Source organism: Ipomoea triloba, chromosome 9, assembly GCF_003576645.1.
Source record: "Ipomoea triloba cultivar NCNSP0323 chromosome 9, ASM357664v1".
Classification (NCBI taxonomy): domain Eukaryota; kingdom Viridiplantae; phylum Streptophyta; class Magnoliopsida; order Solanales; family Convolvulaceae; genus Ipomoea; species Ipomoea triloba.
Window position 1 is genome coordinate 20,927,367 of NC_044924.1, and position 72,089 is coordinate 20,999,455.

General features: G+C 36.7%; 5 protein-coding genes and 1 pseudogene across 5 annotated transcripts; 5 read left to right on the forward strand and 1 right to left on the reverse strand.

Annotated features, from left to right (window-relative positions):
• Positions 1-3,685: 3,685 nt before the first annotated feature.
• On the reverse strand, positions 3,686-10,510 carry LOC116030234 (DEAD-box ATP-dependent RNA helicase 8-like). Its single transcript, XM_031272412.1, has 10 exons — positions 10,054-10,510; positions 9,875-9,935; positions 8,711-8,945; positions 7,941-8,179; positions 7,181-7,432; positions 6,927-7,107; positions 5,247-5,335; positions 5,093-5,166; positions 4,885-5,003; positions 3,686-4,151 (listed from the first exon to the last, which is right to left on the reverse strand). Exons 1-9 carry the CDS (start codon positions 10,308-10,310, stop codon positions 4,925-4,927), a joined length of 1,467 nt encoding a protein of 488 aa, XP_031128272.1. The 5' UTR covers positions 10,311-10,510; the 3' UTR covers positions 3,686-4,151; positions 4,885-4,924.
• Positions 10,511-13,634: 3,124 nt separating this feature from the next.
• Positions 13,635-14,570, forward strand: LOC116029731. The gene has a single exon (XM_031271773.1). It carries the CDS (start codon positions 13,635-13,637, stop codon positions 14,568-14,570), a length of 936 nt encoding a protein of 311 aa, XP_031127633.1.
• A 7,218-nt stretch (positions 14,571-21,788) lies between these two features.
• On the forward strand, positions 21,789-23,193 carry LOC116029732. Its single transcript, XM_031271775.1, has 2 exons — positions 21,789-21,970; positions 22,431-23,193. Exons 1-2 carry the CDS (start codon positions 21,789-21,791, stop codon positions 23,191-23,193), a joined length of 945 nt encoding a protein of 314 aa, XP_031127635.1.
• Positions 23,194-49,513: 26,320 nt separating this feature from the next.
• Positions 49,514-50,573, forward strand: LOC116030707 (annotated as a pseudogene).
• Positions 50,574-50,614: 41 nt separating this feature from the next.
• On the forward strand, positions 50,615-55,353 carry LOC116029733. Its single transcript, XM_031271776.1, has 9 exons — positions 50,615-50,683; positions 50,777-50,785; positions 51,260-51,319; positions 51,415-51,483; positions 51,585-51,638; positions 52,337-52,423; positions 53,873-53,955; positions 54,378-54,491; positions 55,195-55,353. The coding sequence occupies exons 1-9, from the start codon at positions 50,615-50,617 to the stop codon at positions 55,283-55,285; spliced, it is 636 nt and encodes a 211-aa protein (XP_031127636.1). The 3' UTR covers positions 55,286-55,353.
• Positions 55,354-57,398: 2,045 nt separating this feature from the next.
• LOC116029734 (protein FAR1-RELATED SEQUENCE 1-like) lies at positions 57,399-59,045 on the forward strand. Its single transcript, XM_031271777.1, has 4 exons — positions 57,399-57,462; positions 57,553-57,580; positions 57,986-58,823; positions 58,917-59,045. Exons 1-4 carry the CDS (start codon positions 57,399-57,401, stop codon positions 59,043-59,045), a joined length of 1,059 nt encoding a protein of 352 aa, XP_031127637.1.
• The last annotated feature ends 13,044 nt before the right edge of the window (positions 59,046-72,089 follow it).

Below are 72,089 nucleotides of genomic sequence, written 5' to 3' on the forward strand. Positions count from 1 at the left end.
ATGATAATTACAAAATAAATCCACTAATAATTGAATTCAATTTCAGTGTAGAAGTAATAAATGTCGTCAATTTAATTTTATTTAATTTTCGATATACTTGTTAATTTGTTCCAATTACTAAATACTTAATATTATTAAAAATAAAAGTATATCATTAACCAATATGATAATGTCACATTCGTAATCATCTATTTGTTTCTTTATATACTTTTTTTCTATTATCTATATTCTTTTTTTTTTTATATTTTTTGCTTGGCAATAAATTTATAACTCCTAACTATAGTTTGTTGTGTTTGGTTCAAGTTATCTCACATCACCTCAAGAATGTGAATACTGTAATATCACATTCCCTTATTTAGTTCAATGAAATTTGAGATCAGGGGGTGTTTGGTTAAAAGTATACAACATAACTAAGAAATTGTGAGTTTTGGAATGTCACAATTTCAAATTTTGTTTAGGTTATCTTACTCTCCTCCCAAAACTGCTGGTAGAAGACCGCTGGAATACCATCTAAGCCCGGGCTCCCATACTTTTTCATACCAAAAACTGCTCTTCTCACCATTTTACGTATGAAAATGCACTAGCGGATAGATTAAAAACACATCATTCCACAATATAGTTAATGCACCAACATACGTAATAAAACACACCACAGCATGTATTCAAACGCACCACACTATGTACTAAAATGCACAATTTCAATTCACGTAATATAGATACTAAAATTACCATAATACCCCGACTTAAACATACGCGAATTCCAGTTGAATTAATGAAATCGTACGACGCAGATTAGGCCGCACGACCGCATGGGAGCTCCCCGCCACATTTGAATAAATAAATAAATAAATAATATATATATATATATATATATATATATATATATATATATATATATATATATATATATATAATATTTCGTTGAGATCTTTTTAATAACACTTATATTGATATTAATATATCATTTTAATAATTGTGTGATAAACCTACAATTGTGATTTTATGAATCTGCAGTAGTAACTTAATTTATAAACCAATAATAATTGATTTATGAATCTACAGTAGTTGCGTTACTATATGAAACTATATTAGTGACTTTATGAAACCTATTGTATTAGCTTTATGAACATACAGTGAAGACTTTATGAATTTACAGTAGTGATTTTATGAACTTGTAGTGATTACTTTATGAACCTATAGTAGTGTAGTGGCATTATGAACTTACATTAGTGACTTTATAAACATATATCAGTGACTTTGTGAACTTGTAGATTCAGTAAAAATTGAAAAATAAATATCAATATAAATGTTATTTAAAAGATCTTAATTAGAGCTTTTTAATGATTTTTTATACATTAATTTCATTTGTATAAAAAGAAAAATAGAAAAATAAATTTAAGTTAAAATTTACGAAGAAAAATTAGGGATGAATTGAGTAGTTGAGTCTAGGCTTGTGCATGAACCGACTGAACCAAAATTGGAAAACTGACACGGGCTAAAGATCCAATCTGACATAGCTTGGGTGGGTATTTGACTGAAATGAGAGGGATTGTGGATATCGAGTTGGATGCTTCCTTTTGATATATAAACTGTCCAAAAATTCAAAATATTATAGACCCATACCATATCCAAACAACGTTGTTTATTCATGCACATTGTCATTTCACATTTTGGAAGCTCTAGATCATTTTTGTTGTTTCACATAGTTGCTTCTGGAGTTCTCTTTATTCTAGTAACTGCTTCTCATTCGTTGAGTTCTCTCAAGTCTCAATTCTCTCTATCTCTTAGAGTGCGAGTGTACCTTAGTCTGTGCCACTCACAAGCCGACACTCTCATACTCCATTATTTTGCAAACCCTATTTTCTCGCGTTATATGGTCAGTGGTGGAAGCCCTAACCCCTAATTTTGTAACTCTCTTATAGTATCATTGTGCCCTAAGAGACTTTAAGAGTGGTGAAATGGTGATTATTGTAGGTGAACGACAAACTAGTGATTCAGTGCTTCTAATTTTTTTGTGGAACCCCCAAACTCCAAGTCTTCAAATTTGATTGTAGATTCTCTAAGAAGGTATATAATTAATCATCTCTTTTACTCTTTATTAGTTTATTCAAATTCAAATTGTTTAAATCAATAAATGTGCAATAGTGTCTCCAATTAATGCTGCCCTATTTTGCCACTTGTGCTTTTTGGTTCTCAATATTTGAAGGTTTATTCTTTGATTTTTGTAGAAGCCCAAATCTCCAAATTTCGATGAGAATTTTAGAAAGAAGAGGCATGTCATAACTCGTAAATCCTAGTTTTAAATTTAGTATGACTTATGCTCATATTTTGACTTTATTTTCATACGTTGTAATTGATTAAATTTTGACAATGATAAAAATTTTTGTTTTAATTTCTTTTATGTGTAATAATGAATTCATTTCGTATAATGATGGTGGAAGCTCTATTTCTGATTTCTCACATGTGTAAATGTATAATTGAAATTAGATTCTATGAGTCCTAATTTTGAATATTTCCATATAAATGATGAGCTTGTAAAGTTCCTGATAATTTTGTAGTGAATTTGAATTATTCTCACAGATACTCAATGCTGTATACAAAATTGGTAACTTGGTTTTTTGAGAAAGTAAAGAACAAAATTAACAACTTGAAGTAATAATTGAAAACTAAATCTAAAATGTGATGGTTAAAAAAACCCTCAAATCATTATATTTTATACGGAGTAACTATTATCACAAAGTATAAGAGTTTAAATTTCATTCACAATTGGCATTTAAAATAATATTGGTGATTAGGAGAGTATTAGCTATTCCCCTCCTTATTTCCCAGTGAGCACATAAATAAACCCCATCAAGGCATCAAAGCAGGCCCCTGATGCAGCAAACCCCACCACTCCGAATTTCCCTACCCACATGGCTCGCTTCCCTATAGATATGATTGTCTTGTACAGTATTAAATAATGTTTGGTCAATTATTGCTATTGCAACCTCAATAAGAATAGTTTTTTTTTTTCTTTTTCCTTTTTAAGTTCTATTAGGTTCTAACTAGGAGAGAGAAGATAGAAGAGAGGAAAAAAATAAAACTAAAATTTAAAAAATAAAATTTATTAAAAAATACAAATAAACATGCTCGGGCTAAATTGCACTAAACGTGTACAATGGCAGTAAACTTCTGCTATCTCTCTCCTGAGATATCCATAAAGAACTTGGGTCTTACAGGAGAAAGAACCTCGGGAATATCAAGTTCACCATTTGTATAAAAACTCATACCTTGATCTTTTTCTTCATAAAAAATCGAGCCAAAATTTATATTGTGTAAATATTTTGTTGTTACATAACTCCAAGGTCTTCTCCATTTGTGACTTTTGCACAAATTTTTAGAGAAAAATAAGCTACATGGATGAGAGAATGAAAAGAGAGAGATGCAAGGATGCTCAATTAATATGGAGTTTTTTCAAAAATACTGGGACTCACAATGGAGAACAGACAAATCCTCTGCACGTTATGTGCAATCTGCACACCCACTGGGCGCGTTAAGCACTGCCTTTTTTTTTTCTTTTTTTTTTTTTTCCTAATCACACCTACAAGAACTCTTCAAAAATCACATCAAAATCCACACTATTGAGGAAGGCCTAATAATTAATATAAAACATTCATTCTAAATTGATGCGGTAAAACTTTTCATCTATGCAACATGTGTAATTTTGGCAATAGTGAACCTCTTCATAGTATTTGAAAATAACATCATGAATAATAAACTTAAAAGCAACATACCCCCACTGGACTAGAATATTAAGTCCTCATAGTCAAGTATTAGTTACTAATAATACCGTATGAGCCAGCAAACACAGATCTTAAACCACTCAAGCCAAATAGAAACAGGGGGAGGGGAGAGCATACTAATGCAACAACAGATATAACTAGTTTTTTTTGTTTACAGAAGCAAATGCAACATAAAAACACCTAGTAAAAGGCTCTCAGGAACTTTTTAGAGTGAATCCAGCCGGCTATTTAGGATATATGTACACACAATTTCCTTGGGATGCACCTTGAAACACCAATGCAGCATCCAGTCTTTTCATTTCTACCTCAAATTCAAGTAAAGCACCTCAAATAGTGTTGTACTTTCAGTGAAAGAAGGCCTGAGCAATTCTGTAGAAAAAAACAAAAGTTTTTGATATATTGAGGAATAAGGATATATTTTCTTCCATTTCTTGTTTTCTTTCTGGCTCTCTATTGAAAAAAACATCAAGGAAGGGCACTTGGGTGTGGGAAGTATGTCTAAGGTTTCAAATAAGACGCAAAATGAAAAAGTTTAAGGGCCACAGGCTGCGAAAAAAGCAATTAATAAACAAGGGAAATACTAGTTGCAGAAAAATCTCCCCAAAACAATTGGTATGATTTGGCTTTATTATTACTCCATCCCTCCCATTTTACCTGTCTTGTTTACTATTCATTGGTCAAATCAACTCTTTTTTCTTTGCTTATTTTTTTAAAAGTATTTTTACTTATTCTTAAAATTGAATTTTTTTTTGTGTTTAATAATACTTTTAATGTAGTTTCTAAATATATAAATTTTGTATATTAATACTAAACTTAATATTATGAAACATTGAATTAAAAATAAATTCAGTCAAGTCTCGTTAACAGAACCAGACACAAAATGAGACACAAAAATATTATTATTATTATTATTATTGTTATTATTATTATTTTTACAGAAAATCACTCTGCTCTATGAGTTACAGCATAGGGTTATTTGGTACTAAGAATAACAAGGGCATGAATGCTTATTATAGTAACAATACCCGGGTTCAGTGGCACCACAAAAGCTAAGCAAATAAAGAGCTTTAATAGAACAAAGTATATCTTCAATAAGACTCACCACTGTAACCACTATTGACCACATAGCCATCAATCACACATCATTGGCAGTATATAGCCTGATCTATATGTGGAGGAATTTGCTTGATCTCAGTTCCAAGTTCTTGCTCAATTTTATACCTGCAACATACAAAATATTAGAAACTAGAAAGCACATACATTGATGATCAACTAAGAGTTATCACGAGAAAACAGTTTCATATGCATACAGATTGAAGCGGTCCTCAAAAGTTATCAGATTTACAGCCAGGCCAAGGTGACCGTATCTCCCAGATCGTCCAACCTGTATAGTAAAATCACCTTGCATAAGAAGATAGCATTCAGAGATAAATAATACACTCACTGAAGATTTGAACACCATACCCTGTGTAGATATGTTTCTGCATTCTTTGGGAAATCAAAATTAATAACAACATTGACTGCTTGAATATCTATCCCTCTTGTAAACAGATCTGTATTTTAACCCACAAGAAAAGAAGGGATTGCTATTAAAATGATCAAACAGAGAACTTCATATAACCTAGATAAAGTTGCACAAACATCAGAAGAAAGAACAAGGCTTATTGGTGAAAAAACTACTTATATGGACAATTATAGACGAACCTTTAAAACTTCGTAATTTAATACCAAGCCTTTGTATCATGTGACAATTATATCTAATTATAAAATCTGAACTCTAAAAGATCCAATTATCCTGATTTGGGCATTAATTGGTGGTTATCATGTTTGAACATGATTCTATATAAGTAGAACTTTTTTTAAGAGTTTAATTTTGAATTTTTAATTATATGGACTACACGTTTTGATACATTATGTTTTTTTAAAAAAAAAATAATTTTATGTTATAATTTTTTAAATAATTTGTACACCAACTTAGAAAAGTTGAGTTAGTTTGGATTTTTTTCTTAGATTGGAATTATAATTGTAACTAAATACAGATATTTGATATTGATTTGTCAAATCTAATTGGATATCTAAATTTGTCAAATTAATTTTTTAGAGTTCGATTACTTGATATAATTGTTATGCATAATTGGATATCTAAATCTAATCTAAAAAACTAATAAGAGTGAATTAAGGTTGGTACCCTTCATTTATGTCTGTTTTTACGTTAATTTTTTTCATGCATTGTCCTATAAGAGTTGTATTATACAATTTTTTGGACAAATACCCCTACTGTTATAACTTCCGTTATCTTTTTCCATTATTATTATCATGCACATGCATCCTTTTTAAATTCTTCAACAGTAATAATATATGTAGATATTATATAATGGAGTAATATAATAAATAAATTTTATTTCATTTAGATTTTAATTAGTAAGGGATTAGTTAGTTATTTCCTAAAATATAAATATCAAATTTATAAAAATGGTTTACACTATTATTATTATTATTATTATTATTATTATTATTACACAATAATATAAATATCTAAACTCTTTATAAATAAATTAAAAAAAAAAAAAAAAAAAAACTTATAAGAGCGGACCAATGTTATTACCCACGATTTATGTCTATATTTTTATGCTTATTGAGTTGTACATTGCGCTACAAACATTGTTCTATCATTTTTATCAGGCAAAATTATCTTACACAGTTAAACTTTCGTTAGTATATATTAAATGTTACCATAATTATATTTTATCATTTACCAGATCTTAAATTCTTACTTTAACAATTATTAATCATACCATAATTATTACACAAATTATCAACCATACTTTTAATATAGTATGAATTCTACAACTATGATTTTTAAAAAAAAATTATATACTATTATTAAAAAAAAATTTCAATATAACTAAGATTTTAACATTGAGTATTAATATTGGTAACTATTTTTGCGCATCTGCATAGAAAATACTAGTAATTGTTGTAAGACACAAAGGTTTGGAATTAAATTGCTAAAATTGGAAGGTTTGGATATATTTGTCAAAAGGCATAAAGGTTTGGGTTTTTTCTTTCACCAATAAGCCAAAAAAGAAAAGACAGTAGTTCAAAGCAGAGTATGTCAAGAGATGCAAGCATCATAATTCATACCAGTACAAACAAGATTCCTACAGGCACCATTGCGGAAGTCATGAAATACTCTATTTCGGTGGTCTTGAAGCATCTTTGCATGAATGTAAAAGCAAGAATAGCCAAGCTCTGTGATCTTCTTGGCTAGAAGTTCAACACGATTTACAGAATTGCAGAAAATAATTGATTGGTTGATTTGTAGCTGTAGACAAATTTGTTAAGAAAAATCATTTTTAAGAAGTTAGAATAACCATAAACAATAGGTAAGATCTAACCTTTGAGAAGAGTGTGTTCAGGCAATGCACTTTCTGCCTTTCTTCAACAAAAGCATAATACTGTGTTATGCCCTTAAGAGTAAGCTCATCCATCAGATTGATGACATATGGCTTATGCAAAAATCTATCTTTAAAATCTTTCACAGTAACCGGGAATGTAGCTGAAAACATCAAAATTTGACGATTTGCAGGCAAAAATCGTATTAGTTGCTCCACTGATGGTTGGAATTCTGGAGCTAGTAGCTTGTCAGCCTGAAAAATGTTAGTGCAGACATGGTGTGAATTTTATGGTGCTGTTTGGTGGCAGAAAAGACTCAAAGAAGCAAAATAAACAGTAATGGCAAATAGTAACACAAGATCAGCTGGCACATAGATGATAAAATGTAGACATGTAAAAATGGATCATAAATAAAAGTGATGCAGCTGGTATCATAAATGTTTCTAATTCATACTTCATACTTCTGAAAAGCAGGAATCTCCTAACTGTTACTCCATAGCATTTTTATAACCACATATTCAAGCCAAGCTAAGGTGCTACTAACAAGTTTACAAGTCTAATACTTTGTTTTTCAAATCCATTCGAATTTCATAAAGGGTGCACAGGGACAGCAGAAGGGGCAATACAAGAGGAGGGAAAGAGGAATTCATTAAGGCTAGTAGTTTCATGAAGAACTATCCGCAGTTCTAAGCATCTATATGCTCAATGATGTTTTTTCACAAGAAAGATGAACTAGAAAACATAAAACTGAAATTGTAATACCTCATCCATGACAAGCATTGAGCAATCTTTTAAAATGCAAACGCCTTTCTTTGTAAGGTCTAGTATTCTTCCAGGAGTTCCCACCAATAAATGAACTGGTTGATAGAGACGCATAATATCATCTTTTAAGCTAGTTCCACCAGTCGAAACCATGACTTGGATTTTCAAGTGCTTCCCAAGTTCTTTACAAACTTGAGATGTCTGAAGAGCCAATTCTCGTGTTGGAACAAGGATAATAACTGCAAATAAAAGCACGAAGCTAACAACTAAGCTACAAGAGTGAAGCAAGTCATATATCAATGATTATAATGTAAAATAATGACTGAGAGAGAAACATACAAATAAAGGATGATTTCATACCAAATTATATATGAATGAATCATCATATCACTTAAAAATCTAAAGCCAAGTCCATGGGCAATACTGGATAAAAGCACAACTTCTTTTTGACCCCAATATGTAAGGCAACTAAATTCTTATACAGTTATACACCTGTAATGAAAAATTGAATATGATCTGAAGTGTCTAATAACATGTTCAGTTTAAGTACTATGATATCATTATATTCTCTGTTTCTATGGAACCAGAGGGAAGAACATAATTCAGCACATATACAAAGTAACACAACACATTAGTAGAAAAGTTTACTTTCTTTTGTGGGCATCACAAGTGTGTAAATTTTCACCAGAATTGCAATAGAGCATCAATACATGCACCATGAATAAGGGTTTATCAGAGTACAAAAACAATTAAAATATAATGATCAGAACCTTGAATAGAGTTGTTGTCAAGATCAATTTTTTCTATGGCAGGAATGCAGAAGGCAGCCGTTTTTCCTGTTCCATTCTTAGCTCTGGCAAGAATATCACTTCCAGTTAGGGCAATTGGAATACTTTCCTCCTGTATTGGCGACGGTTTCTCAAAACCCTTCTCATAAATCCCCATGAGCAGTTCACGTTTCAAAAAGTAGTCTTCAAATTCATTCCCCTTAGTTGCTGTCACATCCTGTAAAAAGTGCATTTATCAGTCAGAAACATGATCAATATACATCATAAAGGATATACATGTAAAAAAGTGTTCTAGAACAACTTATTTTACTATAATAATCACTCATGAGATATTATATAACCTTCTAGAATTATATAAAAGAAAATTCTAAATGTGCTGAAGCATAGAACGAGATGCAACTTGAAGAATCCATCAACTATGACAATAAATTGATGCACTCAGAAAGAAAAATATGCACACAGACACAGATATACTATAACAATCTCTATCATGGTGTTGACTGCAGTCAGGAGTTGAGTAATATATGGATGATGCTACTCCATATATAAGCTCAACAGTCAAAACCAGTAATTATAAATTTTTTCAAGTCAATTACAGTATTTAGAGAATGGACTAGGGAGCTCATAGACAATGAGACAGTTGTTTTCTCATGATACATCACATACAGCCAGAATTTTCCACAGATCGCCTAGTGTCAATAGTTGATGATAACATCAATGAAAGGCAACAGTAAATGTCAATAGTTTGAGATTTCATGGCTTCATGCAAACCTAGTAAAGGTGATCCCCAAAGTTTCAATCTGTGGCCTAATAATTAATAAGCATCATGGAGTTATTGACTAGCATCTACATCCAAGTCCCAACAAGCTCCAGTGACCGGTCATGTTTCAATTTCTATGATATCCATAAAAAATATATAGGCATCACTTGTTTCTTGATGGGAAATACTTAAAACATTTGATTTGTCAAAAAAAAAAAAAAAAAGGTTAAGGTAGCAAATGAAATGCCGTATGAGAGTATCAGACTCCTAAATGATTAAGTCAAAGAACTCTTCATAAAATATAACCGGTAAAAAGATAAATGTTTCGCAGAGTGAAAATGGAGATAAATTGAGAAACCGGCAAGCAGTGCAAATTGCAGGTATACCTCAGTTCTGTATCGTGTATCTGGTGGAGGTATCTTCAATTGCGCCTTCCAATTTTGCGAACTGAATAAGGAACAAAACGTGTTTAGTTCACAACTCAGTGTATTCAACTTAAATAACTAATCCCAGAAAAATACAAGGAAAAATTCAGGTGGAAAATGCGAAAGAACTGAGCTAATACCTTGCATCAATTCCTTCAGATTGCACGGTCTTTTCAACCTCGTCGGCGGTAAAATCAGCACCCAACTCCTTGTTCCGTCTGAGCCACTGCTGGGTTTGCTGGTTCTGGAAATGCTGTTGATTTGGAACTGGACTTCGCTGGGCGTACTGATGAGGATTTCTAGGCTTAAAATCAGGGTTTGCGTTAGGGTTCAGGCCGGCACCTCCTCTTCCGCCGCTGCTCATCCCCGGCGGTGGATATCTTGCTCTATAATTCATCTAACAAAATTTTCACACGAGCTAGCCGGAATCAATAACCCCTCAAATGAATCCCTAAAAACTTCCGTCGTAAATACAGAAGATATGTTCTTTTTTTTTTCCTAAGCAAAGCAGCTCGACAAATACCGCGATGGAGACGATGGTGAAGACCGAAGACTGGTACGCGCTGGGGTCTAGGGCTTATGAATTTGTGGAAAATAGAAATTGCAGAAGAGTCAATATGCGTATATTTTAACTAAAAAATGGTAAATATATTTGAAGTAACATTTCTATGAGCAAAATAGATATCTTCAACACAAATCATAAAAATGTGCACTGAAAATAAAAATGTGCATTATAAAGCACAGGAATATGCAACAACTATTAAAAAACTAAATTTAATACATGATCTTTAAAATAAATCATAAAAGATCACAATATTCAATTAAAATTAGTCATTCAAGATCAAATGCTCTTTAATATATATATATATATATATATATATAACACCTACGATCTTAAAGGTTGAAGGTACAATAATATGCTCTGGAAGAAGGGACAATGTACATTAGAAATTTGGAAACGCAAAAATGTGCATGGTAAGGTAGAAAATATGAAATAGGCAAAAGAGTCAAATAGACCCATGTACTAACACTGATTGTTCATCCAACATCATGAACTAAAATATGGTCCATCTAAGTCATTATACTCCTAATTATTTTTCATCTAGCATTTTTAGCTCATTTCTAACAAGTAACATATCTAATTTGTTGACATGGAAAAATAAAATAATAAAAAAATGATGACATGTTATTTATATGAATGTTTTGGATGATTTTACCATATTTCATTAATGAAGAAAATGATTTCTTGCAATGAAATAGGGTAGAAATCAAAGTTGTTATATAATGTTTTAATTGCAGTGTACTGCACGACTGTGTATGTATAGTGGGATATTCAAAGTTGTTCGGCAATGAAATTTCATGAAAATCGATATATTAAAATTAAATATAATAACTTAAGATATTATATTGGGTAAATTTTATTATTTTTTTAAAAATAATTTAATTTTTATATGATCAATTTTCATGGAATCTCATTGTCGAACGACATTGAATACCCCGCTATACATACACAGTACACTCTGCTATACATACACAATACACTGTAGTTGAAACTTTATATAGCAACTTTGATTTCTGCCATATTTCTTTCTAATAAATCATCCAAAAATACAATATCTTCAGTTATTCAATTATCCAAAAATCCAAAAATATTAATTTATTTTTAAAATAAAATAAAATTTACCCAATACAATATATCTTAAGTTATTATAAAAATAATTTAATTTTTCATATATCGATTTCCATGAAATCTCATTGCCGAACGATAGTGAATACCCCGCTATACATACACTCATGTAATTAAAACTTTATATAACAATTTTGATTTCTACCATATTTCATTGCAAGAAATTATTTTTTTCATTAATGAAATATGATATAAATCATCCAAAACATCCATATAAATAACATGTAATCATTTTTTCTAATTTTATTTTTCCATATCATCAAATTAGATGGGTTACTTGTTAGAAATAGGCTAAAATGCTAGATGAAAAATAATTAAGAGTATAATGACCTAGATGGACCATATTTTAATTCATGGTGCTAGATGAACAATCAATAATAGTACATGGGCCTATTTGACCCTTTTGCCTATGAAATAATTATTAAAAAGACTAAATTTAACGCATGATCTAACACAAATCATAAACGATCACAATATTCAATTAAAATTAGTAATTAGTGATTCATTTACGATCAAATGCTCTTTAAAATTTTATATATATATATATATATATATATATATATATATATATATATATATATATAACACCTACGAACTTAAAGGTTGAAGACACAACAATGTGCACTGTAAGGCACAACAATGTGCTGTATAAGAAGGGACAATGTGCATTAATTATTGGTAGGCGTGGAAGAAAAAAATTAACTTACACAAAATTACCATATTACTACCGCAACTTTTTTTTATTTATAAATTGCTTCATATTGAACATTGATCTAGACTGAATCAATGGATGAGATTAAACCTTTTTTTTTTTTACCTAAGGCTTCTTTTTCACTTGATCCCTTATATATATATATATATATATACCTTTTTGCTTCATGAGAACTGAAAATGCAAATAAGAGAGCAAGAGTGGAAAATGAGAATTAAAAAAGTCCAACTTTTTCAAATAACTTTTCCTCTCTTTTTGCAATAGCTATGGAGTTTCAAAGTTGAGTTCAAAACTTGGACATTTTTTTGTGTTGCTTTACTTTTTCAAAACATTGGTACTTCGCTGAATGTTGTTGGAGCTTCTTGTAAAAGCTATAATATCCTCCATCTGCTGCATTTTTCAATATCCAAGAGGTTGGTTCTCTTGCTAAAAAACTAGTGGAGACAAAAAAATAATAGTGCATATCCATTAGGTTTTTTACTTGTGAAATTAGCTTTAATATATATTGGTGACAATTGCAAGTGTTGAAAGAGATTCTTTTTAGTCAACTAGTTTTATATTTTTTCTTTTAACTTTGAAAATATTAGACAACAAAAATTATAGACACCTTTTTTTTTTTTTGAAGGAATTGTCTTCAGGTGGTGAGGTCACCACACCAATAAAAGATCTCAAAAAAGATGTTGAAATTGAAATAATTGGATTTGGATCTTCCAATAACAGCATTAAACGTAGCTTGAATGATTCATTTTCATCCAATGTTGGGAAGAAGGCCAAATCGATTGTGAAGATAGAAAAACCTTGAAATTGAACAAGGGTCGGAGTTATTTGGTGAATTATTTATGACATTTGATGAGATAATTTGAAAGTTATGTTGAATTAGTTTGCATTTATGTTGGTATAAGTATTTTTTTAATTTGTCGTGTTGAAGTAAATTTGGATTTGTGTTATAAACCAGATTTTTCTGCTGTTAAATGTTTCATTAAATATATTTATTCCCATATATTATATTTTATTACTCTTTTTTTAAGAGATATTTTATTACTCTTAGATTAATAATCTATATCTATATATAGCAGAAGTGCCTGAAGGAGTTTTCCCCCCAAAACTATAGGGCATTTTAGTAACAACATAATTAATATAATTAAATAAAAAAAATTCTTATTTTGTTAATAATATAATTAATTAATATATCTCCACCCCTCTTAATTTCTTACCTTTTTCACCTCTATCTCATCCAAAATGAAAGGCATTTTAGTAATAATATAATTAAGGAATCAAACTGTTCCGGTCTTTTCTTTGGCTCTCTTGGTCAATAGCTTTTGCATGGCGACTACGGTGACGAACAAAGGGGTGGCTGCGGTCACTGCACGCTGGGCTGATATGGTGCTCGAAGATGAAGAGGAGGCTTTTGAACCGGCTGTTACGGAAGTAGCGCCTGACGGAGTTGCGGCGGTAGAGACCTGGCCACTTGTGGGAAGGTTTCTAACTGCGAAGCTCGTGAAGTTGGAATATATGAGGCAAGTTATGGCGTCGGTCTGGAAGCCTGTTAAGGGGGTTCAGGTGACGGAGCTGCAACCGAATCTCTTTATGTTTGTTTTCTTTCACGCCTCGGATATGCACTATGTCATTGATGAAGGGCCTTGGTCGTTCGAGAATTGTACGTTGGTCTGTCAACCGGTGAAAGATGGGGTACTGCTAGTTAATGTGCCTTTGGACTCAGTCGACATGTGGGTTCAACTCCATGATCTCCCCTATGGCTACACCTCTTCGACGATACTTGAACAGATCGGCAACTATCTTGGGACTTTTGTGAAAGGGGATGATCGGTTCGCTGGGGCACCATGGCTCGATTTCTATCGAATTCGGGTGGCTATGCCGGTGCACAAACCTATCAAGCGCCGTATGAAGTTACTCAAACGGGATAAAACATGGTGTTGGGTCTCGTTTAAGTACGAGCGGCTGCATGGTTTCTGTTTTTTCTGTGGTATGATGGGGCACACTTATAAATTCTGCTTGAAGGCTAGGGAGGCGGCTGGTTCTGTGGAGCAGTACCCATTTGGGCCAGATTTGCGTGCGGGATCCCGGCGGGGGCCACGAGCTGTTGGGGAGAGCTGGTTGGTACCGGTCGGTGGAGAGCCTCGTTCGGGTGAGGGGAATGTATCGGTAACTGGTGCCCATAGTGACGTACCTGCAGCGATGGTTATGTTGGATCAAAAGGATGGTGAGGAGGAGGTGGTGGCTGTGTCGAAACGCCAATGAGAAACAGTGGTAACTGGAGGCAAGCGACGGGGAAGTGGAAGTAGTGATGTTGTCATGTTAGAGGTGTTAAAAAACTTGCTTACGGCGGGCTCTAGAACCCAGACCCGCCCATCACAATGAGTATCATCAGCTGGAACTGTCGAGGTTTGGGGTGTCCTCGTACAGTTCGTGAACTATTGGGCTTAGTGTCCAAACAACGCCCCATGTTCGTCTTCTTAATGGAGACTAAAGCTAGAGAGGAGACGGTGGAGTTTTTATGTGTTAGATTGGGCTTCGAAGGTTTGTTATGTGTTAAGCGATCTGGTTTGGGAGGTGGGCTTGCTTTGTTCTGGCGTGACAAGGATATAGCGACGGTCCTTGGTTACGCTCACAATTTTATTGATGTGAAAGTTTCTTTACCGAATATGGCAAGCTACCGATTGACGTGTTACTATGGGTTCCCGGAACGAGCAAGACGCGTTGAGTCTTGGGATTTACTTCGCCAGCTTCGAGACCGCTCCACTTTGCCTTGGGTGGTTCTCGGGGATTTCAACGACTTAACTTGTCAGTCTGAGAAGAGAGGTCCGCATCCGCATCCAAATACCCTAATACAGGGTTTCACAGATGCGCTATAGGATTGTCGGCTCATGGACTTGGGTATGGTTGGTAATCGTTTTACATGGGAACGAGGCCGGGGTTCGGAAGCATGGGTGGAGGAGCGGCTAGACAGGGTTGTGACCACGTTAGAGTGGTCAGAGCTTTTTGAGGATGCGACAGTGCATAATCTTCTTACATTGACCTCGGATCATAATGCTATCCACCTTGACGTGGAGTCCCACCCGTCGCGGCCAGTAACACGCAGATTTAGATTTGAATCTGCATGGCTATATGATGAAGGCTGCATGGCAATTGTTGAACGTGCTTGGGGGCTTAGTACCGGTCAGCCGTTTCAACACCGCATTCTGGGCTGTGGGCAACAACTATGGAAGTGGGGAGGGGCTCATTATACCAAGTTTGGTCACCGAATTTCAATTCTGCGCAGCAAGTTGAATGCTCTTCGTGAAAATCGGACACCAGGGGCCTTGTCTGCATACTCGAGACTGGAGTCGGAGCTATTAGTACTCCTTGCTCAGGAGGAAACCTTTTGGCGTCAACGATCGAAGCAGTTGTGGCTGAAGGAGGGCGATAGTAATACAAAGTATTTTCATAAAGCGGCCACGGCGAGGAGACGGCAGAACCGTTTGGTGAAATTGAAGGATCGTGACGGTCACTGGGTAGAAGGGCCTGCCCTTGATGCCGAGGTACTACGCTACTATACTGAAATCTTTGAAACGGCAACCACTAACGTGGCTTTTTTTCATAATGTGCAAACCCGTGTTTCGAATGATATGAATAGAAGGCTACTGAGGCCTTTCAAACACGAGGAAGTCAAGATAGCTGTTTTCGAGATGGCCCCAGAGAAATCACCTGGGCCGGATGACATGACTCCGGCCTTCTATCACCGTTTCTGGTCTGTAGTGGGGCATGATCTATCCTGCTTTGTTCTAAATTGTCTAAATACGTGCTCCATGCCACAAGGACTTAATGACACGAACATTGTTCTTATCCCAAAGAAAAAGGTGCCAGATACAGTGGCTGATTTGAGGCCGATAGCGCTTTGTAACGTAGCCTATAAGGTGATCGCTAAGGTGGTGGCTAATCGCATGAAGGAAGTACTCGATGATATTATCTCTCCTAGCCAAAGTGCGTTTGTGAAAAACAGGCTGTTGTCTGACAATATCATCGTAGCTGGAGAGATTGGGCATTATTTAAAACAATCACGTCAAGGTGTAGATGGCTGGGCGGCATTGAAGCTTGACATGGCCAAGGCTTACGATAGAATGGAGTGGTCTTTTTTGGAGGGTATGTTAGTTGCACTGGGTTTTCACCAAGATTGGATCCAACTACTATTGATGTGTGTCACCACGATTCGCTACAATGTGACGGTTAACGGTGAGTCGGTTGGTACTGTAGTTCCGACTAGGGGCATCAGGCAAGGTGACCCCCTCTCGCCATATCTGTTCATTATATGCTCGGAGGGTCTCTCGCTCTTGCTTCAATTGGCAGAGGCTCGAGGAGACATCCATGGTGTTAAAGTTGCGAGAGGTGCCCCACCCGTTTCACATCTTCTTTTTGCCGATGATACCCTTCTTTTCTTTAAGGCTAACCTAAGGGAGACTCAGGCAATCAAGAACGCCCTCGACATGTACTGTGGAGCTTCAGGTCAGGCAATAAATTATGGGAAGTCCAATATCATGTTTAGCCCTAGCACGTCTACTGAATCGAGGGAGGCTGTAGCGACTCTCCTGAATGTGCGTACTTCTACTGATTTAGGCAAATATCTTGGTCTGCCTTCATTTATGGGGCAAAACAAGACTGCTACGTTCCGGTTTTTGGAGTAGAGACTAAAAGAAAGGCTTGATTCATGGCGTCATAAATTTATTTCCAAGGCTGGAAAAGAGATTATTCTGAAGTGCGTAGCGCAGGCCCTCCCAATTTTCGCCATGTCAATTTACCTACTACCGAAGTCAATTTGTAATCGCCTTGAGAAGTTAATGAATCGGTTTTGGTGGGTAGGTGGGGACTCAGGCAGCGGGGGAATCCATTGGTTAAGCTGGGATAGATTGTGTACCCCAAAACATTACGGTGGTCTGGGCTACAAAAGGATCCATGAGTTTAATGTTGCTCTCCTGGCTAAGCAAGGGTGGCGTCTGTTATCTAATCCGGATTCCTTAGTTAGCAATGCTAAGCTCGGCTCTAACTCAAGTTATATTTGGCAGAGCATATTGGCAGGCCAAACACTACTAAGGACGGGGGTGGTGCAGCGGATTGGGAATGGACTGGACTCTATGATTTGGGGCACGCCATGGCTTGCGGATTCAAATGATCCAAAGCTCCACACTCCATGCATTACATCTCTTGCACAAGCGAAGGTCAATGGGTTAATGAACCAATCAGGCTCCTGGGATGAGGATGTTATTAAGGATCTATTCGAGCCTTCGGATGTACCTAGGATACTGGCCACCCTAGTCTCGCCCGATTCTCACGATGTGTGGCGTTGGCAAGGTGATATACGTGGTATTTATTCTGTTCGTCAAGGTTACAGACTTCTAACACCGAATTATACACATGCAGATCCACAAATGCAATTTGTTGAGTGGAGGAAGCTATGGAAACTGCCGGTTCCCCCAAAAGTCAAGAACTTTCTTTGGAGATGCATGAGGTATGTTCTGCCGGTTCGTGAAACATTAAAAACTAGACATGTGTGGGCTGGGGGTGGGTGTCCGTTCTGCTCCTTTGATATGGAGACGATGGACCATCTGTTTTGTTCATGCCTGACTGTAGCTCAGGTTTGGCATAACTCTTCCATTTCACACCATGATAGCTTAATCATGCTTGTAAATGGTTGTTTGTGCAGTCCGAGTGTGAAGGAGGCGATCCATGTAGCAGCAAAGCTCTGGTTATTATGGTCTGCAAGGAACGATGTGGTCTGGAAGGGTAAGCCCTTGTGCGTTGCTAATCTTTTAAACCACGCTGTGCGGATGTGTGACCTATGGTATTCGGTATATAGTAGGGGGGATGTTGCTGCTGGAGTCAGTCCGAGTGAAGCTAGCTGGATTCCACCACCGCCTAACCGGATCAAATGCAATGTGGATGCGGCAGTGTATGGGGATGGTGCTGGTTTCGGGCTGGTATTAAGGGACCACACTAGGGCTTTTGCCTCAGCCTTTAATGCTCGTCTTGACTGTGGCAATGACCCGTACTTAGCAGAAGCCATGGCGGTTAGGGAGGCACTATCATGGTTGAAGAGCAATGGCTACGCCAATTTTATTCTAGAAACTGATAATTTAAATTTCTGCTCTAGTTTTAATTCATGTATTTTGGATTTGTCGTACGTAGGTTTATTAATTAAGCAATGTCGTAGTATTGCCAATGACATAGGGAATGTGTCTGTTCACCATGTCAGAAGGTCAGCGAATCATGTAGCTCATGTCTTAGCACGGGCAACAGGTTCTATGTCTGTCCTAGGGTCGTGGATGTCTGTTCCACCGGCCTGTATTGCTCATTTGGTTGGTTATTAATGCAGCTTTGTTTACCTTTCAAAAAAAAGGAATCAAACTGTATTAAATAAAAAAAAAATAGCCTAATCAAAAGAAACAATTGAACATAATCAAGCACCCTAACTACAATCTATTTTAATTAACTTACTTGATTATACTATTTAATTATAAAAATTTCTATTAATTCCTTAATAGAATATATTCAATTAGTTATTACGGATATTATTTCTGTCAACACCACAATGTAAAATAAATAAAATAAATATTGTTGAAAATCATTACAAATATGAGCATAATCGTTTATTTTATATGTACCAAACCGATAAAATAATTATAAATTTTTTGAATTTATTGTGGTGTAGAATAAAATCAAATATTCATTGAAAATCATTCAAAATATGAGCAGAATCAAAATATATATCATTCTTTTAACTAAAATATTACATCACATGAGTATGAATACAATACTTTTGTCTTTCAACTCTGTTTTAAGGTACATTATTCCATACTCTTTTCAAACTACACATTTAAGCTATAATACTCATGAAGCAGCTGCTAGAATCAACCTCCATAAAACAGTCACGGAGAAGTCCCAAAAATCATACGGACGATAATATATTCTTTCATTAAATTAATAATTAAGGTTTTTTTTTGTTAGCCAATGCTTGGGAATTGACATACTTATCAGCTTAGGAATTCTTTGATTTTTTTTTATAAAGACAATGCTTGGGAATTGATATACTTATAAGCTTAGGAATTAGGAATACTATATGGATTTTTATTATCGAGTATCTTTTATATAATAATAATAATAATAATAATATAATAATAATAATAATAATGTAAAGAAAAAAATGACAATGTGAAGAAGAACACGATTGTAGCGTAAAAAATACTATTTCTTTTTTATTTATTTTTTCTATCAATATTTTTTTTTTTGTGTTTTCATAAAAGAGTAGGCCAGAAATCAATTTAATTTCATTTCAATTCTATTTTATTAATTTTTTCTATTTATCTTAATATGTTAATGGAATAACACAAAAGTAGAAATTATATTTGTTATTTTTTTTTCTTCAGAAAAAAGTATTATTTTTGTATTTTTCAATTTTTTTTAAAAAAAATACAAATATTCATATTTTTAATAGGATAAATAAATAGCTCTCCTAAGCTTTTGATATATATATATATATATATATATATATATATATATATATATATAATAGTGTTAAAATAAACATTACAATGAAATTTTTTTAATAAAATGTTTCTTGCAATTATTTTATTAGTTGTACCTACTATTACAATTAAGGATTTTTTTAAACAATTCAAAAACTACATTTTTCGAAATCAATTAAAAAGTTTAAATTTACAAAACATTAATTAACAGATAAAGGCCATAATTGCATTTTCAATAATAATAAAATATGATACTAAATAAATACAGTAGTAGTATTTCTATAATTATTTTCAATCTATTTTGGGTGCAATGCATATTTTCAATTTTTTTTTCTTTTTTTTTTTGCTTGCAATCATTCATACTCCTTTGTCCTTACATAATTTTATAAACAGCTATATAATTATGTATTTCTTAAATTCAACTATCAGGAACACTAAGATTAGTGATTAACAATGATGTTATGGCTACTACCAAGAATAAGATACTATTCACATTTGGTCAAAATTTGGAAGGTATGACTACATTGCACACATTTTCAAGTACTACATCTATTAATAAAAATGGAACTTTTAAAATAGTTTCTTGCGTTTATTGTAATCATACAAATAATCGTTTATCTACATTATATTATTCAAACATTTAAAATTGTTATTATATTGTTTTAGGAGTAAAAACTGAAATATTTTTTAGTAGGGATAAACGGTAAATTGTCAGCTACCAATAATGCATTGCAAAATAAGTATGGTGCATCTACATCCACTTGAATTTCTTCCCAACAAATAAGATATCCTTTAAGTGATATCACAAACGGTATGTGTTTTTTTAAAAAAAAATTAATAATGTCATGACTAAGAATTTATAATCTATGTTTCAAATAATTTTTTTAATAGTAGGGAACCGAGATGACCATTTCAATCCTGTATTCAACACAGTACCTTCACCATCATTAACTTATTCTTCTATGGATACTAATAATGGTAACCTTTATTTTAAACAAAGTCACTGTATTTGTATAATAATTTGTACTATTAGTATTTCACTACATATACACATTTAATTGTATAGATGTTTCAATAATGATTTTTTAATATAAGAGTCATTTTCATTTTTGGTCCTACTGTTATTGGGGCATTGCCAATTTTAGTCCACCTCATTAATTTTTGCCACATTGCGGCTAGTCTTATTTAGTCATTGCCACTTTTAGTCCACTGTTAAAATTTTCGTCAAATAACCGTCTAAAATAGGGGTATTTTTTTTTTATCTTTTCATGCTTTGATCATCTCCTTTACCCTTTGTAGTGGTTTTCCTTACAGATTTTCATCCAATGAAGAGGTCCAGCGAAAGCCATGGCTTTGTAATGTGGCTCACATGGCTTTCGCCGGACCTCTTCAATGGATGAAAATGTGTAACGAAAACCACTACAAAGGGTCAAGGAGATGACCAAAGCATGAAAAGACAAAAAATGCCCCTATTTTGGACGACAATTTGACAAAAATTTTAACGGTGGACTAAAAGTGGCAAGGACTAAATAAGACTGGTCACAATGTGACAAAAATTAATGAAGTGGACTAAAATTGGCAATGCTCCAATAACAATAGGACCAAAAATGGAAATGACTCTTAATATAACTACTAAATAATGTGTGTATTTTAAATAATTTGTTAATAATATTTTGTCATAATAATGTTTTGATATAATTACTCAGAATATTGGGATTTTGGAAATCCAGACTATATATGCCAACATTGTTCTACAACATTTTGGTACGAAGAAAGATTAGAGTTAAGATATAGAAGTAAGGAATAAAAGTATTCATTATGCTGCTTTCAGGGTAAAATTAAACTGCCACCATTAAAAGGACCTCTTGAAATTTTGCACAAGTTATATTTTGAAACATCAAATAAAAGCAAGCATTTTTTAGACAATATTCGGTCTTACAATAACATGTTCTCCTTCACTTCCATGGGTGGCAAGATTGATTCCACTCAAAACCAAGGCAATTCTCCTCCAATATTTAAACTGCATGGTCAAAATTTCCATCTAATTGGAAGTCTTTTGCCAGTTCAAGGTGAGAGGCCTAAGTTTGCACAACTCTACATTTATGAGACCCAGAATGAAGTCAGAAATTGGATACATTCTGTGAGGTTAGCCCTAGATTTACCTAGACAAATCATGCGATCTATAATTTTTTCACTGAATTGTTTAATTTTATTTAGACACATGAAACGTGTTAGCATTTGTTACAGGCAAACTAAAAACAATGATGACCTGCACCTTGAAATTGTAAATGATTTATGAAACATGCTAGATCTCAACAATGTTTTGGTGAAGTCTTTTAGAATAGTGGGAAAAAAAATCCAAGACGAAGGTTGTACAGATGTAAGGCTAAAACTTATTGGTAAGAGAAAGAGGGATGCAAGAACGTATAATATTCCATCAGTATCTGAAGTAGCTGCTTTAATTGTTGGTGATTTTGACGAAACGATGGGGGATAGGGACATAATAATAGAGACTCAAATGGGTGAATATAATTGCAACGTATTACTGAATTACATCCTGCTTACCTTGGTCTGCAATATCCGTTACTTTTTCCTTATGGTGAAGATGGCTACAGAGAAAATGGCTACTGAGGCAAGATATTTTGCATGCAACAATAAATGCATCTTACCTATGGAGGTATTGCAAAGTGCTACGTTTGACAAAGAATATGAGACTCCAAAACTCAACCTCAAATAATGATTATGCACAACTGAAACAATTTTCTAAATGGATTGCGAAAATTGGAGATGGCAAAATTGAGGGGCAAACAGATGAATGTGAATACATAGAGATACCTGGACACATACTCTTACAGTATTCTACAGATCCCATTAAAGCAATTGTGGAAAGCACGTATCCATCATTCTCAAGTATAATTGATGATCCATCGTACTTACAAAACAGGGCGATATTGGCACCAACACTTGACATGGTACATTCTATAAATGAATATATGAGTTCTTTAAACACGTCTGAAGGAAGTACATATTTGAGCTGTGATAGTACTTGCAAATCTGATTCTAATTTTGATATGTTAGTTGATGTTCACACTCTAGAATTTTTAAATGGAATCAAGTGTTCAGGTGTACCCAATCATGCATTGACATTGAAAGTTGACACTCCAGTTATGCTCTTAAGAAACATTGACCACTCAATTGGTTTATGTAATGGCACAAGAATGGTAATTACTAAACTTGGAAACTATGTTCTGGAAGCAAGGGTATTGTCCGGAAGCAGTGCATGTGAGAAAGTACTAATACCAAGAATGTCATTGACTCCATTAGACTTGAGGTTGCCCTTTAAATTCGAAGAAGACAATTTCCATTAATTGTCTCATATGTAATGACGATTAATAAGAGTCAAGGACAACCGCTTTCTCATGTAGGCCTATTCTTGAAAAAACTTGTCTTTAGTCATGGACAATTATATGTTGTAGTTTCCAGGGTCACTACTCCAGAGGGGTCGAAAATATTGATTTGTGACAGTGAAAGCACCAGAACAACTTCAACAGCAAACATTGTATACAAGAAAGTTTTTCAGAATTTGTAAATATTCGACTTCATTCTAAAATAATATTTTAATATTATAGTTGTTATTAAATTTATTATCTTCTTTACTTTCTAAATAAAATTTACTACAGTAGCAATGAAAATCATTATGTTTTAATTTCGAGTACTTTTAATTTCAGACTATTGTATAATTTTTTTTAACTTTTCAAACATATTTATTATACAAAAAAAAAAAACAATTATGGGAACAAAACTATTTTAAATTAGGTAATTTAAAACAACTTTAAAATACAGTTTGATTCCAATTATCTTTGCACATCTTAATGATTTTTAAAATTATTTACACTTTTTCCCATATTTATTTAGATAGTAATACAATTACATATCGAGACATATATTATTCATACTTTTACACTTATCTTATCATTGAACAAATATACACTAAAAAATATTATAATTATTTATTGTTTATAATTTAACCTCTAATTTTATTATTTAAATATCTAATAGAAAAATATTATCCGTGCATCGCACGGGTAAAATACTAGTTAAAATAAAGGCAAATTGCAAATTCTTAATATAATAATAATGATCGGATAATAACAGGAGTGATTATTATTAATAAATGAAAATTGCAATGAAAGGAAAGTGATGCCAATTGCAATGATTTAATAAAGACAAATTGCATACAATAAAAGAGAAATTGCATACCAACATACATTATATAAAAGGCAATAATTCTTAATCGGTGAAAAACGGTAAATATATATATATATATATATATATATATATATATATATATAATAACAGAAGTGCCTGGACAGTTTTTCCCGCCCAAATTGAAGGACATTTTAGTAATACCAACACTGGACTAAAATGTCATTTAAAATTAGTATTTAAAAGCTTTAAATAATTGATTACACATTTACATGCACTTTCCTTTTGATCTCACATTTTACCCCTATAAATACAATGGATTGATGACTAAATAAATCACAATTGTCCATCCCTCTTTTTCCCGTTCTCCGTGAAAGGTGACTCTCTCGTTCTCCACCACCCGATAAATAGAATGGAAGAAATCATAATTCTTCATTTTGCATTGCATCCTTATTCTTCCCGTTCTTTGTGAAATACTATCTTGGTTTCGCTGATCTCATTCCCTTATTCCATTGCACAGTAAATACAATGGATTGGTGTTGCACCCATGAAAACGTAAGTATTTCCTTACAGTTTCAAGATTTTTTTTTTTGGTTAGTGATTTCAAAAGATCATTTTAACGCCATATGCAATCCTTATACAATTGTATACACCCAACAGAAAGACTAAATTATGAACTATTTATATTTCTTCCTAAAAAGCAAAGAAAAGGTATCAAGTTGAGATTAAAAATGTCAGAAATTTTCCCATTTCCCATAATCTCCAAATACACACAACCACTCCCTCCACATCACTGCACTACTCCATAATTCATAATCGACCCTATATCAACAACATCATGTACTTTACAAATCTAAAATTTCAGAACCAGTGCAGCTTACTCATTGTGATAGCCAAGAAATGTATCAAGTGAAATGAGATCTGCATTATGCAAGCACGAAATCAAGATTTCTGCATTATGTGAGCACGAAATCAAGAAAATTCACAAGAAAACATCGCGGTGGAGAATAAATGCAGATTGATATAAATACCCGTGAAGGATGGGATTGCTTGGCGATGAGAGGGGAAGATATAAGGCATTTTGCGTTGTTCATTGGAAGTGAGAATGGGAAGTGGAGGTCGTCTCTTTTCTTCTCTTCTCCGTTTTCTCTACTCTTTCTGAATCTGTACAAAGATCAATATCTATAGCATACGTTAATACATAATACGGGTGGGTGCATCAAAGGATTGTCTACTTAGTCAAATATTATTTCCACCATTTGATTCATGAAAAAGAATTTATAAAATTTTGTGAAAATGAAAATTGTTTCCTGTTTCAATTAAAACAGGAAATAATATTTTAATTACCACAATAATTTTTATGGTAATTAAGGAATTAATTACATAAATATTAGTATGATTATTAATAATTTTTATGATAATTAAGTTAATAATAATTATATGGATATTAATATAATTACAATTAAATACAGGTTGAATTTTTTTTCTATTACAATTAATCATTCAGATATGGAGAGGGAGGAAAAAAAGTAAAGGCACGTGGTGAAAAATAATATACTTAGGTATAGCATTATAAGTAGAATATAAATTATTATTGACATTGTTCAATGTAATTATTATGGTAATTTTGTTGTAACCTTTATCTCTCTCCCTCCCCCCCCCCCCTCCTCCCTCTCTCTCTACTATATATATATATATATATAATTGCATAATATGTCAATATTAATATAATTGCCTAATAATTTTCCCTTTCAAACATATTTATTTTACAACAAAAATTTACATAAATCAATTATGGGAACAAAACAGTTTTAAATCATGTAATTTAAAAAAACATTAAATACAGTTTGATTACAATTTTTTTTTCATCTTAATGCGTTTTAAAATTATTTTCCTGCTTTCTCATATTTATTTTAGTAATAATATAATTATATAAATCATATTACATATCAAATTTTCCAAGATAATTACATACACACGTGGATTTAATCTTTAATTTTATTATGTAAATAAAAATATATAATAATAAAAAAATTTATCCGTGCATCGCACGGGTAATATACTAGTATATATTAAAACAGAAGTATCATTTTACCTCTCATTGTAGACAAAAAATTTTAGTTTGAAATTTGAAATCTGTTAACTAATTTAGTAATGATTTTATTTGGTAAGCTTTATACACACACACACACACACACACACACACACACACACACATATATATATTGTCATAAATTATTATAAAATTAGAAAATTATATATTATACATGTTGTCATAAAAGAAATTAGAACTTTGTTTTTCCAAAAAAAAAAATATATGCTTAATTTTTCACGCTAATTTTCATTAAGTTATAGAAAGTTTGTAATGACTAAAGTTTATTTACAATGAAAAAATAAAAATTAAAAATGAAGTTCTAAAATAACTACAATGAACTAATTTTGGTATTATATCGGTTTCTTAAAAAAAGTGTTATTTGTGTGTTAATTTAAAATAGTAAACATGTCACCCGTGTTAGAATAGTTTTTGTAATCCAAAATAAAATGTAATGGTCTTATTAATAAATAATAATATCACAAAATAAATTGTAATTTTCTTATTAATAAATATTAATATCAATATCGAATCGTTATTATTGTGAATGAATATTTGGCACACTAAATTTTATTCTGTAATGTTGGTTAAGATATCTTATTTAAATATTTCAAATTAAATATTTTAGATTTATTAATAAATTTTAGACTGCTAATTATGAGTCAAAGATGTTTATTTATTTTTTCTAACAGAGTAGAAATGTAGAACCAATGAGCAACAACCAAAATATTATTTTACAAATAATGGTAGTTACTCATTTCTTAGATTTATGTATTTAATTATTTATTTATCATTTTTATACTATCATTTTATTTATTTTTGTCAAGGGCTTTGCAAGATATTCTTCATGCCGATGAGCATTGTACTTATGTCCAAACAGTGAGATAGTCTCCCTATGGGGTTCTTCCGAAGCACAAAAAAAAGACTAAAGATCGTTATGTACATTAATATTTTATTAAAATATTATTAGATGTTATGTTATTAATTTTCTAATGAAGGTTGGATGCAATTGCATTTGATTAACAACATAAAAAAACTGCTTTCTAAAATCAACATAAAAAAACTTACAATTATCTTTGATGTACATACCATCGAAATTGTTATAAAAGTTATATATATATATATATATATATATATATATATATATAAATATATATATATATAGGGTGGCACTCTGGTGCGAACTCTCGCCCAGGTAGGAAATGAGAACGCTCCACAGCCGTCCACCTGTCCAGATCAACGAATCAGATGCAATTTTAAAAAAATGACGCGGTGGCATTTTCGTAAATAACTGAAACTCTCGAATTTGGTATCAGAGCTTGGAAAGAAGGAGATAAGGACAATATTATGACAAAGAAAGTTGCTGGAGGTATGTTACTTGAATTAGAATCAGACATAAGAACTTTGAAAGAAGATCTAATAGAATTAGAACAACATAAAGAATCAAAAATATGGATAGAAGATTGTGATGAATACAAAGAATTGATAAAAGGAATAAGAATAAATGAGGAAGCACTTAAAGATAATGCAAAATTAAGACATAGATTATTAAGTTACCTATTTACATAAAAAAAATGAATAATAATGAAGCTTCAACTAGTAATACGAGTAAAAATATAGATATATTAATTGATAATAGAAATAAATTGATTAGTGAACAATTAGATTGGAGAAAAATTTGTACTTACCATAAAAATAAATATATCACTTGTTTTTATAACACTACAGGAAAAGTATAACATGTTGAAAAATATAAACAAGCTATTAGAAATATAAGTAAAATCGATGAAAAAATAGAAATTTATAATCAACAAATAGAAGAAATAAGAATTGAAAAAAGATCTGAAGTATTAGAAAATATTTTAGAAAAAAGATTAAGATTAAGATGCCAGGAATAGCAATAATTAATATAAATAATATACAGTCAAAAATAGTACGAACAGAATTAAAGATAGAACATAGTAGAAACTTACTATTACTATATAGCCAAAGTACAAATTTAGGATTTATTGGAAGTCAAATAAATGCAAACAATATACGAATACAAGAAGAAAATCTAGCAATCCTATATAAGAAGTTGGAATCTTTGAAAAATTATAGAGAAAAATACTTAAAAGCAAATCCAGATAAAGATACATATTTTAAAGAATGAGTTTTTTCAAAATTAATTTATATAATTTAAAAAGCATAGAAAGTGATACATTAAGAAAAATAAAAGTATTAGAAGATGAATTTGAGAATACTGACTGGAATAATAGACAAGAACGTAAAAGATTAGCACAGACTTTAGGAATTTTATATAGAATATATAGAGATGTTAGAATATTAATCTATTACAGAAAACAAGAAATATTAAAATTAAATTGCAGTGGATAAAGATGTATTGTTTAGAATACTTAAAATTGAGTAGAAAAATTGTAGAAATTATGGAATCAAGCGAGATTAGAAGAATTACTAAGTATAATGAATCCTAATGATCCAGAATGGATAGAATTTAAAAATAAATATGAAAATTTAAAAGGAGATATTAAAATTGCTAAAAGACTATATAATAGAGAAATAATTTATTTAAACAGTATTGGGATAATTCAGTGAAAGATGGAAAGAATTGAACTAATCGCAGGAAAAAAGTTAGGATATAATAGAGATATTGATCAACATATTATAAGTTGTAAAATAAGTTTAGAATTATTATATCAAAAGGATTTAGAAATATTGCAAATAAGGGAACAAATGCATAATATTAGAAATACATGAAGCATAAAAGAAGAAATTAGACAAAAAGAAGCAGAAATACGAGTATTGTTAGAAGAAAAATTAAGAATAGAAAACCAAAAATATAGAGAAATAAAACAATATAAAGAAATTATAAACGAATGTTATTTCCAAATTGATAAGTTAACATTTGGATAAATAAAATGAGTGAAATAGGTGAAAGTTCAGAAGCTTATTACGAAAAAGATATTTATGAAGGAGGTGTTACACAAACGTTAAATTTTAATCAAGAACTGTACGATAAAATAAAAAATGATTTTTCAGAAATACCTATTAAGAAAATATTTAAAACTAAGTGGTATGGATTATTTCAATATTACGAGCTCAAAATAAATTTATTTAAGTTAATAACATAAATATTGTTAGTTTCATAAGAGTGTGGTAACACATTTTCCCGTTATTCACCAGCTAAGTTCACAAAAAAAAAATGCTACAATGCTTACTCATTAAGAAAAATTATTTTAAAATTGTCTAAACTCATACTCTTAAGTAAAAATTCAGAAATATGCCTAAATACGTAATATAGTTAGGGATTGTATTAAATTATTTTAATTTGTAAATCCATTTCATTAATTATTAGTAATAAAAATGAAATATACTTAAGGAAATTAAATTATAAAATTAAAAAAACGTGTGTTCATAACTATTTAAATTTTTTTAAAAATACATACTTATATTTATGCACTATATTAACATTACAAAATTAAAATCCTAATTATTTTAATTATAAATCCATCAATATATACTATAATTATGAAAATTATATTATAGAATTTGCCTATATATATATATATATATATATTATTTGCATATACGACGTAATATATAATCATTAAGGAAATGCATCCAATTAGAATTTAAATTTACTTCTACAATAATTTAAATTTGCATCTTTTTTCTTTTAAATATAATTTTCTTAGTTATTATTCATATTGTTGGAATTATAATATATATGAAATACACTTAGAAATAAATCAAATTAATTTTGTAAATTTTTCTCTATAAATTTATCTAAATGTGTGTGCGCGCGCGCGCGGTCATCGATCATATCATAGTAAAATTGTGAAAAACAGCTAGGAGGTGGTTATATCAACTTTGCACAGGCGCTACACGGGTGTCGCACGGGTGCTGCACAGGTGTGCATTGCCTGTGCGGAAAAAATAATTTCCTAGAATTGGGAGACAATTTGTATTATCTGCATGGGGCTGCGTTATTATTATATTGTACATTTTAAAATATTTATATTTTTCAAAGTTTTTATTTTTTATTTTCACGTTAATAGCTTCGATTTTTAACTCAGCTCTCTTCCTTGCTACATGAAGTTGCTGCTTCAATTCTTCTTTAAAGTAATTGACATCTAACTTGAAAATCCATTGCCATTGAGATCCAATTCCTCCAACGGTACCAAACCCAGCAAAAGCTCATCAGGAACTGAATCGTATGGTTGGTTATTTGCTAGCCTTAGAACTTTGAGATTTGAGATTTGAGATTTGACGATGATCCAAAAGAAGGAAGTTTCCCCATTAATCCATACCCAAATCCAAAACCTGCAAATTCTGAAACATCTGAATCGAATCTCCACTGAAAAATCCATCGACCAGGTTGTTATGGCTCAAGTTCATATGCTGGAGTGTATTGGCCAAGCTAGATAAATTGTTTGGATTAATGGAGAGCGAGCCGAAAAATAAGTTCCCACTCAAATCAAGATACTCCACATCCCTGAGCTTAGAGAAGAGCTCCTGTACATCGCCCTAGAGCCCATTTGAGTGCAAATCGAGCACTTTCAACTACTGCAAATTCCTAATTCATCCAATTAGAATTTAAATTTACTAATACAAAAATTAAAATTTACATATTTTTTTTTAAATATAGTGTTCTTAGTTATTATTCATATTGTTGGAATAATAATTCAATGGAATGTATTCTTTAGTTAAGTAGTCATTTGATATGATGGATACATTAATTATTAAGAATGGATTTGGGCAGAAGCAAATTGACCCAAAGAAAGATTGAGAGCCAACCCAGTCAAGGTCGATCAGTCCAACGTGGACAAGGTTAACCACGATGTCGGCCATGACACGGGCTCAACCAGTGTGGTTGTCTACGGCATTGGAGATGGAGGCAACAAAGAGCCTCGACCGACAAGGTCCGGCTCCGTGGTCTGCCTCCTGGTGGTCAGCTTTCGTGGTTGGCCCGGGGGTCGATTTCCATGGTCGGGCTTCGAAGACGATTGGGCGAAGACCTATTCTCTTGGGTCACACTATTTTCGGGGAGTTGGTTAGGCTTACTACTTTAAATAAGCATTATTTGTTATCATTGAGGACATCTTCATCTTCATCTTGTTATCACTATCTATCTTATAAGCACATTACATAAGTCATTAATACAAAACATTATCTTTCCTAACTCAATATCTTGTCTTTACTATTTATATCTTAATTATTAGTTTTAGTTAATTCGGGTCACCTGGGTTAATTAACTCCATCATTGGTGTTTTCATTGAGAGCTTGACAAACAAGCTCGAACGTGCTACCTACTATCAAAGGTGTTGTTGGGTCTAACTCTCACAACTCTTGCGATTCTAGCAATACCCATATCACCCCAAACGGAAACGACCTCAATGGGGATGCAAGTCGACAAACCCTCTCTATGAGGTCGGGGAGGGACTTATGGGACCAGCTCAACAAAAACCGCAATGTTGGGTCAGCTCCAATCACCCCACCTTCGGCCCCGGGACTCCTGGGTGAAGTGGTCGCAGTCCAACAAGTTGTAGCCTTGCTAACCGGCCAAGTAGAGGGGCTCCTAGGAGTAGTGCAGCCCCCTCAACTCGACATCAGGGTGCCGCATGGGGTAGTGCAAGGGCAACCGACCCCCTCTCTCCCCCCCACCCCTTTGAGGCCAAACGTGGTGTTTGGCACTCGACCTCTGCGAGTGCAAGGAGCTCAAGTTGATGGGGATGTCAGTTTTCCCCAACCACCAACACGACATTGAGGAGGAGGAACGAACCCGAGGCCAAGCTGATGTAGAGGTCAATTTGCCTAGTGCAACCCCAAGTGTCGACCTCAATCTCATGAGAGAGGAGAACGCTTTATTTTGACTCATGGCCGACCACAACTTGATCGTACCCCACTTTTTGCCAAGCACACATTGAGGGACTTATCTTGTCCTGGGTGGACATGCTCATGATTTTCCGAGCTCATACCGAAGGGCTTATCCTTCGAGATATCGAGTTTGCGTTGAAGAACCTTCCTTGCCTCGCGAAGTCGGGGTCATGATTTTCTGACCTCATGCCGAATGGTGTGCCTTGATTTAAGAAGTCGAGGTCATGAGTTTCTGAGCTTACGCTGAGGAACTCATCTTGTCTTGAAAACCCAGTTCATGTAGTTCCAAGCTCATGCCATTGGGCATTGGGCTCATGCTCAAGCCAAATAGCTGGGCTGACCTCGGGCTAAATAGATCAAGGTAAGCTAATCTTGAGGTTATTCTCAAGGCTTATCACACCGCCACGTATAAGGTTACTAGTGAAACGCCATTCTCACTATGTTGGTGGTGCACAAACTGAGCGATACAGCTAACACCTTAGAGGCGATACGAGACCTAACCTTGCCTATCGCCGAACGGAAGAGTCTTTAGCCTGACAATGTTAAATGACTTTGGCAAAAAATGACTTAACCTTAACAAAAAAAAATCGTAAATGAGTCCATGACACAATCGCATACTTTAGATGAGACACAACCTCAACGTCAAAGGTGGATCCAAGGCTCCGTATCTTTAAGCAAATGACATTAACAAAGTGTTAGACAAGGCCAAGCAAGAGCTAAGCAATCTAAATGGCCCAAAGTTCGGATCGGGGGAATTCGAGGTCGAGCTACTAGTCCCATAGAGAACTTGTAGCCAAGCTCGGTAAGGCTTAAGCCAAGGTCGAACCCCAACCCAACCGCGAGGTTGACCCCAACAACGAAGACAATGAATCAACTTTTCTTGGGAACAGGTGGGGCCTCGACAGGGCGATGAAACACCCCAAAGTCATCATAGGCGATGTAGGCCTTGACCTCAATCCACGAGGCACCCCAAAGTAAAGAAAACGATCGAGGATGGGAGAATCAACAAAGACCGCCAAGCCGAGCCAAGCAACAGTTGACCCCAACAAGGTGCGAGGCCAACCTTGAGGTCAATCAAGGACGAAAATCGAGGGCTTAGCACATGGGTCACCTTCAATATCTTATATTTACTATTTATTCCCTAATTATTGATTTTGGTTAATTCAGGTCATTCAAGTTAATTAATTCCATCATGATATTTTCTTGTCAATTCATTTTTTTAAAAAATAAATTTAAAAAATGTATTTACCAAGAAAATCCTAGCTTAGATTTATTTTTTATAATTTCAAAGAATCACATTTATTAATGATTCGAACTTTCTCAAGCCAAAAGTCACATTAAATATACTTAACCTGTTTCTCTTCATATTTTTAAATTATTAAAAATTGAATTTTCCTAATTACCAAATGGATTATAAGTATATTACAAAGCATTTGTTGGATATGTGGAGTAATTATTTGTAGATATATCAATTTTTACCCGAAACTAATGGACTGATTTAATAAGCTCGAAACCAATAACTCATTGCATTTTCCAAAATGATCAATTGTTTTTATTTAGAAAACTAATAAATTTATAAAATCAAACCTATAAAAGTAAACAAAATAATACTATTAATATTATCAAAATCAAAATATAAAAAAAGATAAACTATCATAATCAAAATACTAAACAAAATAAATAGTCTCTAATTCTGCTATAAACATTAATTAGCATAAATGAGATATGAGAGGAAATATGAAACGGAATTTTGAAACACTCTCTACCATGGTTTCCCAACGGTATTCTGATGAGGAAGATCTGCTCGAACGCAACACGAACAAGCCTAAGGTGGATGCTGGCTTGCAGGATGCGATGGATTCTGATGCGGTCGACGGATCGCCATCTCCGATAGTGCCAGATGCCACCGCTAGTGATGTGGGAGGGGTCGCGGCTGAGACACAGATGGAGTTGGCGGACGAGTCAGGGGAGGATCTAGGTGGGGAATCCTCGGATTTGGGATCGCTGGAGGCGGTGGCCGAAACACCTCTGGATGAACAAGGGGCAGCGGGGATCAATGGAGCAGTGACGGAGAGTATTGGGAGGAGTCCTGAGGCTTCGATCACAGTAGGCGATGTCCAGGGATCTGAGACGCAATCCAAGACAACTACAGCGGATGACGGGGCCGTTCCGAAGAAATCATACCTGGCTTCCGTCGTAGGCACGGGATCGGATTCCATCCCGTTCTTGCATGGCACCGGTACAGTAGATGGCGAGGAGGAGTCATCCGACGATGAGGTGATGAGTGATTCAGATGACGACCCGACATGCCCTACGGTCCGACTAACGGCCAAAGAGAAAGCCCGCATCCGTGAGCCGTGGAGACAGACGCTGATCGTCAAAGTCATGGGACGGAAGATGGGATATGCGTACCTGTTACTTCGTCTCACGTCAATGTGGAGACCCAAAGGCCGGATGGAGCTGATCGCAATTGATAACGACTACTTTCTCGTCAGATTCGGAGTACGTGAGGATCTGGAATTTGCTAAGTATGAGGGACCCTGGATGATTATCGATCACTACCTGATCGTGAAAGATTGGGTGCCAGATTTCGATCCGACCACCGACACGACCGAGAAAGTGCTTGTTTGGGTAAGATTCCCGCGCCTCCCGGTTGAATACTTCAACATGCTGAGTCTAAGGAAGGTGGGGAACAAACTTGGAAGAATTGTACAGATCGACCATACCACGAGTTTGGTATCGAGGGGGAAATTTGCTCGTGTGTGCGTAGAGATAGATATTACCAAACCGTTGATCTCTCGGTTTACGTTGGAGGAGAAGGTTTGGCATGTGGCGTATGAAGGGATCCATATGGTGTGTTTCTCCTGCGGAATGTATGGGCATAGGCAGGACATCTGCCCCTCGTCGAGTAAATCGGATGTGCAGGAACGGCATAACGACGAGGCAGTAATTGGGGACCATCACGATGCAGCCGGTCGACAAGTAGAGGTCCATAATCGAAATAATGCTCCTACGAAGGATAAGGTGGACAGAGGGAAACCTTATGGGCCATGGATGATCGCCACAAGACAGGAACGACGACAACCGGTGAACGCGAGTGGGCAAGCCAAGCAGGCGGCGGAGAATGGGCAGATTCAGCACAATGGAAGAGGCAGAGTGGATACTGTGGCGTCGGGATCGAGGTTTGCACCTCTAGGGGATGAGGGCGGTGAGTCGGTCAACGAAGAGGAGACACAAAACGGTAACGCCGCGAAGGGGTAGGTGGAGGCAGCGTCTACTCCTACAGGTGTGGGGGGGCGATAGAAACGAGCCAACGTTATAGCTAATGAGAAACAGATCGAGAACGAGCCTCACGGTGGTCGTCGGGCGGAGACTCCAGAGCCGAATGTCGCATCTAGACGAAAACAACCCAGTTCCGGACCTAATCGTGCGGCTGAGGTGGATGGACACGTGGTTGTCCGAGGTGCTCAGGGGGGGAAGGTGATCAGCTCAACAACAGTGGCAACGGAGGAGGCCAGAGGTGATAGGTTGGAGACTGGAAACCAACCCATGGCCGAGCACCATGGGGACCCGCCGGAAGCGGTTGATGCGGAGGGGGATGTGGTTATGGACATTGAGGTCCATCGGGAGAATCTGGCGGAGGGGGGATTTAACTGTCCCTTTCTCCCTTGTGTTTGTTTCTCTGTTTCCTTGTGTTTTCTGTTCTTTTTTCCTTTGCCGTTGTTTTATGGATATTATTGTTTGGAATTGTCAAGGAGCGGGGGGCAGAGGGTTCCACCGCGTCCTTAAACACCTTATTAAGGATCATAAGCCGGCCATACTTGGGCTCGTCGAACCTAAAGTTTCAGGGGCGCATGCTAACACTATCTGCTCGAAACTTGGGTACTCGGATTGGGTCCGAGTAGAGGCGGTAGGCTTTAGCGGAGGGATTTGGGTTTTCTGGAACAATAATTTGCATGTCTCAGTGACTTATACTCATCCACAATTTGTGCTTCTGCAGGTTCAGGAGGCGAATCAACTGGAGTGGTACCTCGCGGTAGTGTATGGAAGCCCCACACACCATATCCGAAGACGCCTCTAGGCTGAGTTGTCAATGCAAAAACGTGGGATAAACGGGCCTTTCGTTGCGGCAGGCGACTTTAACTCGGTGGTTAGGCCGAGCGAAACCAATAACTACCGTTCTTTTTCAGCGCACGGGTCCGCAATTCACTTGGCAGCGGGGGAATTCTTTTGATACTGAGAAGGCAGCGCGTCTTGATAGGGTGCTCTGTAACAATGAGTGGAGGCAGCAATTCCAAGAGGCGGCTGTAACACACCTACCTAGAGTCTCGTCAGATCATGCGCCGATCGGGCTTGCCCTGAAGCCTCGCTTGGGCAACCATCGGCAACCGGCTTTTAAGTTCCAAGCCGCTTGGCTGACGTCAAATACACTAAGCGGGGTGGTCCGTAGCAACTGGCGGAGCGACCTTGCACTACGGGAGAACACCGAGCTGTTGTCGGCGAAACTGCACACATGGAATAAGGAAGTCTTTGGACATATCATACGCCGGAAAAGAGAGCTTCTGGCGAGGTTAGGAGGCGTTTAGAAGCGAATAGCGGAAAATTCTCACGGTGGGCTGGCGAAATTGGAACGGAAGCTTACGGAGGAATACCAAGAAGTGCTATATCAAGAGGAACTCATGTGGTTCCAAAGGTCTAGGGAAGAGTGGATTGTCTCGGGTGACAGAAACATGGCGTATTACCACGCGGCCGCTGCAGTCCGTAAAACGCGTAATACTGTTCGAGGGTTGCGGAGTGCGAACGGGGATTGGATCACGGATCAAGATCAGCTCCAGGTTCTTGTCCGCGACTACTATATTAGCTTGTTCTCTAGGGAGCCTGATAGGGAAGTCGTTCTGCCGCTTGAAGGTGGCTTCCCCGACATTTCGCAAGCTGAGTGGAGGAGTTTCAATGCACCCTTAACAAAAGAAGAGGTTCATCGTGCCCTTTTTGATATGAAACCTTTCAAAGCGCCGGGACCTGATGGATTCCACGCTGCATTTTACCAGCACATGTGGGATGTCGTTGGGGACCATCTGTTTGATTTGGTGAGGGACGCTTTTGAGTCGGGGTCCCTGCCTGAAGGGCTCAATGATACGCTTCTTACCCTGATCCCTAAGGTGACATCTCCAGAAACCATTAAACAATTCCGGCCAATTAGCCTATGCAATGTAAGCTACAAAGTGATAACGAAGACCATAACAAACATATTAAAGCACATCCTATGAAGACCATAACAAACAGATTAAAGCACATCCGTTTCAAAGTTCGTTTGTCCCCGGGAGGCAGATTGCAAACAACGTTCTTATTTACCAGGAGGTTATGCACTCCATGCGATCAAAACGAGGATCGAGAGGGATCATGGCTATTAAGTTGGACTTGGAAAAAGCCTACGACCGCTTATCGTGGGATTTCATTCGGTCTACCCTGCAGGAAATTGGTTTCAATACGGATTGGGTGAATCTTATTATGCGATGCATTGAAACCCCGAGAATGTCAGTGCTCTGGAACGGGAATCGGCTACAACAATTTTGCCCAGAACGAGGTATTCGCCAAGGGGACGCCATGTCTCCAGCAATTTTTGTTATATGCTTAGAGAAGCTTAGCCAGATGATAGCTCTCCAGGTGCGATCGGGAAGTTGGAAAGGTGTCCGGTTGGCATCCGAAGGACCTCTCTTATCCCACCTTTGCTTCGTCGATGACATGGTGCTGTTCACGGAAGCATCTATTGAGCAAGTGGGCATTATCAAGGATTGCTTGACACGCTTTTGTGCTGCTTCAGGACAAAAAATAAGCTATGATAAGTCGCAGGTTTTTTTTTCGAAAAATACGGACCCAGGTCTTGCGGGTGCCATCGCAAACCAACTCGGTATTGAGAGAACGGAAGATTTGGGCAAATATTTGGGGGTCCCCTCATTTCACGGTAGAGTTACATGCAGGACTTTTGATGGCCTCCTCGATCGCGTTAATGGGAAGCTAGAGGGATGGAGGAGTAAGCTGCTGTCTCTTGAGGGAAGGGTAACCTTAGCCAAATCTGTGTTGAACGCCATACCATTATATACCATGCAGACGGCAGTGCTGCCTAAAGGAATATGCCAGGCGATCGAAAGACGAACCAGACATTTCATCTAGGGAGGCGATAACTAGGATAGTAGGAAGGTACACCTTGTGAACTGGGAGACGATATCCAGGCCGAAGTGTGATGGGGGTCTAGGCATTTGGAAACTCTAGGAGATGAATATGGCATGCATGATGAAGCTGGGATGGCGTATTCGAACAGAAATGGGACAGCCTATAGGTCAAAACACTGACAACTAAGTATAATCACACACAGCCACCGAGAAGTACTGGGGTGTCAAATGCTTGGCAAGGCATCATGCACGCGAGTCTGAATCTAGATGAGCGGTTGGTCAGGCTGGTTAGAAACGAAAGAACAACAAAGTTCTGGATGGATAGGTGGATCACACACAGCCCTCTCCATGCGCAAATGTGTAGGCCTGTGAGCCTTCCCGAGCTGTATTCGTCCGTGGCGGACTACTGGAGGGAGCGAATAGGGTGGGATTGGAGCAGAATCAATGAGATTCTTCCTGACGCTGCTAAACAGAAGCTGGCAAGTTTTCTCTTAGTGGAGGATGGCAATTCGCCTGATGAGTTTGGTTGGGGCCCTGATCCTAACAATAAGTTCTCCATTAAGTCCGCTTACAAACAGTTAACGGGCTCGGCTCAGAGTGTTAGTGCCACCATTTGGAACCGCATTTGGAAGATTAAAGTCCCGCTCCACCAATGCATTTTTCTTTGGCTGGTGAATCACGGGAAGGTCCTAACGAACATAGAGAGATTGAGGCGGCATCTGACGTCTAATGCTTGCTGTGTTTCTTGTGCAGGTCTGCTGGAGGATAGTAACCATTTATTCCGGCAATGCAACAAAGCGAAAGGCATTTGGCGGGCGACTCTTCGACGAGACGTGGCGGCGAACCTGGACAGACTTGCATGGGACGAATAGTTAGCGGTGAATATCTGAGGCGATAGCAAGGCTGGTCTCGACGAGGATTGGCCGGCCAAGTTCGCCCTTCGTATGTGGTGGATTTGGCGATGGCAGAATGAGGTGACTTTCAATGCGCGAAGCTACACTTTGGAGCAGAAACTACAGGTGATCAAGAGGCAAGAAGCCGAGACCAGAGAAGCTTTCTTGAACACGAAGACCCGCGCTGTAAACACAGGGCAATTTGCTGTCACAACTACAACTTGGGCAAAACCACCTGTGGGCTGGTTGAAGCTCAATGTTGATGGGAGTTGTTCTGCGACAGTGGACTCGCAGGGTGCGGGGGGGGGGGGGGGTTGCGGGATCACCAGGGGCGTTGGAAGGGACGGTTCACGTACAAGATATGAGTTTGTTCAGTAGCTGAAGCGGAGGAATGGAGGGTTCTCCAAGGCTTGTGCATGGCAAGTCATCTAGGTGTACGCAAGTTGATTCTCGAAAGTGACTCTAAACCCACAATTGACATTCTGCAGGGGAGCACTCTACAGGGATGCAAACGCAACAACATCGTCACAAGGTGTATGGAGATGATGCAGAAGTTTGAGGTCTTAAAATTGGGGCACGTATACCGTGAACAAAATCGAGTCGCTGACGTTTTGGCTAAACAAGCACGTACAAACCAACCGGGTCTAACACTGATTGACGAAGTCCCGAATGGGCTGTGCAGTATCGTCATGGAGGACAATTTGGGCGCAAGATTCACACGACAAATTCCTGCCCATGGGGCGAGTAATGGCAATAGCTAGAGTCTTTTCGGGTGTCCCCCTCTCTCATAGATCAAAAAACAAAATTAGCATAAATGAGATTATTCAAAGGACACAATCCAAAGTTCAAATAACAATAGATACTAATAATACTATCACAACCATTAAAAAAACACACACACACCACATAAAACTTAGATAGCCAATTTTTCCAACCATCACATAAAACACAACAAACAACATTGAAAGACACTACATTTTTTCATTGCATCTCATATTTTAATTGACTGATAAAAAAAAGAATAATTGGTTGAAAATGAATCTGATATTACTAATTGGCGGAATATATAAAAAGATCACTAATTCACTAATATTCTATCATTATATATTTTTTATTGTTCTCTGTAATTTCTCATCTTTCTCTTTATTGCTTAGTAATGGAGTCAAATTATGTCCCTCAGGACAAGGATCGGAAAAGCTTTATAAGGCTCCGGTTGATGCCTTGTTATTTGGCCAAGGAATATCAACGTGTTGTAATCAACCAACAAACACTGGCATGCTTATTTCATGACTCCAAGGTACATATTGCATTTATACACTTTTTTTACAGCATTGAATTTTAAAAATATTGGACTAATACTATAGTTTAAACTTATACTATAATTTAGACTCATACTCATACTATATTGGTTGAATGCTTTATTTCATAATACTAAATTTATGTTGTATGTTAGACAATCATACTTCAATATACATCACAAAATTTAATCACATAATGGATTTGCTATTCACAAAATATAATCACAAAATGAATTAGTTACTCATAGAATATAAATTTATATTATTTATTGGATTAATACTATAGTTTAGACTTATACTATAATTTAGACTCATACTCATAGTATATTAGTTAAATGGCTTATTTTAGAATACTGAACTTTTACTTTATGTTGTATGTTGTATATTAGACAATCAAAATTCAGTATACATCATAGAATATAATCACATAATGGATTTGTTATCCACATAATATAATCACATAATGAATTATTACTATTTTTTAGTATATTCATGATAGAAACAATATAAAAGTTATAATATTTATTTATTAATTAATGTTAATATTAATATGAGAAAATTGCCATTTTGGTCCAATGACTATTGTAGTTGTGTTAACTGCTATCCACGACTTTCAAAAATGTTAATTGCGTACCTTCTCTATGCATTTTTTTCTCAATTCTGGTCACGCCGGCTAAATTGCCGGCCAAATGTGACCGGAAAATATTAATAAGCCAAATAAGAAGGGTATTTTAGTCATTTTACTCCACTTTTCCTTCTTCTCCGACAGTCCATTCAAAGTTGTCATCGTTGTCCTTCATGTCTCCATGTTCAGAAATGAAGTCTTTCTTCTTCGCAGCACTATTCTTCATCATCTCCATATTGTTTCTCCAACAAATTAAATCTCCTTCGCAGATGCCCAGAAAGGAGAAACAAATATTGTAGCCCGGAAAGGAGAATTTGAGAAGATATGCACGCACATCGAAGACACCATACAACAATTGCGGATCAAGTTCTTAGGACAATAATTTCTCTGTTGCCGCCGCCGTCCTTCATCTCCCCTTGTTTTGAAATTTGGATGTAATCTATACCGGAAAGAATGGGTTGGAGCTTGAACGGATCGGGAATAATAGACTTGGGAGAAAGCACTTCTGAATCTAAGTTATCCTTGGAGCTTAAACATTGTTTGCGGAAAAATCCGGAGATGAAAGAAAAGTTGAATATGGTAGGGTTGAATTCCATATGGGCTTGGCTCATATGGTACCTTCGTTCGTGACTAACACATCAAACAATACAACATCAATCTCGCAGCTATTGGACAATGCTAATTCCGCAAAGATGCAAGATGATATTGAGAATTTGAAGGCTTTTATGGTTTTTATGCAACAAAGATTTGATGTTCTTGAAAGTGAGAGAGCCGGTACTTCATCATCACACTCATCACAACTGAATTCAACTTGATATTGATTTTTCTTTCATGGATTACTATATTGTTGTTTAGACATTAATTGGGTATTAAGTACAAAATTTAATTTTTAGAACTACATAGTATTACTTTTATATTACAAATTATATTGTATTTTAATTTGCATATTAACATTTAAAATACAAATATTAGAATTTTAACAAAATAATAATAATTACCAAAATATCTAAAAAATAATAATTTAGCAGAATCGTTACGAAATATGATTTTAGTGATGGAATATTCATCGTAATTATGGCGATGAACATTGTGACAGAACGATTTTTGTTGCCCAAAACGCGACGGAATCATGACAGTGATTAGATCCGTTATTTTTTTACGACTAAAATTTGTAATGGAAAATAAACTTTGTGACGGAATATCTAGCGATGGAATCACTAAGGAAATTTGTTTCGTCATTTTCTTGCAACGTATTTGTGCAATAGAAGACAAAATTTGCAACAGCAAAGTTAGCGATGGAATCGTGATGACAACTTGTTTTGTCGTTTTTTTACTACGGAATTTTATGACGAAATACAAAATTCACAACGGAAAGGTTAGCAACGGAATCACGAAAAAAATTATTTTCGTCGTTATATTTCACGACATAAATATGCAACGGAATATGAGTTTCGCGATGGAATATTTTTTCACGCGATGGCGACAGAAAGAAATATTTTTGTTGCCAAAACCACGACGGACTCGCAACGGAATGATTTTTGTCGCCTACTTTGCGACGGGAAATTCCATCACCATTTTTCGTCGCCACCGTTCGCGACAGATTATTTCCGTCACGAAATGAAATACAACAAGCTTTGACACTTCGGAATGAATTTCGTCGCGAAAATGAAAAATTCCGTCGCAAAACACGATTTGCAACAGAATTTTGCGTTTTCATGACGAAAAAATTCCGTCGTGAATCGTGATTTTTCTTGTAGTGATATGCAGTTGGATAGTAGATATGTGGTACCACATAATCGATACCTTCTTCTCAAATATAAGACACACATAAACGTGGAATGGTGTAACCAATCAAGATCAATCAAATATCTGTTCAAATATGTGAACAAAGGAAACGACAAGGTCACGACAGAATTTTACAAGAGTACTAATGATGAGAAATCAAACGAGGTTGTGGGTGAAATTATCATATATTATGATTGCAGATATGTTTAAGCGTGCGAGGCTGCGTGGCGACTTCAAAATTTTGACGTCCAATTAAGGTACCCACCTGTTGAAAGGCTAAGTTTCTATTTACCGGACTGTCAATATGTTGTGTTTGAGGATGATGATCAGATAGAAGATGTTCTAAATCAGCCGATAGTAAATCAAAGCATGCTCACCGCATGGTTTGAAGTTAACAAGAAATATGAGTCTGCTAAGGGGAGTTGCCTTATATTGACATGCCGAGCAAATTTGTCTGGAAGAAGGATATTAGAGAATGACATCCTAGGAAGAGGGGGCTTTCCATTGGACGAATATTTTACGTACCTCCGGGAAGTGGTGAAATTTATTACTTGAGATGTCTCTTGAATGTAGTTTGCGGTCCTACCAATTTTGAAGACATCAAGTCATTTAATGGTGTGATATACCCAACTTTTAGAGATCCATGCTATGCAACAGGGCTGTTAGATGATGATAGAGAATACATTGACGCAATAAATGAAGCAAGTCATTGGTCTACTGCCCAAGCAATGAGGAAATTGTTTGTCATATTACTAACCTCAAACTTGGTGAATCGGCCGTAGAACATGCGGAATCAAGTGTGGCATCACCTATCAGAGGATGTACAATTTAAGAGACGAATATATCTGCAAGAAATGGATAATTCTTTAATTTTTTGTAAACTCATCTTTAATATTTGAATTCTAATATTAATTCGAACTTTTAAATCAACAATGCTCTAATTTTTCAATTCTCCAAATGCAGATTTGTGTTTGTCTGATGATGAGAAGAAAATTTTGGGATTGATTGAAATAGAGCGTTTGTTACAGTTGTACAACAAGTCTTTGAAAGATTACCCCCAAATACCAATTCCAAACTATGATGATGCATGGCGAATGGATAACCGTTTTTTGTTTGATGAGCTTGCGTATTACCGCCAGGCTTTACGACAGGACAGTGAGAAAATGGAAAGGCAATTAACTAATGAGCAAATAGTTGTATAGCATACAATTCTAAATGATCTACAACAACACAACGGTGGTTTGTTCTTTGATTACGAATATGGAGGTACATGAAAAACATTTGGTTGGAAAGCATTATCTGCAAAAATACGGTCCGAGGGAGATATTGTCCTAAATGTAGCATCCAATGGTATTGCATCATTGCTATTACCAAGAGGCTGGACTGCACATTCAAGGTTCGCAATACCAATTGCAGTTAACGATGACTACACATGCAACATTAGTCAAGGCATTCACTTAGCGGAATTGTTGATCAAGGCCAAACTAATAATTTGGGATGAAGCACCAATGATGCACAAACACTGCTTCGAGTCACTGGACAGAACCATGCGTGATCTAATGCGATTCAGCGATCCTCATAGCGTTGACAAAACATTCGGGGGAAAGATTGTGGTCTTAGGTGGTGATTTCGGACAAATATTACCAGTGGTGCCCAAAGGTTCAAGACAAGATATTGTTTCTGCTGCAATCAACTCTTCCTACTTGTGGAAATCATGTAAGGTGCTTCGATTAACAAAGAATCTACGTCTTAATACTAGGGAACCAGGTGTTGATATGCAAAATATTCACCAATAGCATTGTAACCCCTCGGTTTTTACGGCATAGTTAAAATTCGAGAATAGCGATATAAATTTTTTTTAAAGCTATGACATTTAAGAGAAGACTGTTTGGTGCTCGAAAATAATTTTTGGATTAGTTATCAATAAGCTGCGAACTACGTACCGGTCTCGAACCGAGAAATTTTAAGGATATAGATTCAGTTCGAATTTTCTAGAATTGGGATTATTAAGTATCATACGATCAAGCCTGAATTTCTAGTTAGTTCAAGGAAGATCTTAAATGGACTGTAAGGGATAAATTGTTACGGACTCTGAACCTAGATTTGGCGGATTACCGGAAAATTTCCAAAATTGGTGATTTGCGACGGGAATATTTTTACGATAATTTTGGTATTAGAATTTTCCCGAATTAAGTTATAATCCTCCGAACATTCATCTGATTTAAGCATAAACTGGCCAATTAGATTTGAGATCTTGTAAGGACTTCATGGAGTGTTGACATGTGGCAAGTAAATCTAAGTTGGATTGAGCAATTAATGAGGCATTAATGGAAGTATGGCCTAGTTGCACTTGTTACTTGTAGTTCAAGAACAAAATCACACCAAGATCACCTATCTCTCTCTCATTTTCGGATTTTACACTTAGAGAAAGAAGAAGAGAAATAATTTTAGTCTTCCATTGTGATCAAGGAGCACCAAAATATTTTTCTTACTCAAGGATTAAGTGTAAGTAAGATCTTAGACTATGTTAGATTTATTCATCTCTAGAACTTAAGTGTCAATGTTTAGTGCATGAAAATATTGTTGTTATGGTGATGTTTTTAGGGGCTTTGGATTCGAGGGAAGATCTAACACTTCTACGGTTCTAGAAATCTTCTATTGAGGTAAGGAATCCCTTAAGTTGGCCCAATCACTTGAAGGTAGACAATTGCTAGGAAATTACATGATTAGGAATTTTTACATGAAAATTATGTGCTATGTTATAGATCTAAAAGTTGGCTCAAATTCTCTACCTTGATTTTTGGTAAATTTACTAGGCATGTCCATAGCTAATTTATGCATGTATATGTTGTATTTATGCCCATATAGGTTTATACTTGTGAAAATAGTGAAAAGAAATAAGGATAGTCTCTGGCAGTAACTTCCGAGATTTACTGGGAAAAATCGGTAAGGTATTTTGATCCCATTTTTTTTAGACATGTAGTTCTATAAGTGTAGAACCCGCATATAAAATTTCATAATGATTGGAGTAGTATAAGTATGGTTTTCGAATTTTTTTCCAAAACTGGTCCAGAGAGAAAAACTCTGGACAGCACACTGCCAAGGGCAAAAATGTAATTTTCTGTGTCTATTCGTGGATCAAAATGACCAAAACTTTTTATGGACATCAAGTACTATAAGTTGGGGTTCTACCATAAAAATTTCAAGTGAAAAAGAGTTCGGGAACTATTTTTACCGGCTCAATCTTTCGGATTGCGCCAAGCTGAAATTTTCTGAAAAAGGATGGTTAGAAACAATTTTGACAAATATTATTTTTGTGCATTATATTAACGTGGAAGATAATTATGTTTTGAACATTATTGTGACTCCTGTACTTGAATTTCTGTGATGTGACTAACACTAACCTAAGTATGTGGGTTGGGGAAATATACTTGAATAAGTATATTGGTTATGGAGTCATGTGGTAATAATTAATGAAGGTGAGGGAGTCTGTACGATTAATCGGTACTGCAGAGAGAAGTCTATTCGCTGAGTGTTGGGTGAATTAAACGTGGATGTGTTGTGTACCCCACGTGTGACTTAAGCGTGGATGTGTTGTGTACCCCACGTGTGAATTAAACGTGGATGTGTTGTGTACCCCACTTGTGAATTAAACGTGGATGTGTTGTGTACCCCACGTGTGAATTAAAAAGTGGATGTGTTGTGTACCCCACTTGTGAATTAAAGGTGGATGTGTTGTGTACCCCACCTGTGAATTAATGGTGGGAGTTGTGTACCCCACGGGTGATGTGCGAGAGCTAACTGTCGGGTGTCCTAACAGTTGTGTGGGCGTTGTGTACCCCACGGGTGAATTAATGGCTGTGTTATGTGCCGAAATTACTGATGTAATGTGAAATTTGCTTGTTGTTAGACTGCTTGCAGGTAGACTGCGATTACTGGGTAACGTTTACCTTACCTTATTGTATTACTAATTGTGGTTTCGAAAACCTTTGTTTATTTTCGAGTGATCATGGATATCCTTACTTAGTCGTCGCGCTAACTACACTTCGTTGTGTCATTTATTAGATGCAGTCTAGCGTGGGCCCCTATGGCCGATGAGCTCTGAATAGGATGGGAGTCGAGGTTGAAGATTACTCTATCCTAGAATAGACACTCTGGAAGGATTATTTCCATATGTACATATCTGGATATTGATATGGTTATTTGAGGTTGTAAGTTTAGCCTTAGCGTTTAGGTATAGGAAAGATACCTAAGCGTGGCGGTAACACCCAGCTTTCTGCTGGTTAGACGCTTCCGCAATGTATTATATTTTAAGGATTTTGTAATAAATCCAAGATGTGAAAATTGGGGTGTTACAATCATCATGGTTAGCTGCTATAGGAGATGGAACATTAGGTGGACCTAACAATGGTTATGCAAAGGTCGAAATTCTTTCCGAAATGTTGTTGCCATCTGCTGGTGACCACATTGCCTCAATTGCTAATAGTGAATTTCCAATGTTCAAGGAGGGAGCTCACCTTCTCCGATTGAGAAGGAGCCCTAGATCTGGGTTGCCATCTCCGATTGAGAAGGCGACCCAGATGGGTCTCCTTCTCCCTCCTCGGTGATCGGCGATCAGTCGCCGGTCACTTTTTTTTTTTCCTAAAAAGCTTTCGAAATGTTGCCTGAAACCTAATGACTTGTGATAGCAGGCAAGGTTGTAAAAGGCACTAGGCGCCAAGGGGAGCTCGATTTCGGTTTTATTTTTCCAATTTTGATTTTATTTTATTTTATTTTATTTTATTTATTTATTTATTTTCGTTAGTCTAAACATTAATCAAGTAAACAGTCTATTAGTCTTCATAGTGCCTAAGCCATTAACTTTTTTTAATTGATTTCCCTTCCCAATAAAGTAGCCCTCCCTTTCCCAATAAACATATATCTTCCCATGCCATTAATTTTTTTAATTGACTTTCCTTCCCAATATAACACATTGAGATCTGAGATCTTGGAAAAGTGGAAAACAAGTCTCAGACCAACTTTTCTAAGTCTCAATGCATTCAGTCCAATTTCGGAGACTGAATTGCATTCGCCCCAAAAGTTAAAATAAACAATTCTCTTGTCACTTGCGACTGGCGGAGGCGACCGGCGGAGACGGAGGCGGAGGCGACCGGCGGAGACGGAGGCGGAGGCAACTGGCGGAGGGTTGAGACTGCTTCAGCAGCGGAGGCAGAGGCGACCGGTGGAGGGTTGAGACTGCTTCGGCGGCGGACTGCTTCTACTTATGCTTCTGTGTTTTGCGTTCTGTGTTATGCGTTATGATGATTTGAAGAAAAAGGAAAAAAAAACAAGGGGCTGAGACGGGGCGGCCGGCTAGGTGGTATAGGCGCCTGGCTGCGGAGGATGTCGATTCCAGCCTTCCTCGACGCGGCCGGGCACCGCCTAGCGCCTAGGCGGGATTTTTACAACACTGATAGGAGGTCATTAATCTGTTTTTGGGCTTTATTGCATCAAAATAGATTGTTTATGGGTGTAATTGCACATTTAAAAAGTTTAGTGAGCTAATTGACTTTTGAGCTAAAGTTCGATGGTCTATTTGACCATTTTCCCTTCCTTTAAAAATATGCATATTTTTTTGGTATCAAATCTCAAAGGTCGAAATAAGTAAGCACTTTCAAACAATAATATTAAGTTAAAATATATTATAAAATTACTTATTTTATTTTTTATTTTTATTTTTTCACTTGTTTAAGTTTCGGTTTTTCTGTCGGTCGTTGATGTTTTTTTTCAAGAAAATCAATAACCGATTCTCGAAATAATTGAAAATTTTTGAACTAGAAAATCGATAACCAATTTTTCAGGCAGTTTGATTATCGATCGATAATCAATTTTTTGGGCAGTTCGATTATCGATCAATTGTTTTTTGGTCGGTTTGGTTTTATTTTATTTTATTGACCCCTAGTCCACACAATGTTATGTGCATTATAATAAAAAGTATATTTTTAATATACTAAAAGTACATTATTTGTGTATTGAATGTACATTATATAGAATAATGTATTTTTAATATTCAAATAATATACTTTTCCTGAATGTAATTTGAGTTATAGTATATTAGTATGGTTCGCAGAATAATGATTGGTTAAAATTAATATATTATTAGTGTATCTTCTATATGGGAGTGCAATAAGGTGCAACAAGATAATAAAGAATGATTTTATTCATTAAGCTTAACATTTTGGCTCTAAAATTATTGTTGCCGTTATTTTCTTATCTTAAATTCAAAACAAAAATAATCCTTAGTGTTAAATCTATGCCAGTTTCCTAAATCCATAATTGAAACAATTCATTGGGATACCGTTAACAGTACTCAAAAATAATTGTTGTCGTTATTTTCTTAAATTCAAAACAAAAACAATCCCTACCGTTAAATCTAGTTTCCAAAATCCAAAACTAAAAAGCAATGGAAAAAGTGTCAAATAGGCACTGAACTTATCGCTTTTGTGCAATTGGGCCATTGAATTAAAAAAGTGTGCAATTCAACCATCAAACAAGCAAAATTTGTGCAATTGGACCATTTTTACAAATAATTTCTGATAAAATCCAATTATATTACTAACATATATGTATTAAGAGTGACATTTTCTTCTACCATACTTAGTTGGGAGTCAATATTGAAATATTTTTAATTCAAATTGAATTAAAATTTTTTGTAAAAATGGTCCAATTGCAGCCTTTCTCATCATCAGACAAACACAAATCTCACCGCTCACTCATTCTTCGTTGAAACCTTTCTCACTCACTTTCTTCAGCCTTCAAATTCACCGCTTTCTCACTCCCACTGATAACTTGAAGCCTTTCTCACTTACTTTCTTCAATCTTCAAACTCAACGCTTTCTCACTCGCATTAAGTTTCTTCATTGAAATTCCAGATTGTTGGGCGATATGAAGATTCCACCTAGGCTTCGCCGACTCCGCCAGTGCCGCCACTCCTTCGGGCTACACCAAGTTCACTTTCACGGCAACAACATCTTGGTCACCGTCACCAAGAGAGCCGCTGAGGTCGATGAATGGGTTAACGAGATCCTTCACAATTACTGTCATGCCCTTCACAATCTCGTCGTTGGCCTCGACATTGAGTGGCACCCATGCTCTGAAGGGGAACACAACCCGGCCGCTACACTGCAGCTCTGCGTCGGGGAGAGGTGTTTGATTTTTCTACTTTTGCACAAGGATTACATCCCCGTTCTCTCCTTGCCTTTCTAGCTCATCCGCGCTTCACCTTTGTGGGCGTTGGGGTTCAAGACGATGCCGACAAGCTTCTCCGAGATCACGGCTTGGCGGTCACAAATGTAGTTGATTTGCGGCGTCTGGCTCAGATGGTTTACGGTTCGGAAGAGTATAGGAGGATGGGTTTGAAGAAAATGGCATGGCGAATTCTAGGGAGAGTGATGGAGAAACCCCAGGAAGTGACTCTAAGTAATTGGGATTCTAAAAATCTTACTTTTCCCCAAATTGAGTATGGATCAATTGATGCTTTTGTTTCCTTTGAATTGGGTTTCAATTTGTTTGCCATGGCTTACACTCATCACATACAGTAGTAGTAGTTTAGTTGTTGATAGAAGAATGATAGGTACAATGATTTTGTAATTCTTGTGTTTACGATTCTTGTTGATAGAAGAAGAATGATAGGTACATTGATTTTGTAATTCTTGAGCTTAGAATTCTTGTTGATAGAAGAATGATAGGTACAATGATTTTGTAATTCTTGTGTTTACAATTCTTGTTGATAGAAGAAGAATGATAGGTACAATGATTTTGTAATTCTTGAGCTTAGAATTCTTGTTGATAGAAGAATGATAGCAATGAGACAACAGCTGATAAACAGTTTGCATGCATCTGCTAAAAGATTATACCATTTCTTACAAGGATGTGTATGTGCATGTTTTTATTGTTCTCTGCCTTTAACTCTCTGCAATTTCTTTTATACTATGTCTTTTTTCACTATGTTTTAAACTTATCTGCAGCTTAGTATGGTATATACCAAGTCTTTGTCACTATGTTTTACTAAGAAATGCAGAAAATTGACTGCTTATTGACCATGAATATAATGCCTCGGAACTTGTTTTATCTGATCTGTTGTATCTTATAAACCTGGTTATTTAGCTGCAAATTCTCAGCTTTTGTTTTCCATATATTGTCCTTGAGTGAGGAAAGAGAAAGACTAGGATAGTTCTTTTATGTCTCATTTGAACTCAATTCTTGAAGTTTCAAGTGCAACTTCATCAGAATGTACTGTGAACTGTGAAGACTTAGCTTGGAATTTTTTAACTCCTCTGTTAACTGCTAGCTTCATTTTGGTACTTTTTTTTTAATAGCTTGGAATTGTAATAGTATGGGCTGAGTATTGGAACAGTAAGGAAGTTACTTCAAGTCGTCCATGTGAAGTATGGAGTGCAGATGCATTTGTTGGGTGATTGATTGCTTAACAACTTTTATTGATTTTATAGTTGATTCTGCACTTCTTGAATGAGTTTATGGAATTGAGTTGTGGTGCAGGAGACTTTGAGGTCAGCTGTGCCAGTAGGTAGAATGATGATGAGTTATTACTTTAATGTAATTACAATGATTGTTGCAATATAATTGCAATTTGTGGCATTAGAAGGTAAAGGTCCAATCCCTGGTTGCCTCAAATGCAGGGGAAAAAATTGCAATGTGTTTGATACAAGCTTTGGTAACTTGTGTGAAGAAATTGTAGAGTATAACATTGGTAGATTAAAAATGTGGTTTGTTATTGAGGCTTAGTATAAATATAATCATTTTCTTAATTGCAAGGTATTTGATGCTAATTTTGGTAGTAAATGTGAAAATATTGCACAGGGTATGATGGTAAAATGAATTTGATGGTTTTGTTTAACTTGTTTTATCTGTTGTCTTATAAACCTGGTCTTTTAGCTGCACATTCTGTGCTTTTGTTTTCCAAATTGTCATCTTTCCTTGAGTGAGGAAAGGCTAGGATGTCTTGTGCTAATTAGAAGAAATAATATTCTGACTTAAACCAAAACCAAGTGGCTGGGTATTTTAATTGTCAAACGCATTCTGGATATATGTTTGTCGTATTTCACATTATTTAAAAAAAAAAAAACCTATCCAAATTAGGGATGTTTGATTTATTTTTAGGCATTCAATTTTATGTTAAACACATTTTGGATGTACATTTGACATAAAATTTAGTTTCCGAAAGTAATTAAAAATGGTGCCAAATGTATATGGCATATGCGTTTTTTACTTCAATTGACTTAAGCATTTGAGAAACAAATTCTTCCCATTTTTGCCTAAATTTCAAAATGTTCCCATTTTCGTCTTGGCCATATGAAATATTCCCATTTCTGTAAAAACCCCTTTTATTTATTCCCTCAAATTTTGGTATGGAGATGTCAAATAGTATATAATTCATTTTTAAGCAGTTATTTCTCATATATTGGTCCTGTAAATGTAAAAACTCAATACCCGAAGATCAAAATAATCCCTCTCTCTCTCTGAATGAGTGACAGGTTTTATTTCTTATTGACTTGTCTTTGTTGCAGTATGAGGACCCACAGAGGCAGGAGGCTGCTCGAAAGACAGTACCAACTGATAAGCTTGAGGAGAAAGCATTGATTTCATTGGCCAGGGTTAGATCTTAATCTGAATTTTTATGTATAATCTGTATACATAGTGCCTAAATTTTGAGGAATTTGGAAGATGAATGATGTTGGTTGCAAGAAGTTGGATACTGACATGCACTTAACATGGAGTTAGGGAAGCTTAAGTCCAGCTGTCCAATTTTAACATTTACATTTTTGTTCATTTATGGAGTACCATTGTCAGAAGTAACAGGAATTGAACACCTAAACATCTTCTTTCCAAATAAAGATGCCAACATAAGATGAAATATGAAAATGCTAGCATCACAAAACCCAGAAGTTGTAGGAAATATGAAATGAAAGCATATAGAGGATAAACCGATGTCTATGGAGAAGTAGATTTCATCTTTCCAATGAATATAGGCCATGTGTAACCATTGCAAACCTTGTGATGCACTAATAGAATAGAATATGCAGGTTATATGAATTTACTACTGCTATGATAACTGGTGTCAACTCTTGTGCTGTCTCCTGTCCTCATTATCTAGTGCTTTAGGAAGTAGGGCTCCTAGCTAGTAATGTAGTAGATACAAAAGCACCACAATAAGGCATGGGCCATTTGTTTTTATTTTCTGGTATAGCTGCAAAATTTGAGTTTATATATTCATTTTAACTTAGGAGTTTTGAAAGATGAGAGAGGAATATAGGATATTCATTCAACAGGAAAATAGTCCACAACCCAAGGAATATAGGATATTCATTCATGTGTATGTGTTTGCCTTCCAGCTTCTGCAACCCAAGGATGATGTAGGATAACGAAGCCAAACATTTGGTGATAGTCTTGCACTCTTGTGACATGAAAAGGAAGCAGAGACACACTTTAGTCTAATATTATTTTCTCTTAGTAACTAGGGCTTGTAGATAGTAAGCACCACAAGAAGCCATGGACATCTTTTCCTATATTGTAGTTTTTCTTGTATTTGGGCCTTGGTTTTAGATTCCACGTTTAGCATTACTACTTTGTTGGGATGCAACAACATAAGCATTATTTTGTTGGTATGCAATTGTATTACCTAAGAACTTCATTAATGGAGAATTGATCATATCACCACAAAAATGCTGATGTTTTGTTTCCACCATTATTGCATTTGACAGAATAGGCATTAGTGCCTGCTTGAAATTCTTTTTCCAGGAATTTCACAACTCCATCTCCTGTGTCATAGGATCATTCTGCAAGGGTCCAAATTTGTATTGACAGCTAAACTCCAACATTCTATGAGTTCACATAAACTAATTGATATATTTCATAAACCATGTTTTTTTATTTTGACTGCTTCTTGAAGGAGAGTATTTGTCTATATGTTGGTGTATATTGAGCCTGAAAGAGCAGTCCATTAGTTGCAACATGATGATTCTGGTTGTAGAGAGTCTGATCTGCTTGTTATCTGCAAACTAACTATTTTGAGCTCTTATAATGCCCTTATGGTATCTATTTAGGAGGGAAACTTTGAGCCAACAAAAAATGAACAAGACCATGCTTTCTTGCTGCAGCTTTTATTCTGGTTTAAGCAATCATTCAGGTGTGTTTCTTTAGTGCATGGTTGCTTTGAGATGTAATAATTTGTTTGATCAGTCAAATGAAACTGAATATCTATGCCCCCACCGAATTTAGCTTTCTTCTTAAAAGTCGGTTTGGCTGGACTTTGAGTAAGAGATTTTGCATGTTGGGTTGTGTATCATAGTATAAATACTTATGTTTCTTTATGTAGTTTTGAAATTGAGACCCAGTCTCATCATGCTTCAACTTTGCAATTGTTTATCCTTGCATACCATTTACAATTGCTGTAAGAAATAAGTGAGTTTCACCAATATTTTCCATTCTCCAATTTTCTAGAAAATTGTAAAATTCTCCGGTTAGCAAACAGGCCTTTAGGGGCTATGTTACTAAAGTCTCGTAAAATAAATCATAAGAATTGTGCTTATTTATATTAATCAATTTCAGGTGGGTAAATGAGCCTCCCTGTGATAGTTGTGGTAATGAAACTAGAAATGAGGGCATGGGCACTGCAAATCCTTCAGAACTGCAATATGGTGCTTCAAGGGTTGAACTTTATCGGTATGTTTAATAAAGATACTGTAATCCAGCTGATTTCTAGTTAATGGTTTCCATTAAATTTCTTTCTTTACTAATAACAGTATTATGTGATGTCATAAAGATTGCATATATGAATATATGCAATCACATTTCTGCCTTTTGGTAGAAAACCTCAAACAGTTTTCATAGTTGTTGGATATCAGATTAAGCTCTTTCATGATTCATGAATACTTTTCTCCATTTTTAATTTCCTTGCTATAGAACCATTGTTCTCCTACATGCCTTGCCCCCAGCTGAAAGAGGGGAAAAACTCAACTTCAATATGCTGCTTTTCTTATACAGTCCCTTTTGTTGTTGTTGTTGTTGTTGTAATTTCAAATCTCCATTGATGCCTATTGTGCTCAAATGTTACTCATTTTCCTTGATAAAATGAAATATTACTTTTCTCCAATTTTAATTTTCTTGTTGTAGAACCCTTGTGTCTCCCGTATGCATTGCCCCCCAGCTGAAAGAGGGAAAAAAACTCAAGTTGAATATGCTGCTTTTCTTATACAGTTACTTCTTTTTATTTTATTTATTTTTTTAAATCTAAACAGATGCCATTCATGCTCAAATGTTACCCGTTTTCCTCGATACATTGACACATTGAAGGTATTGCACTTTTGTTTGTGAAGAGGATTTCATTTTACAATTATTTTGACTGTCTTTAATTCTTCATATGCAGCTCCTGGAAACAAGGAAGGGGCGCTGTGGGGAGTGGGCCAATTGCTTCACACTCTATTGTCGAGCTTTTGGTTATGAATCACGCTTGGTAATATTTTTGCCCCTTTTTTCCAGAGTAAATCTACTAAATAAAATGTCCATTTCTATGTAAGTGTTGAGAGAGTTTACTACTAATACAAGCAGTGAAGATAGAAACAAATTATAAATGTATTATACAAAATTAGGAAACTATCCCAGCAAAATATTCATAGCTCATAGGGTCCCTAAAAATTAGGGATTCCACCACAAAATCTCCTAAACACATTATTTACAATAGGCTGCCCCAAAAATAATGTCACTCTGCTTTTCTTAATAAAGTAATATAAAGTTCAGAGAAATTAGTTATTCTAAATGGGTATTGTACATCAACAAAGTTGGTGACCCAAATTTGTTTCCATGTACTGCTACAATTGGCAAATTATACCATGCACCGTGGTGGACGTAACATTGTGCACCAGGAATTAAAACGGCGTCGTATTGTCCATTAGGCAGTAAGTGGACGTTATTTTGGGAATCACGTCCGTTTCCTCCGTTAACTTCCTAATATAAAAAAAAAAAAAAGAAACAGTAAATTTGAATTGTTTGTGTTGTGGCGGTTATGGCGATCTTCTTCTCCGATATGTGAACTCACAAATAACAAATCTGCAGTCGTAGCTCTTGGATTCTCAGGCATTAGGATATGCAAGGCGTCAATTCGCAGCAGGATTTGGTTGCGACTGAAGAACTCGATGATCCGGTTGGATTGTCTATTTCAGGCGATCGTAATCCAGGTTTTTTATGTTTGATTTTGTGATTTTGTTTGTGTTTATGAAAATCATTGAATTCGTATGTTTTGATTCGAGTGTTTTGATTATATGATACTGGTTTTAGGATTGTTTTATGATACAACTATGCGATTGGGAGGGTAGAAGATGAGTTTTGTGTATTTGTGTGGATATTATGTGTATTTTTTAATGAACTGTGAGTATTTCAGGCAATGTTTCTGTGTATTCATTGTAGTTGTATGTAAAATAGAGGGTGTATTGTGTTTTGTGTATCGAATGTCAGTCTGGTGGATTTTTGTGTGTTTTTGTGAATATTTTGTGTATTCTTTGAATTCAGTATGTGTATTGTGGTCATAGAGTTTGTGTATTCATGTTAGTTGTAATGTAAACACAAGGTGATGTGTGTTTTGTATTTTGGTTTTCCAATATTCTGTGTATTCTAGTTATACACTATGTGTATTGTAGGCATGCATTCTGTGTATTGATTGTAGGGGTACTTAAACATTGTGTTTTTGCAGCTGATCAGGACTTGTTAGGGGTGTCAGTGAGTTCTATTGATGAAGCATATGAGGTTTATAATGATTATGCTTTCAGGCTAGGTTTTAGTGTGATGAGGGGTAAGCAAAGATATAGTGCTGGTACAAAACAATTGAAGATGAAGGAGTTTAATTGTTCAAAGTCTGGGTTTAAAAGGGTTTTAAGAAAGGGAAGTTATTTAAAAGTTGATGTACGGACAGGTTGTCGTGCATCTGTTCAATTTGATTTAGATGGGAATGGGATGTGGACTGTGACAAAGCACCAGAAGCTTCATAATCATGAGTTTGTTCCAACGACCAAGAGTTACCTTCTACGGTCACATAGATCAGTGTCCAGAAATCATCTTTCCTACCTAAAGGATTTGAAGAAGAGCGGTGTTTCTGTGGCTAATGGTTTACGGTTTCTTAAAACACAATCAGGGGGGTCACCACTCGTTGGTTTTACAAGCAGAGATGCATATAACTCGCTGTGCACTGATGTATTGAACAATTTGGATGGAACCGACTCAAACACATTAATTGAAATATTTAGACAAAGGCAGTCAAGTGAAAAAGATTTTTTCTTTGATTTCGAAGTGGATGATGAATCAAGGTTGTGCAGCTTTTTTTGGAGAGATGAGAAAATGATGCGAGACTATGAATTGTTTGGAGATTTGTTAGTTCACGATACGACGTATCGTACTAACAAATATGATATGATTTGTGGTCCATTCGTTGGTATGAACCATCACTGTATGAACATCATGTTTGGATGTAGTTTTTTGTTGAACGAGAGGATTGAGTCGTTCGTATGGTTGTTTAGGTCATTTTTAAGATCAATGAATGGGAAAAGTCCCCAAAGCATAATGACCGATCAATGCGCTACCATGGCTGTTGCTATTTCCCAAGTTTTTCCAACCTCAAGACATCGCCTATGTATATGGCATATCGGTGAGAATTCAAAGAAGCACATTAAGGGATTAAGAAATCAAAAAGATTTTCTAGACATATTCAATTGTTTGTTGAAACATACCGATACAGAGGCAGAGTTTGAGCTTTATTGGACAAGGTATGCTTTCATTAAACATTCTGTCTATTGGTGATGGTATTTATGTTTATTTAGTTATAGTATTCTGTGTATTATATTTTTTCCCAATTGCTTGCATTAGTATACAGAGTTGGCAATACTCACACAGATTATGTGTATTCTCTTGATATATTCTGAGTATTGTAGTTATAGAGTATGTTTATTCTATTGATTATGTGCTTTCATTCCCATGCCTTCATATATGATAATACTCCCCTTATATTCTGTGTATTCAAATGAATGATCCTGTGTATTTGTATATGAGAGTCTGTGTATGCATTATAGTATATGAATAGGTCTAGTTTAATATATGTTATGGTATTTCAGGATGGTCACAACATACAAATGTCATAATAATTCTTTGATTGAAAATTTGTATCAATGTAGAGAAAAATGGTGCCCTGCATTTAACAAAGATTATTTTTCTGGTGGTATTTTATCTTCACAAAGGAGTGAAAGCACAAATCACTCTATTTCTAGAAGGTTATCCAAGACTGCTGGGCTATGTGATTTTTATAGCTCCTTTGTTGGTGTTGTTTCGGAGTGGAGGAGTAGAGAGAACGGGGAAGATGTCCGGTGTTCCCAAGGTGTACCTACAATGGCTATGGATCACATTAAGATTTTTTCACACGCTAGGGATATTTACACGATTGAGATATATTACTTGTTCGAAGAGCAGTTTTTGAAAGGGGCATCATGCTATCAAGAGTGTGCTCTATTTGAAGGTGGTGTGTATAAGTATCACGCCTGGAGGCCGGAGATTGATATTATTAGGCATGAAGTGATTTTTAACGTTAGAGAGTTAGATATTTGGTGCAGTTGCAAGCTGTTCACTGAAACCGGGATCTTATGTTGTCACTGTGTACGCATTTTAAACGTGCATTGTGTTTCTGAAGTTCCAAATAAATATATTATGAAGAGATGGACTAAAAAAGTTTTGGAAGACGAGAATGCTGGTATTATCCCCCCATCTCAGTGCTTTAATGTTCCCTCTTCTGTTTGGACTTTAGAGACCACTAGGAAATTTCAGAAGTTGGTTGTTTATTGCCAAGAAAACAGCGAAACACGCAAAATTTTTGAGCAAGCAGTGTTAGATGCCAAGAGAAAAGTTGAAGATGAGTATGACCCTATTTTCTTCGAAGGTGAAGATTGTGATGTGGAATCGTCAAGCGGTGTTATAAAGGATCCATCAGACAGGCGGTTGAAAGGGTTACGTAATAGGAGGGTGACTAGTGTGATTGAAAAGAAATACAAGAAAGCAAGGGGTCGAAAGCAGCTTGCTCATATAGCTGCATCTAAAACAAAATCGGTGGGGCAGTCTCAAGTTGAAGATGCTATTTCTAATATTGCTGGTAATGGATATCTGGTGCATCCAATGTCTGGAGGTTCAATTTTTTGTCATTTTAGGTCAAATGCAAATCAAGAGGAGAATCAGAGTGTGTCTTAATGTCTATATGCATTCAAATGATATAGGTTGATTTCTGAGTAGGTTTTTGTTTGTTAGTTTTGTTTCTTTCAAGATATGCAGTTGTACTTTCTATACACAAAACTATTACAAGTAATACACAGACTGTTTCCGCAGGATACACAGAATTATTTACGACAACAAGAGAAACCATTTGGTGTTATTTCTTTATATTGCACTCTGTAATACACAGAGTGATACTATGTAATACACAGAACAATACTGCAGGATACACAGAATATGAATTGCAATCTGTAATATGTTTTCAGAGTTAGAAGACAGAGTTTTAATAGCCAGGGTTTAGCATTAGGGTTTAGGGTTTAGTACCCAGTACTATGTATACAAATATATTTTTGAATACACAGAGTTTAAGTCAATAATACACAGAATATTACTATGTAATACACAGAATATTATTATGTGTTATGGTTTTGAGGGTTAAGGTTTAGTGTTAGAGTTATGGGTTACCATTTACTGAATACACAGAAGGGCAGCATGTAATACACATAATGTTACTGCGTAATACACAGAATATATAATTGAAGTCATGCTTAGAATAAATTTTGTAATCAACAGAATAAACTTAATAGATATGGCACCCTATAATATAAGATGTGACAAAAAGCTTTTTTTCATTTCAGAGTTAGTAGAGTTTCTAGAATAAAGAACACATCTCAGATACTTGTTTCAATTTCAGTTTACAAAAATCAACATCTTTACAAATACGGTCACTTCGATTGTTTGTAGATTTCCTTGGCTGCATTTGTCACATCTGGTAGAAGGGTATTCCATTCTGACATGAGTATGGTTGCGACATATTTAGCTCTTAGTGATGTGAGGAATGTATACTGCAAAAAATAGAATGCAAAGTTAATTAGAAATGAATTGTTAAATATTTTAATATGGAAGAAAGTTGAAAGAATATTTTTATACTTACATCTTCTTGGCCTCCAGTGAGCCCTGCATCCCAGTCTTCTATTGATGTGCCTGTATAAGTCTGCATATGCCTCATGGAGTATATGGCATAATCTACTACATTTTCTTCATTTTGCCAAGGCATCTGCATGTATTCCACTCTCATTGATTTCATCTTCTTTGCAAGTGGACTCTTCTTTGTGGCAAGATACTTAGTGAAGGCAATCAACTGTAGAATATCGATATAGTTGTGTGTAATTAGTATGACAGGATACACAGAATGACAATATGTAATACACAGAATATATAGTCTAAATCCTATACAGAATACACAGAATGAAATGTTAGAATACACAGACTCCCTTAGTAAGATACACAGAATTTAATAGAGATAAGATTTCTTACTAGTTTCTCCGGACAACCTTCATACTTGTCTTGTGCTTTAATTCCTTCAGGAATAGGCCTGTTGTCAATTATTTGAAGTCTTGATGTCAAGAAATTAAAGCACATCAAGTAGAAATGTTGGTGTCGGAGGATACTGAAGAATACCTGTTAAGAGTAGTCAGAAAAAATAAATCAGTTTGTGCTATATGGACAATTGAAATGAATAATATACAGAATTTAAATAATTAAGGTACAGTTATTTTGTACTTACAAGGTTGGCATCACTTATATCAAGATTAATTGATTCCAGTTGGTGATAAATAGCTCCGCAGAAATCTTTCAAAATAGCCTTTGAGGCAGCACTTTTACTATTCTGTAAATTTGTTGCGCTTTCTAAAGTCATCTGCAAATTTTTTTTTTTTTTTGTTTTGGTTATACAATGCATTGGTATGAATAAAGGAAAGAAAAAAAAAAGATTAGAGTAAAAATGTTTACTTACAAAAACAACTTCAGAGAAGAAAACCCTCTTTGGTTTGTCAATTGATCTTCTCATGTCTATCAAACTCATCATTTGGCACCAAATTTGGACTATGTTTGTAGACACGTAACTTGATGCCAATGTCATGAAATCGTCACGGTTAGCGACCAAATTGTTTCCTAAATAAAGCATGTCACTACACAAAATAAAATATAGATTAATCACAAGAAAATAACATGTTAAGTAATATGATGTGTGTCTAGTAAAAGTTATTAAAATGGGATTTACTTCATTGAATTTTGATTACCACAAGACAAGAATGCGTAGTCTGAAAAAATGTTTTGTTTAGCTGAAATGTTTGTCAGCTTTGTTCTGTTTTGTGCCCAATATGGTGAGCGTAAGGCCAGCGGGAGTTGTTTCAACTTTCTTTGTGGTCTTTTCTTTGTGTGGACATCTTCAATATCATCTTCAGTTTCTGCAAGGATGTTGTGTATACACAGAAATATAATAGTCAATACACAGAATGATAGCATGTAATACACAGAATACTACCATGTAATACACATAATATATAGTCTAAGTGAATTACATAATAAAAATTTTATTATACAGAATACACAGAATGAAATGTTAGAATACACAAACTCATTGAATAAGATACACAGAATATAAGCACAAGTATTAGTAAATTATAAAGTGTTATAAGCATAGGTGTATACCTTTCGAATTCAATTTCAACTGGTGTTTTTGGTGTTGTAGCAGATGGTGTTGTTGGTGTTTGTGTTAGTGATGTTGTAGCAGATGGTATTGAACCAGATGGGGCTACTTGTTGTTGCTCTGTAGCCACTCTAGAAATATTTTCAACCAATGATTCCAACATGGTTGCTATCTCGGGAGATTTTGGAGACGCTGTTGCTTCTTTTTGCTGTTCTCTCTGTGTTGGTGGTGGTGGGGTCTTCTCCAGTGAAGGCTGGGCTGATTTTCCTCTTTGTGATCGCCTTCGTGGGGATGAGGTTACTATTGTTGGTGCATGCGATGTTGCTGCTGGTGATTTTGTTGCTGTTGCTGCTGCATGTGGTGGTGCTGTTGTTGCTGGTGCTGCTGCATGCGATGCTGCTGCTGGTGCTGTTGTTTCTATTGGTGATGTTGTTGCTGCTTGTGGATTTTCACAATGTGGTGGTGATGGTGTCGGAGTTAACAGCTGGAAAGAAGGTGCATTGATTTCAGGAGAGATGTTCCTCATGGTTGCATAGAAGGCAGCTTCAAGTTCAGCGACTGCCTCTAAGAAGCTTGGCTCGTTGAAGACATCATCATCTTTTAGCAGGCTCTCGGGTGGGACCGGTGGGGTTGGATTTGGACTTGGTGTTGGATTGACAGTGTGAGAGAAGTTGACAAAAGTGTTCTTTATAATTTCAGCTGCTGAATTGTTGGTTCCAATTCCTGCCATGACTTCTCCAAACTCTGCAATACTAGAAGTCATTTTCTTCAGGGAGTCGGTGACTCATTGCACAGTTTCAGACTCAATTGGTTTTTGAGTCACTCCTCCGCAGGCATTGGCCTTCTATCAATCACCTTTCCTCTACCATACTTCCCTGGCTTCCTATGCAGTGCAAGCGTTGCTTTAATGTCTTTTGTTGTCCATTCTCTAATGGTTGGAGGGTTCTGTGTGAGAACAAGCCCCCTAATCTGGACTCGATCAAGGTAAGAAAGCTTCAAAGAATAAAAAAAAACAAAGATTAGAACAAACAGTTAGTGGTTATGATCTAGGACTTATGGTTTAGTATTTAGGACTATGCACAGAGATATATAAGTGAATACACATAATGACTAACTACAATACACAGAATATTACTCAATAATACACAGAATTTGAACATGAATACACAGAAACTTTCAACAGAGTACACATAGAATACACAGACTCAAGTAAGGCATTTTATTCAATAATTTATAGAATTATAAGAATAAGTTAGTATTGCATACCATTAGGAAAGTTGCAGGGCCACTGTATGAGGAATCCTTGTTTGATTTCCAAGCATCTGCAGTGTCTAGCAGGCTCTTTATGGTGTAAGCACACCAATTCATTTCTTTGATTTTACTCACATCTTGGAGTGAGTATAGAATCCTGTAATTGCAGAAAGTGTTCTTGTAACCCCTTATCAGTGTTGTAACCACGAAGATGACAAAGTCACGCTTGAACATGTCACCACTGTCTTGTCTCTCGACGATTTTGTTTAGCATTTCAGTGGTGGTTGGGGTTCCCTTCTCTACCCCCCATCTCTGTCTCCAATCCCTGACCAAAGCGTTGAATCCTTCAGTCTCATTACTAGAAGTGCCCTCTACGACAGGGAGTTTGCCCCGTGGGAGTCCAAGTGTAGACTGTACGTCATCCTCTGACAAACACAGCTCATCATCACCATCACCAATTTCAATGGAGCATCGTTCTATGTCCATTTTGTTTAATATGTGCTTGATTAGCACACCATCACAATGAGTTAGCTTGATGTCTAGTAATGGTCCAAATCCTATATCCTTTACCGCTTGATGCTGATCTCGGTTAAACTGCTGACAAGGCTGAACAACTACTTTGGAGTTGTTCGAACAGTAAAGTATTTCTTTGATTTTTGTTTGCCTTCATCTACTTGCTTTCCCTTCTTTGTTCGTTTGGTTGCAGGCTTCTTTTTCTGTTTTTCTTGCCTTTCTTCTGTTTGTGGTTTTGATGTAGCTGCACTATCTCTCTTTCTCTTTCTTCTTTGTAAGGCAGTTGCCAGGACTTGATCACTTTTATCAGAACTTGACATTGCTGTCACATAATAGAAAAGACAGAATTAACATGCTAGAATACACAGAATGTCATGCTACAATACACAAAGACTTTAACACTAATACACAGAATCTAAGCCATTGTATCAATAACCTAAACACAACAATGTGGATAAAATGCTAGAATAAACAGAGTCAGTAAGAAGAATACACAAACACACTAACACGAATACACAAACTCATTAACAACAATACACAGAATAAACTTCTCATTATTATCAATCACCAAGAATGTTGGAAACTTGGAATCAACAATGTGGGATGGTAACATGCTAGAATACATAGAATGACATGCTATAATACACAAAGACATTAACACTAATACACAGAATATAAACCCTAGTTTCAATAACCTAAATTCAACAATGTGGATAAAATGCTAGAACACACAGAGTCAGTAAGAAGAATACACAAACACATTAACACGAATACACAAACTCATTAACAACAATACACAGAATAAACATCTCATTATTATCAATCACCAAGAATGTTGGAAACCTGGAATCAACAATGTGGGAATGGTAACAAGCTAAAATGCACACAATGACATGATATAATACACAGAGTCGTTAACAATAATACACAGAATCTAAGCCCTAGTATCAATAACCTAACACAGTTGTTTGATGAGGTTTAATACTGAAAATCAACAATGTGGATGATAAAATGCTATAATATTGAGAATCTGTAAATGTTCATGCTAGAATGCGAATGCAAATGCGTATGCGATATATATACAAACATTATGTTTTTTTTGTTTACACAATGTCGTTGATCAACAATGTTTGTTAAATATTTACCTTTTAGTTCCGTGTGTTCTTGATAGTCGATGAAGATGTGTATTTGTTGTTGATCAATGCGTATTTGTCCTGATGTTCTTGAGTTCTGGTGTGAATCGTTTGTGTTTTGCTTGCTTGAGAGTGTTGCTTGCTTGGTGGAATTGCAGTGGAAGTGCAGTGAGTGGAGCGAGAGAGTCGGGAGTCTTGTTAAGGAAGACTCTGTTAGGAACATAATGTATTAGGTTTTGATGATACCAAAAATGTAATTTAGAATCCCCTAAAGTCTCGAAAGATAGGAATCAATGTAAGTTCGACAAGTAAACTAAGAGCGAAAATACAACCGGGTAACTTGAGCTCAACTCGGAAAATATTTAAGCTTGAGGTAAACTTGTATGAACATCTTAGAAGAATCGTGTTGTAATTTCATAGATAGATCAGTAGAAGGCACGAGACGACACTGGAGGAATAAGGGTCTGCGAGACATCAACTAAGTCTCGAGACATAAGCAGAGTTCGAGAGGTAGTAACTCTCGATACAACCATCCAGTTGGAGACATAAGCAGAGTTCGAGAGGTAGGACCTCTCGATACAACAATCCAGTTCGAGACATAAGCAGAGTTCGAGAGGTAGGACCTCTCAATACAACAATCCAGTTCAAGACATCATCTTTGGTCTCGATAAACTGACACTTCTCCAAAAGGTTAAATGACAGTCAGGAAGCATGAATAAAGTTTGGAGAAGAAGAATACCATGGAGATAAAATATTAAGGAGGTGTTAGAAGTGGATGCCACATCAGAATTCCACAACAAACGGAAAGAAGGTGCACTAATCCAAAGTCGGTCTTATTCCCTAGAACGAGGATCAATGGGAATTTAAAAAGAGTAACTTTTACCAAAAGTAGCAAGTGGAGCATGGACTCAAGAAAGTGGATTATGGAATATCCACTACCAAACAAAAGGTTCAAGTTACAAGACCACCACTCCATGAAAAATGCTGAAAAGATGCAAGTCCCATACACGGCATGGGAGACAAATTTCAAACGGAATAATTTTCCCTCCAACGGAATTATTCCCTTACTCTCATATAAAAAGGACGTGAAGACACAGATCAAAAAAAAAGGAAGTTTCGTCAGAAGAAGTGAGTTCATTCTGAAAATCATAAGAGGTGTCTAATTCAAACGTTCAAGTGCTAGTGCTCAATCTGGAATATCATCCTGATATTCAAAACAGCGAGAAAAACACATCTTAGTGTTTGAGAGAGTTACAAAGCTTAANCCTAGTTCTGTTATTAGAGAAATAGGACTTTAGATGGCTAGTTCCTGCTCTAACGATAGATTCCTATTAGGCTAACCAAGGCCAAACAAAAGTTTCTATGGAATCTATTAAGATATTGATTCATTTGTAATGTTTTCAAAAATCACTAAATGAACTTAAGGAAATGTTCCAAGTGATATCTTCTTTTGATGAATCAATCTTGTCTCCATATTGCAATCTGTGTTCGAAAGGTAGTTCGAGAGGTACATGTTCAGTTTGCCTGTCTGCGTTATGTCTCGAAAAAAAAAGGGTAGTTCGAGAGATCACTTCAAAAGATATCAAACTGACTATCTACGTATCTCTAAATGGAGGAATAAGGAGGGTTAGGGATCGATCACTCAGGGGGAAGATCCTTAACCACAGGAGTGCTTAGATGGAGGAATAAGGAGGTTTAGGGATCAATCACTCAAGGGGAAGATCCTTAAACTAGCAAAGTTGAGAGTTTACCTTCGAGAGGTAAAACAAATGAGTTCAACGGACATATGTGGGTTGGCTAATGTTGGGCATTAATGTTAGCCACGTGGTCTTCGGTTATTGACGGTTTTTCCGCTCTTAAAGGCATTATCTTGATAAGTGGGAACATGCCTATATAAATATCATCTCTTTATATCCCACTATCCAAAAACCGCATTATACTTTACCAAAATACCCTTACCATATCTTACACACATAATCGTTATAAAGGGTATTTCTGACCTTTAAATTCTTTTAAATTAACCGGGATCCGTTATCGGGTCAAGCTCTCAACCCTACCCATATATCCAACCCGAATCCACATGATATAAAAGCCAAATTCTTCTTCCTTACCCGGATTCAAGCTCAAACCGAATACCGAAAACCCCCAAATTCGAAACACTGTACACATTCCCTCCAAAACCTCAAATCTGTCAACAATGGCGTCCGAATCCTCCACATCAACCTCATCTTCCGACGCATATCAGAGGGAGTTGCTACACATTCGCTCTCAGATCAAACAAGTCAAGGCGGGGAGTATCCTTGACAGAAACGGCTTCATCACCAACTCGTCAAATCCAAAGATGGCGGAGAAAGTCCTGAAGAAGTTTGAGAAGGCAGGACTAATGAAATACATGACGCATGATTACCGAACCATTCACGACCTCGACTTCACAGAATGGTTCGCAAATGCCAAGGTCACGAAGGGAAAAATAGAGAGTCGATTCAATGAGATTGATATCACGACCTCTGTTGGTGACCTCAGAGCGGCATTCGACTTCGCGACGTCGGAGGAGGCAGTCCAGCATCTCTCGGATTACGACCTAGACAAGCAAGCTTTTTGGAATAAAATCCGACTAGAGACTGCACCGCCCAGAGCATCCTCTGCCCTCCGCAAGTTCCACCTAAAGGAGAGGTTTGCTCTCGCTGCCGACCTTATAATGAAATTCGTGCTCGGCAAGGTGTCTGGAACTGACAAAATCAATCTGGACATCCTCAAAATCCGCCACGCCATCTGGAACAACAACAAAATGGACTGGGCACATATCATCTTCAACTCTCTTCAACAGCAGGTGCAAAGCTCAGTCTCCAACATCAACCTGACGATCAGTAAAAAGGTTGGTTTTGGTTTTGTTGTTCAATANTCTCTTCAACAGCAGGTGCAAAGCTCAGTCTCCAACACCAACCTGACGATCAGTAAAAAGGTTGGTTTTGGTTTTGTTGTTCAATATCTTCTAAGCTTGAAGGGCTTAGAACTGAGGGAAGGGCGAGAGATTCATCGGAATACCTATATGGGTAGGACGAAATCTCAAGCCTCAAAGGCTAAAGGTGTTAAGGGTGCACCTTCTCCCTCGAAGCCTAAGGGAAGGGACAAAAGGAAAGCCCCAGCCAAGGAGAAGGAATCTGATGATGAGCCTCTGGATACCCTGGTCAAGAGGGTTGCCGTTTCAAAGAAGGCTAAGAAAGCCAAAACCATCGCCATCACTCAGATTCGAGAGGTAACACCCTCAGTTATCCAAGTACCATTCAAAGACAGGGCACAAGCCCAGGGGGAACCTCAGGCTACACTGGCCACTGAGGTTGAGAGAGTGCCCCCTACCAGGTCTCTGTCAGAAGCTTTATCTGTTAGTCTACATGCTGGTGATAATGCTGAGGGTGCTGAGGAGTCTACTGACGAGCCTCGAGAGGAGGTTGGAGAGATTGAAGGTACTGGGATCAGTGATCCAGTATAGACAAAAGTAGAGGAACCACGAGAGGTGGTTCGAGAGATAACAGTGGAAGCTGCTTCGGCAACAGAAATCCTGTCTGCTAACTCTGATGAGCTAAATGCTGAAATCACTTCTCAGTTGGATCAACGTACTGAAAATGTGTCTAGCTTGGATGACTTCTCCAGAGTGCTTCGATGGATCAACTGGAGAACAGGTCTGATTGATCAACTGATTTCGAGAGCAGCAGATATGGTGGCTGAGGAGGACTTTGCTTTAAATTGGTTAAACCTCACTGCAATTCCAACCAATGAACTTCTGAATCTTGCCCATGAGATGCATGTGACCAGGAGAAATCTTGGTCGATCTGACAAAGGAAAGGGCATAGCTGTTGATGCACAAGAAGCTGAAGCCGAGCCTGTAGTGGATCCTGAATTAGAAGCTAAATTTCAAGAGGATATCAGGCTCGCCACTGCATTATCCTTGGGACATCAAGTAGAGAATAAGAGAGGTCCAGGAGAGACCTCTGGGATTGCTCGAGATGATTCTGAGAACCCAATACCAACAGCCGCAATCCCCTTGTCCCAAATAAATTTCTCTGCTCTGGACGAACAGGTAGCAGCTTCAAGAGGTGAATCCGAGACCTCTGAAGCACTTGAAGTGGCTCCTAACACTGTTCTTCTTTTGCCACCACCTACGTCCACACCCTCGATTGACAACGATGAAGCTCAAATAGCTCGAGAGGGTGTAGTTCCGTTGCTCACACTGCCGGGTTTTCCTACTGCTCCTGAAATAATTATCATTCCAGACTCATCGGAGCAGACCGAAATGCAGTCCAATGAGCACTTAGAGCAGATTGCCCCAAGTTCTGCTGGTTCGAGAAGTACTGAGGAGGACGATGCGACCATCGAAGGTGGAAACCGGGAAGCACCTGTCGACACTTCGTCTCCAACCTCACCAGCAGATGACCAAGTTCCCAGCACTGGTTCGAGAAGTGACGCTGAGGGGGAACTTCTATTGGATGGAAACCGGGAAGCGTCCAATACCGAAGAACCCTCCCCGGCTGATCCAATCTCAACAGTTGCTGAAGCTGAGGCTCCAGGTTCGAGAGGTGAAGAGCAAGAAGTGATCCATCCCTCAGGTGGAAACCGGGAAGCGCCTGACATGGAGCTACCTTCGAGCTCTGAACCCGGTGTCCCTGTGGCTCCTCAGACACTTAATCGAGAGGTCGACTCGCAACTGCAAGTTATGGGTGGAAATCTGGAAGCACCCAAGTCCCCTCCGACAAAAGGTACTTCTCACTTCCCTTCTCCTACTTCTGACTATGATCAACAGGCCGAAGAAGTCTTCNTCTCTTCAACAGCAGGTGCAAAGCTCAGTCTCCAACACCAACCTGACGATCAGTAAAAAGGTTGGTTTCGGTTTTGTTGTTCAATATCTTCTAAGCTTGAAGGGCTTAGAACTGAGGGAAGGGCGAGAGATTCATCGGAATACCTATATGGGTAGGACGAAATCTCAAGCCTCAAAGGCTAAAGGTGTTAAGGGTGCACCTTCTCCCTCGAAGCCTAAGGGAAGGGACAAAAGGAAAGCCCCAGCCAAGGAGAAGGAATCTGATGATGAGCCTCTGGATACCCTGGTCAAGAGGGTTGCCGTTTCAAAGAAGGCTAAGAAAGCCAAAACCATCGCCATCACTCAGATTCGAGAGGTAACACCCTCAGTTATCCAAGTACCATTCAAAGACAGGGCACAAGCCCAGGGGGAACCTCAGGCTACACTGGCCACTGAGGTTGAGAGAGTGCCCCCTACCAGGTCTCTGTCAGAAGCTTTATCTGTTAGTCTACATGCTGGTGATAATGCTGAGGGTGCTGAGGAGTCTACTGACGAGCCTCGAGAGGAGGTTGGAGAGATTGAAGGTACTGGGATCAGTGATCCAGTATAGACAAAAGTAGAGGAACCACGAGAGGTGGTTCGAGAGATAACAGTGGAAGCTGCTTCGGCAACAGAAATCCTGTCTGCTAACTCTGATGAGCTAAATGCTGAAATCACTTCTCAGTTGGATCAACGTACTGAAAATGTGTCTAGCTTGGATGACTTCTCCAGAGTGCTTCGATGGATCAACTGGAGAACAGGTCTGATTGATCAACTGATTTCGAGAGCAGCAGATATGGTGGCTGAGGAGGACTTTGCTTTAAATTGGTTAAACCTCACTGCAATTCCAACCAATGAACTTCTGAATCTTGCCCATGAGATGCATGTGACCAGGAGAAATCTTGGTCGATCTGACAAAGGAAAGGGCATAGCTGTTGATGCACAAGAAGCTGAAGCCGAGCCTGTAGTGGATCCTGAATTAGAAGCTAAATTTCAAGAGGATATCAGGCTCGCCACTGCATTATCCTTGGGACATCAAGTAGAGAATAAGAGAGGTCCAGGAGAGACCTCTGGGATTGCTCGAGATGATTCTGAGAACCCAATACCAACAGCCGCAATCCCCTTGTCCCAAATAAATTTCTCTGCTCTGGACGAACAGGTAGCAGCTTCAAGAGGTGAATCCGAGACCTCTGAAGCACTTGAAGTGGCTCCTAACACTGTTCTTCTTTTGCCACCACCTACGTCCACACCCTCGATTGACAACGATGAAGCTCAAATAGCTCGAGAGGGTGTAGTTCCGTTGCTCACACTGCCGGGTTTTCCTACTGCTCCTGAAATAATTATCATTCCAGACTCATCGGAGCAGACCGAAATGCAGTCCAATGAGCACTTAGAGCAGATTGCCCCAAGTTCTGCTGGTTCGAGAAGTACTGAGGAGGACGATGCGACCATCGAAGGTGGAAACCGGGAAGCACCTGTCGACACTTCGTCTCCAACCTCACCAGCAGATGACCAAGTTCCCAGCACTGGTTCGAGAAGTGACGCTGAGGGGGAACTTCTATTGGATGGAAACCGGGAAGCGTCCAATACCGAAGAACCCTCCCCGGCTGATCCAATCTCCACAGTTGCTGAAGCTGAGGCTCCAGGTTCGAGAGGTGAAGAGCAAGAAGTGATCCATCCCTCAGGTGGAAACCGGGAAGCGCCTGACATGGAGCTACCTTCGAGCTCTGAACCCGGTGTCCCTGTGGCTCCTCAGACACTTAATCGAGAGGTCGACTCGCAACTGCAAGTTATGGGTGGAAATCTGGAAGCACCCAAGTCCCCTCCGACAAAAGGTACTTCTCACTTCCCTTCTCCTACTTCTGACTATGATCAACAGGCCGAAGAAGTCTTCATTGGCGAAGTGCGTCAATTCATGGCTGATCAATCTCAGAAGATGGCTCAGCTCGAAAGGATACTCGCTGTTGTCCGCAATGCTGCAATGCCTGCTGCTGGCACAAGTGAATCCCAAGGCCGTCATGCCGAACTTCTCGAACAGACAGTATGGGCTGAGGATGCAGCACGGAAAGCCACTGATGAAGCTGCTGTAGCTCGAGCAGAGGCTGCAAGTGCGAGAGCTGAATTAGCCTAGATGCGAGCAGAGCTTCGAGCCTTCCAGTATTCCAGTGAACTTCGACAGGACATGATGAAAGCACTACTCGATGATCTGTCGAACCAAGTGCCTGCCCAACTTCAAGCACTCTTCGAAGGTATGTCCACCCTCCTTTCCCGTACTGATGATGCCACCAAGGGGGAAAATAAAGGGAAAAAGGGGGAAAATACAACAGGCAAGAAAAGGGCAGCAAGTGAACCAGCTGGACCTCCTCCAAAAATTCCTCCAAAAATTCCAAAATCATTGAGCAAACAACTGGAGGAAGCGAAAAGAGCAGAAATCTTAAGGGTCCAGCGTACACTGGAAATGGAGAAAAGGAGAGAAGAGGACAGAGAAAGGAGAAGAAGAAGACAAGAACAACAGTCAGAAGAAGAAAGAAAAATCGACCTTGTCATGACAAACTTTAAGTTTGGGAGCAGGGAAGATACTGAACAAAAACTGACTCTGGAGATATTCAAGCTTCTGAAGATCACTGGAATATCTGTTCACAACAATATGTCTCTGTTAGGAACATCATGTAATAGGTTTTGATGATACCAACTGATAAGTAGAAATCCCCAAGTCTCGATACATAGGCAAAACGCTGTAAGTTCGACAAGTAAACCAAGAGCGAAAATACAACCGGGTAACTTTGAGCTCAACTCGGAAAATA

Excerpts from the sequence above, each read along its gene's own strand:
- LOC116029732 (XM_031271775.1), top strand. The coding sequence starts at position 21,789 with ATGGGTGGCAAGATTGATTCCACTCAAAACCAAGGCAATTCTCCTCCA. Across the intron at positions 21,971-22,430 it reads AATTGGATACATTCTGTGAG|ATGGCTACAGAGAAAATGGC; the intron begins GTTAGCCCTAGA and ends CTTATGGTGAAG.
- LOC116030234 (XM_031272412.1), bottom strand. The coding sequence starts at position 10,310 with ATGAATTATAGAGCAAGATATCCACCGCCGGGGATGAGCAGCGGCGGA. Across the intron at positions 7,433-7,940 it reads CAATGCTTGTCATGGATGAG|GCTGACAAGCTACTAGCTCC; the intron begins GTATTACAATTT and ends AACATTTTTCAG. Across the intron at positions 5,004-5,092 it reads TTTGAGGACCGCTTCAATCT|GTATAAAATTGAGCAAGAAC; the intron begins GTATGCATATGA and ends TGTATGTTGCAG.
- LOC116029734 (XM_031271777.1), top strand. The coding sequence starts at position 57,399 with ATGGCTGTTGCTATTTCCCAAGTTTTTCCAACCTCAAGACATCGCCTA. Across the intron at positions 57,581-57,985 it reads TTTGAGCTTTATTGGACAAG|AGAAAAATGGTGCCCTGCAT; the intron begins GTATGCTTTCAT and ends GTATCAATGTAG. Across the intron at positions 58,824-58,916 it reads AAGGGTTACGTAATAGGAGG|TCTCAAGTTGAAGATGCTAT; the intron begins GTGACTAGTGTG and ends TCGGTGGGGCAG.
- LOC116029733 (XM_031271776.1), top strand. The coding sequence starts at position 50,615 with ATGAGACAACAGCTGATAAACAGTTTGCATGCATCTGCTAAAAGATTA. Across the intron at positions 51,484-51,584 it reads TGTGTTTGATACAAGCTTTG|GTATTTGATGCTAATTTTGG; the intron begins GTAACTTGTGTG and ends CTTAATTGCAAG. Across the intron at positions 53,956-54,377 it reads TGGTTTAAGCAATCATTCAG|GTGGGTAAATGAGCCTCCCT; the intron begins GTGTGTTTCTTT and ends AATCAATTTCAG.
- LOC116029731 (XM_031271773.1), top strand. The coding sequence starts at position 13,635 with ATGGCGACTACGGTGACGAACAAAGGGGTGGCTGCGGTCACTGCACGC.